Source organism: Astatotilapia calliptera, unplaced genomic scaffold (genome assembly GCF_900246225.1).
Source record: "Astatotilapia calliptera unplaced genomic scaffold, fAstCal1.2 U_scaffold_1, whole genome shotgun sequence".
In the NCBI taxonomy this organism is placed as follows: Eukaryota; Metazoa; Chordata; class Actinopteri; order Cichliformes; family Cichlidae; genus Astatotilapia; species Astatotilapia calliptera.
In genome coordinates, this window is record NW_020535618.1 from 388,382 (window position 1) to 460,470 (window position 72,089).

Below are 72,089 nucleotides of genomic sequence, written 5' to 3' on the forward strand. Positions count from 1 at the left end.
GTGACAAGTTACCACCTGTCAGGATTAGAAGTGTGTGGTTTAAATGAGAACACCTATATAGATCTTCCTGACATTTACACTCATGCAGACATTCCAGTGTCTAGAGAGAACATCCCTACACAGGATGACTTAAAAAGGTGGCCACATCTTCGGCAAATCAAGTTCCCACATTCAGACGCAGACATTGGACTTTTGATAGGATGTGATGTGCACAAGGCTATGGAACCATGGGAGATTATTCATAGTAAAGATAACGGTCCATATGCTGTTTGAACATTCCTGGGTTGGGTTATCAATGGCCCTCTCAAGAGAGATTCTTGCTCTACTCCTTCTGACAGAGAGCTGAGTGTTTCAGTAAATCGCATCTCTGTCACTAATGTTGAGAATCTTTTGATGCAACAGCTCAACTATGATTTTCCAGAGAAAGCTTCTGAGGAAAAACAGGAAATGTCACGAGAAGACATCATGTTTATGGATTCTGTCAATGGCACAGCTGAAAGGATTAATGGTCATTATCGCATAGGTCTTCCTTTGAGAAACAAAGCTGTCAAAATGCCAAACAACCGCAGTGCAGTAATGCAGAGGGCAGAGAATCTGAAAAGAAAATTAATCAGAAACACAGAGTTTCACGAGGAGTATCAGAGCTTCATGTCTGACTTGCTGAATAAAGGCTACGCAGTTCAGGTACCAAACACAAAGACTACCCCTGAAAATGAGAGAGTTTGGTACATACCACACCATGGGGTGTACCACCCTCAGAAAAGAAAACTCAGTGTAGTTTTTGACTGTGCAGCATCCTTTCAAGGGAAATCACTGAACGAAGAACTCTTGCAAGGGCCAGACCTAAGGAACACACTGATTGGAGTACTAACAAGGTTTAGGTGGGATCACATTGCCTTGATGTCAGACATAGAAGCTATGTATCACCAGGTGCGAGTACCTCCAGAGGACAGTGATCTTTTGCGTTTTCTCTGGTGGCCAAATGGGAACTTGAATGAACCTCTGCAAGAATACAAAATGATGGTGCACTTGTTTGGGGCAACATCCTCCCCAAGCTGTGCAAACTATGCACTAAAAAAGGCAGCAGAAGATGCTAAAGAAAAAATGCCACTAGCAGCAGTTAATGCTGTTCTGAACAACTTTTATGTAGATGATTGTCTTCTGTCAGTTTCAGATGAAACAGAGGCATGTACTATGGTCAGGGACCTGACTGCATTGTGTGAGAGTGGAGGATTTCACTTAACAAAGTGGATGAGCAACAGCAGAGTTGTCCTTGCTTCCATTCCTGAAAAGGAAAGAGCAAAAGAGATGAAAGATTTGGATTTGAGACATGATGCACTACCAGAGGAAAGAGTCCTAGGAGTGAACTGGTGCACAGAGACAGATGTATTCAAGATCAGGATAACTGAAAAACCTGTGCCAAAGACTAGGCGAGGCATCCTCTCATTTGTAAGTGCAATATATGACCCATTGGGTTTTTTGTCTCCTGTCATTCTGACAGCAAAAATCATCCTGCGAGAGCTATGTGGCAGGAAGATTTCATGGGATGAGGAAATCCCAGCTGAACTGGCTCAAAGGTCACAAGTTTGGCATTCAGAGCTTTCAAAACTTCATGGCTTTACCGTCAACAGGTGTTTGAAACCTGCTGGATTTGGAGTGGTCATATCTACACAATTGCACCACTTCGCTGATGCCAGTGAGAGAGGTTACAGAGTCGTTACTTACCTCCGTATCACAAACCAGAAAAGAGAAACTCACTGCTCATTCATTATTGGCAAGTCCAGAGTGTCTCCTCTGAAGCAGATAACAATTCCACGTCTCGAGTTGACAGCAGCCGCAGTTGCTGTAAAAATGGACAAGCTCATGAGAAAGGAGCTGCAAATGCCACAAGAAGAATCTGTGTTTTGGTCTGACAGTACCACTGTTTTAAAGTACATTTCCAGCAAAAACATCAGATTTAAGACATTTGTAGCAAATAGAGTGTCACTTATTAGAGACAACACAAAACCAAGTCAGTGGATGTATGTAAACTCTGAATTAAACCCTGCTGACCACGCTTCAAGAGGAATGAACACAGACACATTCATGAAGTGTTCAAACTGGATTGCTGGGCCAGAGTTTTTGACAAAAGATAAGAAAAACTGGCCAATTCCACCGGACATTAAAGAAATACCAAAAAATGATTTCGAAGTCAAAGAGGTGATGAGTGTGGATGTTACAAAATTACATGAAAATCCAGTGAACAAACTGATCTCTCATTATTCAGACTGGTACCGTCTAAAAAAGGCAGTTTCCTGTATACTTACGTTCAAGCAGCTGCTTGGCAGGTTAAGTGCGCATCGGAAGCTTCTCATGTCACAAGCAAGTGGCTGTGACAGCAGTAAAAGGAAATCTGAAAAGGTTGCAGGTCAAATGCAGCAGTTCAAAACATGTATTAAGGGATCTTCACTTACCACTGCAGATGTTGCAAAGGGAGAAACTGAGATTGTTAAGTTTTGTCAAAATCAAAGCTTCGCAGAAGAAATTGCAAGTCTTCAAAAAGGTGACAAGCTTAAAAGGAGCAGTCACATTGTGAAGCTGGATCCTTTTGTCCAGGATGGAGTTTTAAGGGTTGGCAGTAGGTTGCATGAGTCTGCACTACCAGTAGATGTTAAGCATCAAGTGATTCTCCCTAAAAGTCATCATGTTTCTACTTTGATTCTGAGACACATTCACCAAGAAACAGGCCATGGAGGAAGGAATTACATATTATCCAGGCTGAGAGAAAGATTCTGGATTCCACAGGCAGATTCAGCAATAAGAAAGATCCTGTCAAAGTGTGTAACATGTAGAAGGACATCTGCGAAACCTGGTGAACAAAGAATGGCAAACTTGCCACAAGATCGCCTGATTCCTGACAAACCTCCATTCACAAATGTGGGCATAGACTATTTTGGACCTTTTGAGGTCAAGCATGGGCGCAGCAGAGTTAAGTGATATGGTGTATTGTTTACATGTCTTGCTGTTAGAGCAATACACATAGAAGTTGCCCACTCACTTGAGACTGATTCTTGCATAAATGCATTCAGGAGGTTTATTGCAAGACGAGGTCAAGTGTCTGTCATGAGATCAGACAATGGCACTAACCTTGTGGGTGCAGAAAGGGAAATGCGTGAAGCAATCAAGGGATGGAATCATTCAAAAATCTCAGAAATGCTCATGCAAAAGGGCATCACCTGGATATTTAACCCCCCAGCAGGGTCACATTTTGGAGGAATCTGGGAGAGACAAATTCGCTCAGTTAGAAGAATTCTTAACCAGATCCTAAAGCAGCAACCTCTGGATGATGAATGCTTGCGGACATTGCTATGTGAAGTTGAAGCAATTGTCAACGGCAGGCCAATAACAAGAGCGTCTAATGACCCCAATGATTTAGACGCACTTACACCTAATCATCTACTTCTTCTTAAAGGGCAGCCAGTACTGCCACCTGGATTGTTTCAAAGAGAGGACTTGTATGCAAAAAAAAGGTGGAGACAGGTGCAGTACCTGTCAGACATTTTTTGGAAGCATTGGACTAAAGAGTATTTGCCGCTTTTACAAGAAAGACAGAAGTGGTTAGTGACTAGGAGAAATCTGAGACCAGGAGATGTTGTTCTCATAGTTGATGACAGTGCACCAAGAAGTTCCTGGTTAATGGGAAAGGTTGAGAGAACAGTTCCAGACTCACATGGACTTGTCAGACGTGTGTTTGTCAAAACCAAAACTAGCGTTTTGGAGAGGCCTATCGACAAGTTATGTTTGTTGCTTGAAATGGAGGCAACAGTTTGAATATCAGCCTCATGTGTAACAGATATATGTTCAACACATATGACTTATGTTTCATATAATGTTTGGTTAAGCCAGTTAGATTATGAGTGTTGATATTAAATGACGCTCTATTGTGTTAATATGTAATTGTTATGCCTTAGCAGTAACAATTAGGGGCCGGAATGTTAGCGCCATTTATAGTTATTACATGTTTTATTTTGAAAAGCCTGAAAAGGATATGGTGCTTTTGTTGTGAAAGGTTTGTGAGAAATAAAGTAAGCGAATGGCGGAGCGACACGATGGTTTTACCGCCGTTGTTGCACAAACCGACGTGTAAAACAGCCTCTTGTCCATCCAGACTCTTATTTTAGATATAAGAGAAATAGAGAACTCCAAGAAGAAACAAAGATAGCCATTACACAGGGGATCATACACCAAGACAGCCAGTACATCGTTGACACGAAGTGAGAACAGCAGGGCAGAGAAGAATAACACAAAATTAGAGTGGGACAAACTGCACCCGGCAGCGGCAGAGCCAAACACAGGCACCATCATACTGAAAGTCATGAAAGCGTTACTTCATGTTAAGCATTATCAGAAAAGACACTGAAAGGATAGAAGGATCACAGATGAACAGAACAATACAGGGTCACTGCATTTGCAGTGTTTAGTCAAAATACGATGAAGAAGTTGTAAATGGAAATATTTGGATCATCATCTTTTGTATTTGCATTTTTTTAACTAAAGATTATTGCAAAAAAAGAAATTCTGTTTTGCGTGAGTTACTTTTTAAACAGTGCTTCAAGTATGACACAGATACTAAATCTACTCCCATGACAAGTACTATATGAATAGAAATATGAAGTGAATGGATTGATTGGCCAGGAGCTGTTGGGTCAGCCTGTCATGTGACCGATTATGAGCAGGTCTATTTCACATTTATCCTATTTTTGCACATTTATTGATGGAGGCAGCACAGCCTGCTAAGAATGACTGAGCCTATTAACATCACTAACATGTGACACATTTAGACATCATACTTTGCTTCAGTCAACAGAAACTTTAACCACTGATTGCTTTCTTGCTTTTGCTGCAGATGTAAAGACATTAATTACAGCATTATTTGTAATGTGGACAGATTTTGTTCTGATGCTTTGGGGAGTCACTGTGTGTGTTCACTTTGAGGCTCTCATGGAGAATAAATGGAATAAACAGTTGGTGTGGACGCTCATCTTCATCAATGTTAGTCAGCAGACAGTTTTCACACTGTCTCATTAAGAGTGTGTGTGCTCTTCCTCAACTATCACCGTTTGCTCCTCTGAATTCATCACCAAAGTAACAGCTTCCTGCTCTCAGCTAACATCAGCTTAGAGAAATCCTGGAGATGCTGATAAACTTTCAGATTTATCACCAATCAACTAAATACCGAAGAATCTGAGCTTGAACAGCACAGAGATAAAAACATGTCCATACCTGTGATGTGTGAGTTTCTGTCGGGTTTCCGGCTGATATCCAGCAGTCTGTGCTGACGGTTGATCTCCTCCTCATACTGGACGATGGTTTTTTGAACCTCTGAGAAGATTTCTTCACAAACAGCAGTTAGTCTCTCCTTGATGAACTCTCTCAGATACTGAGCTGAACTCATCGCTGCTTCAACTCAGGCTGAGTGGATCGATACCGACGTTTGTATCAGATCCACACTAACGTGATAGTTCTGTATCGAGGCTGCTAAATGTTAGCCGATTAACCCGAGTCCAGACAGATTTTTGTGAAGCGCTATTGAGGCGTTTCTTGATGACGTCAAGTCCCGGGAGCCGGTGTTGTGCCAAAAAGTGATTGTCTGCCAGAAACTGATTGCCGGTGTTCCAGATCTACTGGCGTTTAGATCAACTGGCGTTGGTCGAACAGATCTGTGGCAGTCTTGCGTTTCAGGAGCTGCTACCGACAAACCAGCAAAAAAACGCCAAATGTGTCATCTGTGACACTTGTGAGGTTGTCTCAAACACACTCCGTCAGTCTTGATGCTGTTGAACAACAAAATGTTTAAAAATGTGGCGAGTTTACCTGGTGATATCCTCATGCGCGACGCGATCGCGAAAACAGCAAACAATTAACACCACGCCGATGTTGTTCACAGGACAGCAAGAGTAAACGATCGGGAGACTCTTGTCGTCGTTATCGTTCCCCTCGCACGGTTTATTTCTCCGAATTCAGCGTTTTTGCTTCACAACTACAGCGTGCTGTTTACTTTGTGCACTAACATGGAGTCGAGTCAACCAGCGCCACCTCTGGCCAAGTGCCACAGCCTACAGCCAGATCAACCTGTGACACACATCTGCACCACGTTTGAATTCGTGTCATGCACATTTGTACCTTTCAATTGTGTCTGTTTGTGCGTCATGCAAATAAACCTTTGAAATGAATGAAATGATATCATGTATTTATTATCAGCCTACATTTGTACAAAATGCCAAATGACATACACATAAGAATCACCATCCTGATATCAATACTTTTGCCCATACGAAAAATGTCGTGAACACACTAATATTTCACCAGTGTTGTAACATCACATGTCGTTAGCATAGTCTGCCTGTGTCTGCCCTCTGCAAACAAACATGTTAGAGTTGGTTGTGATATACAGTCTGCATAAGTGTGGTCAATCTAATAAACATTTATAAGGAGATGGCAGTTACTGTGAATATACAACAGGTGATTACCAATAAACAGTCAGACAATGACTCTGACAATCTCATTCAATCTTGCAGATTGCACCTTCTGTGGAAAGTGGTACCACACAGTGTGTGTGGATGTCCCCTGTGCAGAAGGCGACTACAAATGTTGTGGGTGCTAAATAAACAGAAAAAAATTGATCCCTGTTGTCTTTGCTTACCGATTGTTTTTAGTGTTGACAATCCACATTGCTGGCATTGCATCTTTCAACATGTTTGTGGGCAGATTTGGATGTATCAGGGTTAAGTGCAGCCACTCAGCCTCTACTCAGTGTGATCATAGCAGCAGGTGCAGATGTGTCACAAGTTAATCTAGTAGTGGGCTATGGTCATGTGTTAGTGGTGGGAACAGTCATATCCACTCACTCTCACTGGCTGTTTATTACTAATCACTGTGTAACTGCTGTGAATTCACAGTAACTGCCGTCTCCTTACAAATGTTCATTAGATTAACCACACTTATACAGACTGTATATAACTCCAGCCATGTTGATGAATTGCCTATATTGGCTGGAAATATTCATTTTCAGGGAAAAGACACAGACAGACGATGCTTACAGGATGTGATGTTACAACACTAATGAAATATTGATGTGTCATATTTGTCCAAGGTGTATTTCATTGTTATGGAAAAAGAGAATATCAAAATCATGATGACCAATTGGAGTGGTGATTTCTATGACTTTGTGTATATAATTTGGAATTTTGTACAAATGTAGGCTGATAATAAATACATGATATCATTTCATTCATTTCAAAGGTTTATTTGCATGACGCACAAACAGACACAATTGAAAGGTACAAATGTGCATGACACGAATTCAAACGTGGTGCAGATGTGTCACAGGTTGATCTGGCTGTAGGCTGTGGCACTTGGCCAGAGGTGGCGCTGGTTGACTCGACTCCATGTTAGTGCACAAAGTAAACTGCACGCTGTAGTTGTGAAGCAAAAACGCTGAATTCGGAGAAATAAACCGTGCGAGGGGAACGATAACGACGACAAGAGTCTCCCGATCGTTTACTCTTGCTGTCCTGTGAACAACATCGGCGTGGTGTTAATTGTTTGCTGTTTTCGCGATCGCGTCGCGCATGAGGATATCACCAGGTAAACTCGCCACATTTTTAAACATTTTGTTGTTCAACAGCATCAAGACTGACGGAGTGTGTTTGAGATAACCTCACAAGTGTCACAGATGACACATTTGGCTTTTTTTTTGCTGGTTTGTTAGTAGCAGCTACTGAAACGCAAGACTGACACACATCTGTTCGACCAACGCCAGTTGATCTAAACGCCAGTAGATCTGGAACACCGTCCGCGGGAGCGCGCGCAGCTGCTTAAAGCTGCAGCGCCCGGATTACTTGCGTTGCCAGCTACTTCCGTGCAACTGATATAACGTGGGGGGGGGGAAACCCAAACACATTTATGCCTTTGTTATTAGGCAAAGGTATGCATTTATGGAGCTTTAACGTTTCTTGTAACCGAATTATGACGCTTATCAGAAGGTTGCTTTCAGTGTGTATCGCAGTCACGAATGACTACACGCATCACGAGGGAATAATTAATGCCTACAGGTTTAGTATGTCTACTCTCGTTGTTCATATTTGTTATAAGACTGTCGAATAGTGGTTAAAACAATAAAGACCTATTGTGCCAGTATCACCATGACTCTTTCTTGTTTGTGCAGAATAACGACTGAGAACATGGCATTTTAGCGCTACCAAAAAGTGATTGTGGCCTATAACTTGTCACTGAAACAATATTTCGGCTTCAAACTTGTTGGATATATTCCAGAAGGGTTACATGTGATATATTAAATCCCAAACACTCTCCAAGAGCTGCTACCGCCCCAGCCTTCCTCTTTAGGAAGCTGGGTGACCTGTGTGATGGTCCAGTGGGTTCTTCTTGTGGAAAGTGAGCGACTCTTTCTGTTTGAATTATGAGAGCTATGAGACGTAACAGTAGGCGGAGCCTCTCCTTGTGACTAAGGAATTACTTTGGTTCTCATCCATCAGATCTTGTCTTTGTTAGAGCTGTGCGATGTGACCAAAATTTTATATTCTGATATAAGTATGTATCCCGACAATGATATAAATCACAAAAATGTAACATTTCTGTAAATTCTGTGAATCTCGGGCAACTCGACTTGCGTGAAGTGTTTCCAGCTGGAGTCGAGTGTTTTGACCGATGCACGAAGCTATACATTTTTAGACATAAGTTGAAACGGCCGCCATTTTCTTTTTCAGTATTTATTACATGGTGTGCTGCGGGGAAAAGCCTGTTCTAACGTTAATTTTTTTTAGCACCTAACGGCTCTTTTTTGCTTCTCATCCATAAACACTGCATACTCTTTCACATGATTCATTTTATTTAGAAAAATCTCAACAGGATCTTCAGCTTTATTGTGAAAGGTTTATGTGGAAAATAAACAAGCGGAGCCACGCAATCATGGGATGTTGCCAATGACAATGTATAAAAGCAGTTGCTTGTCTGTCTGTAGTGTGGTTATTTTAAATATAAGAGAAAGAGAGAACTGTAAGAAAATAATATAGCCACTACAGTGACCATCAAAATGGTGAAAAACAATATTGCCGTAAACAGTTAGTTTTGCGACACAAAACAAACGATAGTCCCGCCCTATAAGGCTGACTGAGACTTATAAATTATCCATTTTGTCCACTGTTTTCGGTGTTTGTCAGATTTCAGTCTCAGAGTGTAAGTCATTTTTTCCATTGTATATATGTCCTCGATTACGTCCATCCAGTCTTCCAGTTTTAAAGGATCGCTTTTCAGCCAATTCTTTGTTATCACCTTTTTGCTTGACAACAACATAATCTTAAACAAATACCAGTCCTCCTTTTTTACATTTTCCCATATTCCAAAATACATTACTCGTGCCTCACACAGTACTTCATACCCCAGCACCTTCGTCATTGTTGCCGCGATTCTTTCCCAATATGATTTAATATATTTACACTTCCAAAACACATGTGAGTGATTGGCGTTCCAGTCTCCACATAATCTCCAGCATTGTTGGGGTGTTTTCAACTGCTTGCTTTTGATATACGGAGTAATAAAAAACCTAATCACATTTTTCCAACCATATTCTCTCCATCGTCTAGAGCTAGTGGAGTTATGCTGTGTGAGACATACATTTTTTTTTTTTTTTTTTTTTTTTGTGTGTTTGTTGTTGTGTTATTATTATTATTGTCTTGTCCGTATGTAATACAAAGGAAAAAGTACAAAATAAAGAGTTATAAAAAAAAAAAACAAACGATAGTGTAAAATGAAACGATAGATGTTTTTATATTTTCAGCCGATATATATCGTGTGAGTGTGTGTACAGTGTCCATGTCTGTTTGTCTCCACATTGGACGAGTGTCGAGTATGTGTATATGTGTGCATGAGGGGTGGAGGAATGCACGTTTGTGTCTGTGTCTATATGTCAGCTTGGGTCTTAGACTCCACCTCTCTGGGAACATCTCAGGCCCTCCAAGGTATGGAGGCCTATCTCCCCCCACCAGACTCCCTGCCGGTGGCTGATGCCCTCACACGTCGGTACGTTGGTGGTTCTCGGTGTCCAGGCTGGGTGCTCAGGTATGTACCCGATGTGGGCCTGGCACCCATGGCTCAGTTGGGCCCCTTCTAGGGGCTGGGGGGCCCTCGGGCCTCTGGGCCCGGGGCTAGGTCCGTTCTGGCATAGCTGGCACCTGGCAGAGCCCCGTTCGCTGTCACCCCCTGTGGCTTCTGCACCGTGTCTGCTGGGTGACCCCTCGTCTGGGGCTCTCCTCAGCTCTTTCCAGGACAGTGGCACAGTTGCCCCTCTGTTGGTCCTCCATTGGGCTCTTGCACTCTGGGGGCCTCTGGATGTCTGGGGCCTGGATCTCCTCCATGCCTGCTTCATGACCTGAGGAACAGGGCTGTGGCTCCCCACAACCTCTAGCAGATTGTTACATGGAGAAACCTTTTGAATACAAGCATGCCCGTCCACACATGTGTTCACAGACACAAACTACACTTTTCTTGGCTGCTACCTCGAAGCACACTGTGCACTGTTGGTCTTGCGTGCTGCACAATAACATTCAATATTTAATATTTACCGTTATCTACATTTATTTAGGTTATTGCAATGACGTTGTGTTTATTGTGTTGCTCTTTTTTATGCTTTTTTATGCTTTCTTCCCCCCCCCCCCCCCCCCCCTAAACAGGTGATCCAGGTGATTTTTTCCTCTTCTTTTTTAAATGTCCTCTCTCACTGCCCCTCTTCCCCTCTGTTTATCTTTCCCTCTCTTTCTTTCTTTCTCCCTTTCCTATAGAATAGAATAGAATAGAATGCCTTTATTGTCACTATACAGTAGGGCTGCCACAAACGATTATTTTGATAGTCGACTGGTCACCGATTAATTTTGCGATTAGTCGACTAATCAGATCATGTATCAATTGGACGTAAAACGTACAGCTTATTGCACCAGCAGCATCTGCTCTTATATAACTATCATTAGCTTTAAGTGTTTCAGGTCTGTGCTAACTAAAAATAAAGACAAGATGATAGTTTGTTAAATTTTAATGAAATTTGCAGATTGTTTCGGTGAAGTTTAATAAACTCCTTGCTGTCTAAAATGTAACAGGACACCGGAGTAAATTCTCGAGCATCTCACACTTCTGATGATCAGCTGTCTGCTTGACGTTTATTCAGCTGTGTAAAAACTATAACTTTAATCTCAGCCAAACAGGAACAAATAAAATACTAAAAAAAAGCCAAACAATAACATGTTTAAGTTATCTAAGTGACTTATATATCATGTTTAACCTGAGCAGCGAAAGACGGCGGTGGGTTTGAAAACGATTTGCCGGGAGTCCGGTGTTCTCACGGCTCTAGCTAGCCTTGCCCCCGGCTCGCTATCGAGCTAGTGGGTAACAGACATCTCTGAAAACGTCGGAGCACTTTTGAAAATATGCGGTGTCTTGATAAACTGAGCAGATATTTGAGGTTTGCGCTATGAATGGGCTGCGCTATGAATTCTGGGACAGAGCTACTTCTTCTTCTTCGGGGTTTAACGGCAGCTGGCATCCTTGTACATGCAGTGCTGCCATCTTCTGTTTCACTCTGTTATTACACTCTTAAATCCTACTACTCATTCCTGCGTCTTTTGGGATCTTACAAAGCTTCAAACGACGCGTCGACTATTAAATCAGTCGTCGACAATTTTAATAGTCGACGTAATCGTGACTAGTCGACCAATCGTGGCAGCCCTACTATACAGTTGTACAATGAGATACAGAGCATCTCCTACTCAGTGTAAACATGCTGGGGGGGGGGGGGTACAATTCTGCAGCGCTATGTACATATGGACAGTATTAACAAAGGAAAAAACATATATACAGTGGGTCAAAAAAGTGTTTAGTCAGCCACTGATTGTGCAAGTTCCCCCACTTAAAATGATGACAGAGGTCAGTAATTTGCACCAGAGGTACACTTCAACTGTGAGAGACAGAATGTGAAAAAAAAAAATCCATGAATTCACATGGTAGGATTTGTAAAGAATTTATTCGTAAATTAGGGTGGAAAATAAGTATTTGGTCACCTCAAACAAGGAAAATCTCTGGCTCTCACAGACCTGTAACGTCTTCTGTAAGAAGCTTTTCTGTCCCCCACTCGTTACCTGTATGAATGGCACCTGTTTGAACTCATCATCTGTATAAAAGACACCTGTCCACAGCCTCAAACAGTCAGACTCCAAACTCCGCCATGGCCAAGACCAAAGAGCTTTCGAAGGACACCAGGAAAAGTATTGTAGACCTGCACCAGACTGGGAAGAGTGAATCTACAATAGGCAAGCAGCTTGGTGTGAAAAAATCAACTGTGGGAGCAATCATCAGAAAATGGAAGACATACAAGACCACTGATAATCTCCCACGATCTGGGGCACCACGCAAGATCTCATCCCGTGGGGTCAAAATGATCACGAGAACGGTGAGCAAAGATCCCAGAACCACACTGGGGGACCTGGTGAATGACCTGCAGAGAGCTGGGACCAAAGTAACAAAGGTCACCATCAGTAACACACTACAACGGCAGGGAATCAAATCCCGCAGTGCCAGACGTGTTCCGCTGCTGAAGCCAGTGCATGTCCAGGCCCGTCTGAAGTTTGCCAGAGAGCACATGGATGATACAGCAGAGGATTGGAAGAATGTCATGTGGTCAGATGAAACCAAAGTAGAACTTTTTGGTATAAACTCAACTCGTCGTGTTTGGAGGAAGAAGAATACTGAGTTGCATCCCAAGAACACCATACCTACTGTGAAGCATGGGGGTGGAAACATCATGCTATGGGGCTGTTTTTCTGCCAAGGGGACAGGACGACTGATCCGTGTTAAGGACAGAATGAATGGGGCCATGTATCGTGAGATTTTGAGCCAAAACCTCCTTCCATCAGTGAGAACTTTGAAGATGAAACGAGGCTGGGTCTTCCAACATGACAATGATCCAAAACACACCGCCCGGGCAACAAAGGAGTGGCTCCGTAAGAAGCATTTGAAAGTCCTGGAGTGGCCTAGCCAGTCTCCAGACCTCAACCCCATAGAAAATCTGTGGCGGGAGTTGAAAGTCCGTGTTGCTCGGCGACAGCCCCAAAACATCACTGCTCTCGAGAAGATCTGCATGGAGGAATGGGCCAAAATACCAGCTACTGTGTGTGCAAACCTGGTAAAGACCTATAGTAAACGTTTGACCTCTGTTATTGCCAACAAAGGTTATGTTACAAAGTATTGAGTTGTATTTTTGTTATTGACCAAATACTTATTTTCCACCCTGATTTACGAATAAATTCTTTACAAATCCTACCATGTGAATTCATGGATTTTTTTTTTTTCACATTCTGTCTCTCACAGTTGAAGTGTACCTCTGGTGCAAATTACTGACCTCTGTCATCATTTTAGGTGGGGGAACTTGCACAATCGGTGGCTGACTAAATACTTTTTTGCCACACTGTATATATAAAATGTACAATATACAAGACGTAAGTAATATGTAATAAATAGTGTTATGTATATACAGTTGAGTTATTGCACATAGAATTGGTATTGCACAGTGGTGGTCCATGTGGGAAGTTGGGGGGCTGTGTTATCTGTGCATGTGTGAGTTCAGGGTGGTTATCACTTTGGGGAAGAAACTGTTTTTGAGTCTGTGGGTTTTTGTGTTGATGCACCTGTAGCGCTTCCCTGAGGGAAGCAGGCTGAACATGTTGAAGCCAGGGTGGGAGCTGTCCTTGATAATGTTTGCTGCTCTGGTGAGGCAGCGGGAGGAATAGATGTCCATCAGGGACGGGAGAGGGCGGCCGATGATCTTTTGTGCTGTCTTGACCACACTCTGAAGCCTCACTCTATCTGCTTTGGTGCAGCTGCCGTACCATACCGTGATGCAGTAGTATCCTTCTATACTTAACAGGCCGAGCAGCAAAGTCAGCTTCTTTGTCACATTTCTACTTTTTGTCCTCCTCTTCTTTCGTCCTCAACAACTGTGCAGTAAAAACTTCTGAACTTGGCACAATGATGAAGGGATGAGGCTTTATTTTCAAAATGAGGTACCACTGATTCTTTGGAAATTAGTCTAATCATTTAAGACGTTACTCACTCTCTCTCTCTCTCCAGACTGGCTCTCTGATGTACTCGCTCACTCCCAGTGAAAATCTGAACATTGTCTTCATCTAGGCCTCCAACTTTCCCTCATCCTACGCCTGTAACTAGTCCAGAATGCCGCAGCACATCTTTTAAGCGGCACCAGAAGACATGATCATATTACACCTGTCTTAGCCAACCTTCAATGGCTCCCCGTCAAATAACGTATAGTTTTTAAAATCCTTTTGTACACTTGTAAAATTTTAAATAACTTGGCGCACAGCTACTTGATTGACCTCCTTGACCTATATACCCCTAAGAGAGCACTTAGATCCTCTAATCCAGGGCTGCCCAATCCCAGTCCTCGAGAGCTACTATCCTGCAGCTTTTAGATGCATCCCTACTCCAACACAGCTGAATCAAATGAATGGCTTGTTATCAGGCCTTTGCCAAACACGATGGCATGCTGAAGAGGTAATCAAACCATTTGATTCAGCTGTGTTGGAGTAGGGATGCATCTAAAAGCTGCAGGACGGTAGCTCTCGAGGACCGGGATTGGGCACCCCTGCTCTAATCAATCGCTCTTACAGCAACCAATGTCCCGACAGAAGACTAGGGAGGATTGTGCTGTTGCTGCAGCTAAACTTTGGAATAGCCTGCTGATTGATGTCTGTGCGTCGAAACAAATTAGACTTTAACTTCCACCCAGTTCACGCTTGTGCCCGCCACTTACCTCTAACAATTTTGTAATGATAACTGTATTTTCTTTGTTCTTCTATTGTTGTAATCCTGCAACACAGCAATTGTGTGAAGCAATTTGATGTTAAATGTGCTATAGAAATAAAATTGAAACTGAAATATATACTTTGAGACTTTGTAAGTGTTAGTGTGTCTATGTAGTCATTTCTACTGGAAGACCATATTCTGATCAGTGAATCCTAGTATCATTCTCTATAGGGCCATGTTTGTTTTCCAAACAAAAAAGAAGAAAGGTAAACTAGAACAACGATATGGAATGAGGCATGTTTATCCAAAAGGGTCAAAACATCAATTTCTGCATTTACAGTATATAAAACAACATCAGAAACAAGGTAAGTAAACAAACTTTATTTATACATTACCTTTCGCAGGTGAAAAACTACAAAGTCCTTTACAATAGAAACAGGCAATAAAAACATAAAACAACATACTTATAACATACGGCCTAAAACTATATGGCCTATGACTCCAAGAACACCGTCCCCAATGTTAAACATTGAGGTGGAAACATTGTGCTTTGGGGGTGTTTTTCTGCCAGGGGGACAGGACAACTGCACCGCATTGAAGAGAGGATGGAAAAGGCCATGTACTGTCAAATCTTGGTTGAGAACCTCTTTCTCTCAGCTAGGGCATTGAGAATGGGTCGTTAGTGGGTATTCCAGCATGACAGTGATCCAAAACACATGGTCAAGGCTACAAAGGATTGGCTCAGCGACCTTAATCCCATAGAAAAATCTGTGGAAGGAGCTGAAGGTTCGAGATGCCATGAAACATTAATTACTCAGAGGATCTGCAACGAGGAGTGAGACAAAATCCCCACTGAGATATGTGCAAAACTCGTAGACAACTAAAAGACACATCAGACCTCTGTGATTGGAAACAAAGGTTTTGCCACCAAGCAAAGGTTTCAAAAGTTTTGCAAAGGGACCAAATATTTATTTCACTAAATAACGTGCAAATTGATCTATAACTTTTTTTGCATTTTTCGGTGTTGTTGTTCTATCACTGTTCAAATAAACTTACCATTAAATTTATAGACTGATAATTCCTTTGTTAGTGGGCAGACTATAAAGATTTCAGCAGAGGTTCAAAAGGTTTTTTTCCCTGACTACCGTATTTTCTATGGAACGCCAGGACTGCCATAATGAATTAATTAAATACACCATTAAATAATTAATTAAATGTGGCAATAATTAATTAAAATTGGAATTAATTAATTAAATAAATAGTTATGACACATGTAATTAATTAATTATTGACACATTTAATTAATTATTTATGTATTTCACATTTTAATTAATTATTGACACATTTAATTAATTAATTATTGACACATTTAATTAATTATTTATGTATTTCACATTTTAATTAATTATTGACACATTTAATTAATTATTGACACATTTAATTAATTATTTAATGATATATTTATTTATTTCATTTTGGCAGTCCCGGCGCCTGGCTCTCGTCATGAAATAATTTTATCTGTCAGCCTCACCCATCAAACTCAGGGGGCGGGGTTAACGCTGCCCATGCAGCTTCTCTAACATTTGATTGGTTGCCGTGCAAAGTAAGTCAAAACAGGTCGATCCTAGATAATCGATTGCTTGTGTAGACTTGGGGCAGCCAGTTATCCCAGAATGCAGATCAAATCACAGGCAGCAATGGTGGTGGTGTAGTTTTAAAATACCCCGTTTTTCTGTCACCAGCTACACTTTTAACAGTGTTTTAGCCGCGAATGTCGCGCCGTATGTCTGGTCAGGTTGTCAACATAGAACATGCTTGCAAAAGTGCTCAGATGTTTTCAGAGATTTCACTAGCTCTGCTAACAGTTAGCATGCAGAGCGCACCGAGGGGGTACATTAACCGGTTTGTTTACATATTCCACTCTCCGTGTTCCACATGTTGCATTCGCAGATTCTCATTTTCACCAAACGATCGTCTCTTTCCGCCTGGTCTTGTGTCTCTGTGCTTCTGTAACATAAAGAACGAGCTGACATTTTTCTCACGAAACCAGCGATCAGCTCAGCAGACCCTCAGTTTACCTGCATGCATCCTCCTCCTCATCTGTCAGCTGTTTAACACCTGCTGCTAATTCAAGAAACACGCCTACGTTACCTGGTGATAGTCACAGTTTAACTGGGCAGCCGGTGCTCGATATAAAGCAATGTCAGCGCATTTTTCTGCACAAGATAAGTAAATATAGTGTTTTCCCCGAGCGCAGAGCTGCTGGAGCTCGTTTCCTTACAGAGCACTTTATAGGCGAACAGCTTCATCAGCGGCTGATGTCCAATCACCGGCACAGAGCTTTCAAACCTCAGCTGAGTTTTAGCTCTCAGTGGTTAAACGCTGGACTTCATTCACTCAGGTTCTGTCTGTCGGGTCACGTTTACTTCGCTGTTTTATTTACAACTGAGCAAATCGGTTTGGCTGAGGTTAAAGTTACGTTTCATAACTGCATAGTTTCACAGACGTTTAATGGTTCACTGGCACATGTGTTAGACTGAACTATCATCTAAATATCATCTGTTTTTTAATAGTTATTCAACTGTATTCTAAGCACCAGCTGTCTGTTAGAATGTGATTTTTTTTCTCTCTCTGTTGGCAGAGGTATAAAAATGCGCAGGAAAATCTGACGTGCATGGCGAACTTCACCGACGATATTTAAGGAGGAATAAACACACATCAAACATAAATGAACCATTTGCCTGTCTCCATAATTGAGAGAATTTTCTCTTCTTATATCAACACTCTCTCTCTCTCTCTCTTTTTTTTTTTGCTTTTTCGGTCATGTTATGTTTACCTGTCAAAGGCTTGTTACAAACTATGAAACACATTGTGCAGACTTCTGGATGTTAGAAAAAAACGAATACTGCTCATGAATGAGACTAAAGGCAGGAAGGTGTCCTTTAAAACTAAACATGTTAATAGGACCTCCCTGTTTATATCATAGTTTATGATATAGCACGTGTATTTCAGTAATAGCCTGCTGAGGCCACTATACGTGCTGGCCTCATATCAAATGTGAAGGCAGACTGAGTCTATGTTTGACGTTTGTTTATATCTAATCTTCCTTTTCAAACATTTAAACAGCAGCGAGTCTGCAGCTGAGGGAATACAAATTCAAATTGTCGGAACAGGTTTGCTCGTTTCTTGGATTCATTTGGTGATTTATTAAATGTATAACTGTAATTCTAATCTGCTGCTGAGTCTCTTACACTTTTCTTTATGCTGTATATTTTCACGTCTCTGGAATAGTTGGCAGTTAGATAGTCAGCTGGGAAACTCATGGAGCTGAGGATATCGTGGATATGCTGACCTCGCTGCGTGGTGTACAGAGCGAGGTCAGCATGATTAATATTCACAATAAAAATATTAGCCGAACATCATGAAGTCTGTATGTGTTTCATAGTGTCGAACAACCTTTGTACAGTTAAAGCCAGCAGTTACTACATGACGGAAACACCAACGTTATCTCTTTTATGTGTTTATACACAGGTCACGCTGATTACTGAACAAAAACCCAAAGATCAGATGTTAAACAGATTTGCTCTCTCTCCTCCTTAAACATTGTGGCATGAATAAGGCACGGCGGGACCACAGAGCGACGTTCAGAGCCAACTTTATTTGATTCACATCACACCACACCACCACCAACCCCTGAGTCCCCGTGTTTTAACACGGCGGGCGTGATTGCGGATGCCGTGCAGGTGCGTCCGCACGGCCCCGCAGACCACGCCCCACCACATACCCCCATCGCCCGATTGAGGCCGGGGAGTGATCCGGCCAAACCTACTCCCCCCCGCGACCTGGGGCGAGACTCGGCCCCTACACATCGGCGCCCCAGCCCCCGACCAAGCGACGGGGAAGCGTCCGTTCTGGTGGCCGCCCGCGCATCCAGCGGCAACGACGAAGCTGGTCCGGAGGTCGGCCGCGTAGCAAGCGGACACGGCCCCACCGGCATGGCCGTGTGCTCCTGCACACAGGCGGCTGGGCAGACGCCAGGCGCGCAGAATCGACTGGTGGCAGCGAGGCTGGACTAGCCAGCCCGCCGATCCCCGGCCTAGCGGGGCTGTCCCGCTCCTCTGCCTCCAACTCCGGCTGCACAGGCTGCCCTGGAGCAGGGACCTCCGTCTCCCCGCACAGCTGCTCCGCCACCGCCTCCGCCACTCCCGTTTGGAGCGGCTCCCCGCACTGCGCCTCCGCCCCCAGCAGGCACCGCCCCTCGCCCCCCTCCGGGTGGAGCGACTCCTCTGCCTCCGGCAGGTGTAGACCCTCGCCCGCCTCGTCCTCGGCCTCCGATTGGAGCGGCTCCTCCACCGCTCCCGGCAGGAGCAGCCCTTCACCCGGCTGCTGCTCCTCCTCCTCCTCCGGCAGGCTCGGACCCCCGCGTGGCTCGTCCACCACCTCCGGCTGCCGAGGTGACCCACACGGCTCCTCCACTGTCCTCGAGACACACTTGTGGGGGTGGCGCCCAGGCCCAGAGCAGCGCTGCCAGCTCTGCCATCTTCCCCAGGTGGCGTTCGCTCTCCTGCCGCAGCTCCTCCTGTTGGCGACGCACCTCCGCCGCCTGCTTCCGCTGGGTGGCCGCTATTTCGGCCACCATCTCGGCCAGCTCTTTCCTTTCCTGGCTCTGGTAGGTACCCGCCATGCCGCCTCCTGGGTTTCGGCACCAATGTGGCATGAATAAGGCACGGCGGGACCACAGAGCGACGTTCAGAGCCAACTTTATTTGATTCACATCACACCACACCACCACCAACCCCTGAGTCCCCGTGTTTTAACACGGCGGGCGTGATTGCGGATGCCGTGCAGGTGCGTCCGCACGGCCCCGCAGACCACGCCCCACCACAACATGTTTTTAATGTTAGTTATAATTCAGAATTGGCGACTGAAACACGTAGGACACATAAGAACATCAGGAAATAAAACACCGATAAATATAACCTCAGTAAAAGAAGTCAGCGGGGGTTACTACAGCTGTGTACCGGGGCCTGCGCTTTGTCGGTGGGATTGCTTGCGAGGCGAGCGGGTCTATCCCACGCTTTGCCGTGAGACTGGGACGACATCTCCGAAATCATCGAAACACTTTTGCAAAGAGGCTGTATCTTGACAAACCGACCAGACACATGAAGATTAAACCACTACATTCTCGGCTAAAAAAATATTAAAACGGTATTTGGTAACACACAAACAGGGTTTTTCAAAGCTCAGTTCTGTTAGCTTCCACATGCCGGTTGTTGTGTGCTAGAAACAATGGCCACCAGGCCAAAGCAATGGTTTTGACTCGATCAGCGTTAACCCCGCCCCCTGAGTTTGATGGGTGAGGCTGACAGATAAAATTATTTCATGATGAGAGCCAGGCGTCAGGACTGCCAAAATGAAATAAATAAATATATCATTAAATAATTAATTAAATGTGTCAATAATTAATTAAATGTGTCAATAATTAATTAAATGTGTCAATAATTAATTAAAATGTGAAATACATAAATAATTAATTAAATATGTCAATAATTAATTAATTAAATGTGTCAATAATTAATTAAAATGTGAAATACATAAATAATTAATTAAATGTGTCAATAATTAATTAATTACATATATCATAACTATTTATTTAATTAATTAATTCCAATTTTAATTAATTATTGCCACATTTAATTAATTATTTAATGGTGTATTTAATTAATTCATTATGGCAGTCCTGGCGTTCCATAATTTTCACGACCATAAGGCGCACTTAAAAGTCTTAGATTTTCTTCAAAAAGTGCGGCGCGCCCTATAGCGCGGTGCGCCCTATGTGTTGTAAGGAGGACGTAGTAGAGAACACCATGAGAACGTTAAAGGGTGAAGTGTGGGCGTTGATCGTATATACCGGGACAATCGCACATACCTGTATAAAAGAACAGGTATGTGCATTATGCAGGACATCGTTGTTTTAACAACCCTGAAAATGGCAAAGAGACACGCTTACGAAGCACAGTTTAAACTGAAGGCCATCAGCTACGCGGAGGAACATGGAAATCGAGCAGCGGCGAGAGAATTTAAGATTAACGAATCGATGGTTCGCAAATGGAGGAAGCTGGAAAACAAGCTCCGGCAGGTCAAGAAGACGCAGCTGAGTTTCCGCGGACATAAGGCGAGGTGGCTCGAGTTGGAGGAAAGACTCGAGCGGTGGATCATCGAGCAAAGAGCGAGCAGGAGAAGCGTTTCGACGGTCACCATTCGGCTAAAAGCAGTTTCACTTTCACTTTTTATGAAACGGTGCCATTTTTCCATCCGGACCAGGACTACGGTAGCGCAGCAACTTCCAGCGGATTATAAGGAAAAGCTGGCCATCTTCCGCTCCTACTGCAGCAAACACATCGGCGACAAAAACATCCAGCCCAGCCACATCACAAACATGGACGAGGTCCCGCTCACTTTTGACATCCCGGTGAGTCACGCTGTGGAGAAGAAGGGGACCAGCACGGTAGCGATACGCACAACGGGGTATGAAAAGTCTTCTTTTACTGTTGTGCTTGGCTGCCATGCTAATGGACAGAAACTGCCGCCTATGGTAATTTTTAAGCGAAAGACTTTGCCTAAAGAGAAGTTTCCAGCAGAAATCATCATTAATGCAAATGAAAAGGGCTGGATGGATGAGGAAATGATGAAAGACTGGCTGAGGGAGGTGTATGTAAGGAGACCAGGTGGTTTTTTCCACGCATCACCATCGCTCTTAATCTGTGACTCTATGCGTGCCCATCTCACAGCCGATGTGAAAAAACTAGTGAAGCAAATGAACTGTGAGCTTGCTGTCATTCCGGGAGGCCTGACAAAGGAACTCCAACCGCTGGACATCGGTGTGAACCGCCCGTTCAAAGTAAGGCTGCGAGCGGCCTGGGAGCGATGGATGACCGGTGGAGACCACAGTTTCACTAAGAGTGGAAGGCAGCGCCGGGCGAGTTACGCCACAATTTGCCAATGGATTGTAGATGCTTGGGCTAACATGTCTGCTGGCACTGTTGTTCGAGCTTTCGCAAAAGCCGGCATCGTTTCCGAGGAGCCGCACGGCACGGAAAGCGACTCTGACGGTGAAGACAGTGAACCTGGCATGTTTGATGGAGATTTAGCGCAGCTGTTCAATTCAGACACAGAGGATGAGGACTTCGATGGGTTTGATTGATGATAAAAATGTGAGTACCAAACTTTGTTTTGCTCCTGCTTTATTTTTAAATACGCACACTTGTATGCTTGTGTGTTGTTGATGATGACGATTACCGGCATAAGGTACCGAATTCAGGTTTGCTCCCGCTTTATTTTTAAATACGCATACGGTACTTGTATGCGCCCTATGGTCCAGTGCGCCTTATGTGTGTGTTAAATACAGTAAGGGCACACATAACTGAGACTGCGCCTTTTAGCACAGTGCGCCTTATGGTCGTGAAAATACGGTATATAATAATGAGGTAATAAACTGCCCTATTCTGGGAAGCATATTCAAGAGCTGATTAATTTTGACATCAGCAATTCTGAGTTTTCAGTTTCAGTGCATAACAAAAAAAACAAAAAAAAAAAACAAAACAAAAAAAAAAAACAGCAGAACCTCCATCTGTCAAAAAGAAGTATGACGAATCACAACCCATTTTCTGAGGAAGACACTTTAAACAGCATGAATTTTCATGTGAATCTTTACATGGTCAAGCCGCCTATATCTTTTCCCACAGCTGCTACAGGAATACGGTTTCTCACCTGTGTGAATTCTTACATGACGTTGCAATGAAGAGTTTAGTTTGAATCTTTTTCCACAGGTCCTGCAAAGATGTGGTTTCTCACCTGTGTGAATTCTTACATGACGTTGCAATGTAGAGTTTAGTTTGAATCTTTTTCCACAGGTCCTGCAAAGATGTGGCTTCTCATCTGAGTGAATTTTTACATGATCACTCAAATGTGACTTCTGAAAGAATCTTTTCCCACAGGTGTTACAGGAATGTGGTCTCTCACCTGTGTGACGTCTCTTATGGCTAATCAATTTGGATTTCTTTTGACAAAGCTTTCCACATATGTCACATATCAGATGCTTATGCCTGTTCTGAGGTTTACTCTGACTCTCTGACACAGAAGTGTTGTTTACTCTCTGACTGTGACTTCTCTTTCTGTCATATCTATTCTTTTTCAGCTCTGCATTTCTAGCTGATCCTGAGTCCACACGCTGGCTTTCGTCATGATCTCGGCTCTCTGCTTCAGGAGAGATGTGAGAAATGAACTGCTCACTGTTTGGTTCTGGTTCACTGTAGTCACTTTCCCCATAAGTCGGAGTCTCCATGAAAGTATCAGCCTCCTGCTTCAGTCCAAGCTGCTCTCCCTCCTGACTGCTGCACAGTTCCTCCTGTTCCTCTTTAATCTGTGGAGGCTCTGGGTCCTCCTGGTCCAGACTGGAGTTCCTTTCTTTATTACAGACCTGCTTCTCTCTGGTGACCATCTCCTCATCATGGACACTCTGCTGGTGAAGGTCTGAAGAGAAATAGGGAATAAATTAACTAATAACAAACATTTGAGAAAATGTATTCTGATCTGAATCATTAGCAGCTCTCTACGTAGTGACCATGTAACAGTGAAATTTAAAGAGTACAAAATGACAAATTATTTGGGCACTGATGCAAATGACTTATTTCTTATTAATAAAGATCAGTTAAATGTGTGGATGTCTATAAATGTGTGAAATGTAGTGATGTTGGTGTGTTTTTTGGTAAATGAAAGTGGATTTCTCAGTTTAAGTGTTACACATTTGTGCTGCTTCAGAAACTTTTCTTTGTGCTCGCAGTGTCAAAGCTTTGTTACTGAGTGTTATAGTTTTAATGTGGCTTTTTTCTTAATCCAGTATAAGTAAGCAGGAGTTTCTTAGCATTTCAGTGTCTCACTCATTTGGGGGGGGAAAGTAAACCAATGAACCAATCAGAAACAAATAACAACTTGAGTAGTTTTTCTACAGTGGAAATTGTAATGTCCTATTAGACAGATTACAAAATTCACTTTATCTCCTAGGAACAAGGCTGGCAACTCCTCCCCCTTTTGTGAGTGTGGACGCTTCATCTCTTTGCTCTTTAAATGCTTTGCTTCTGTTATTGATTTTTATGCTGATTTTTTCCCTTTTTTCTGTATGAGCTTACCTGCGATAGCTTCTGGACACTTATAGATCATTAGGACTAAAGTGTTCTTAACAGAAACAGCAAATTTTATAGTTACCTTATCCTCAGCGCTCTGTGTGTCTGTGGCCTAGACACAGCTGAAGCCTGATTACAGCGTCTGGGCACCGAACAGCCTCAATAGCCTGGAAAGGTGCTAACCGCTAGGCTAACTAGCAACAAGATGCCTCCCCTCTCCACAGATGACTACCACAGCCTCATGCAGAAGATTGCAGTACTGGAGACAAAAAATCATCGCTTAGAAGTAAACGTGGAGGTAAATGGACTGTGTGGAAATGAAACAACCTTGCCTTTGATTCAAAACAATGGCGATGAGCAAGCTAGTACACAGCTAAGGAGCACAGATAACATGACCAAGAAAGTAGACTCCGTGCATTATTATAAATCCTCAAGTGATAATCCCCCCTTGGACTGTCTTGGTGCAAAACCAAGACATAAATCATGTCCCCTGGAAGGGGGAGGACGTATCACAGGCAAAGCACAGCGAGCTGAAATCTCTGAAACCGACTGGCCTTCACTTCCTACGAGACAGAGAAGCTCTTCTACCCCTGTATACGGGAGGAAACAGGACTGGACAACCGTGAATAGGAAGGTTAACAACAAACCTCCAAAACAACTGAATGTGAAACTGCAGAACAGATTTGTATAGTATAGTATAGTGACAAAGTTGCTAAGTTGGCAACACTGACAAACACTAAGGGATAGCAGCACCCCTTTATGAAATGCAAAACACCATGATGCTGTGTGCAGTCCCACAATGACCAATTCATGGGACTGTCCTATTTAATCTGCATATGCTGTCTCTTCATGACATCTTTTAGGAGTTAGCTGTGATAAGCCATCTATCAAATATGTAAATGATACCCAGATTCATTTCTGTGCTCTCATTATGTTTGTGCCTTGGAAAAGTGGATGTCTGGACACAACTAAAACTTAATTCCATTCATCCTCCTTCAATTAAACAGAAAAAAAGACAAATCCATTTAGTTTACATCTTCAGACTTCAGACACTGAAGACCTGTGTAAAAAATTACAGAGCCTATCCAGGAAAACAATGTCGTAACCAGAAACTGCTCTAACCCTAGGCCGTAACCTTCCTACGCCTAACTACACATCATATCAATGCAGCCTTCAACATCTTGAATGGCATGGAAGGTTGAAAGGAGCTTCCAATTACAAAGTAAATCGGGGCGTAGATTTCTTACAAAGGTTTAAATCAAGCTTTACTTTCAATGGCCATATTAAAGCAACACCTCTGAAAGATTGAAGATTGTATGTGGCGTTCCTCAAGGTTCTATTTTGGGACCTAAACTTTTTAATTTATATATCAATGATATCTGTGACGTATCAAAAAGGTTACATTTCGTTTTAATTGCAGATGATACAAATTTTTATTGCTCAAGAGAGAATTTGAAAGATTTGGTTAAAATTATGGTTTCTGAGATGGTAATATTTAAAAATGGTTTGATGTAAATAAATTATCTTTGAATCTGACAAAAACAAAATTTGTGATATTTGGTAATGGTGTAAAGGAGGAATAAGTTATTATGTCTACTATTGGAGAATTGATTGAAAGAGTTACTGAATTTAGCTTTTTCGGTGTAATAGTATATGAAAATTTAACTTGGAAATCTCATATTGAGTATATTAGAAAGAAAATTGTCAAAAACATTTATATTTTGGGAAATGTTAGAGATTTATTAGACTACAAGTCAATGTGAATCTTATACTTTACATTGTTTTTCTCATACCCCAGTTATTGTATGGAAGCTTGAATACCATAAACCTTCTATACTTATTACAGAAGAAAGTGATACGAATGATTCATAATGTTAAATATAGAGAACATACAAATAAATTGTTTATAAAATTGCAAACTATTGAAATTACAAGATTTAGTGAAACTACGGACACTATGTTTAAGGCTAAAAATAATACTTTGCCTTTCAAGTTACAAAATTTAATTTCAATGTGTTTGGGAGGTGAAGACAGCAGAAGAAAATATAATTTTAAGCATCAGCTAGCTAGGACTACACAAAGATTAATGAGTCAATGGTTAGGGGTATACGACTGTGCTGAACTCTCTTCATTATAATCTAAAGAGTTGTACAAATTTACATTGTTTTAAAAAGTGTTACATGTTTAAAACGATAAATCAATATGAAGAATATGAAAGAAATTGGAGTTCATAGAAGGGGATTTTTTTTCTCCCTCTTTCTTTCTCCTTATTTTATTCTATTTACTTTTTTTTCTTCTCCTTGTTATTATGTGATGTGGTATATTGCTGATTGTAAATGTGTTGTTTGGTCTGTGTTAGGATTTGGAGATAAATGCTAGTGTGTTCCCTGGTTTATGGTGCCCACTTATATTAGTTGAATCGCAGATAGAGGGCGGGGTTTAATAAGAATATTTTCTTCTTCCTGCTCCTTTTCACGCATGGTTGGAGTGCTATATCACGGGAAAGCATGGTTTGTGTGTATGAAAGGATAAAACTGTTGAAACTGTTGAACCAAGTGTGAAATAAATAAATAAATAAATAAATGAAGGCTGAATTAAATCCAAACCATTAAATTATTTATGGCAATATTAAACAAATACATAGGAATGCTTTCTTACATTTGCATAGTAACTCAAAAAATACCAATATCCTCTCTAGAAAAGCTAGTTCATGCATTTATTACTTCTAGTTTGGACTACTGTAAATTGATATTACTGGGATGTCCTAAAACTCCATGTAAGGCTTTGAGTTGATCCAAAGTGCTGCAGCAAGTGTACTGAAAGGAACTAGAAAGAGAGAGCATATTTCTACTATATCGGGGTCTCTTCATTAGCGTTCTGTTAAATCCTGCTTTTCACACACAAGTTCTTGAATAATCAGGCTCCATCTTATCTTAATGAGCTTATAGTACCATATCACTCCATTAAAACACTTTGTCTTCAGGCTGCAGATTTACTGGTGTTTTCTAGAATATTTGGCTAGAGGAGACAGACAACCTCTTTACTTTTAAGAAAGCATACAGTTAGGGCTGGATCAGGTAACCCTGAATCCTCCCATAGTTATGCTGCAATAGGTGTAGACTGCTGTGGGATTCCCATGATACACTCAGTATTTCTTCTTCAGTCACCTTTCTCACTCATTATGTGTTAATAGACCTCTCTGCATTGAATCATTACAAATTATTAATCTCTGGCTCTCTTTAACAGCATCTCTTTGTCCTTTCCTCCTGCCCTCACCCCCACCGGTCAGGGCAGATATCTGCCCTGCTGTGAACCTGTTTCTTCCTGTTAAAAGGGAGTTTTCCCTTCTTACTGTAGGAGTGCATTGAAGCAACTGTTGTTAGGATTGTGCTCTGTATGAATAACACAAATTTGAATTGAATAGAAATTAGAAATGTAGCTAAACTGAGAGATCCATTTATTTATTTCTTGAGGAGATGGCTACTGCAGCTGTCTTTTTATTGACTTTCCTAAAAGACACGACAGCTGTTTGTATAGTGGTCGCTACATTTGACAGCTATTCAAAGGTTTTTTCTTGTATTTCTGTCAGTGTTGATGGTGTACTTGCACATGAACCACTACACTGATGTGTCACTCCATGCCCTGCCACCCACTGGCTGACCAGTTATATTTGTTACATATATTCTTATATTATTATAAAATATAATTGAAATATATGAAAAAGTATTTTTGTTATGTTATCGTTTTTACACAGTGTTTATTATTCATTAATTTGTCAAAACCTATATTGTCCACCTAAGTGGACATGTAAAAAACTCTGTGAAAAGTACATGTTTAAAAAAATGAAGTTCAAAAAATTATTTTTTTTCCCATGTTTAAAGATGAATAAAAATATGAAAAAAAAAATCCAGATTGAGGTTGTCATCATTCATGTATGAAAGGGTTAAAGGGTCACATGATCTTATTTCAAAAAAGTATAAGCTAGCAACCATTATTGTAAGCTAATGTTTTAATCACCCCATCTTAGCTTTCTGATACTTAAAAAAAAAACTATGTGGAAACATCTAGACTTATTTGCATTCAGACAGCTTTTTAATCTCCACTTTAAAGGCTGTAGGTTGAAGCCATTGCTTTAACACCCTGTATAATCTTAAAATGTATTGTTTTATCTTTAAGGCTCATATACCCTGATTTCTTTATATTACATAATTACCTCATGATTTGTATCACACATTTATGTTTTATCTTTTATTCTACAAATATGTATTGGAAGTGGACTGCACATTGACACTAGCAGAAACAGACAGAAGTGTTCTGAGGAATTTGATGGGGCAGGTCTCTCTGGACTAGTGATGTCACCAGAAGGTACAAAGCTTTAAGGCTCACTCTGCTAGAGGTAAACAGCGCTATAAAATTTGGTGTTAGGCAATGCTCTCTTTGCCCCCATTCTCTAATTCTGCAGGCCTTCTCCATGAGTCATATTTAGTTTTATTATGACCATCACAGTTTTACATACCTATTCTGTGTGACTGCATCTCAGGTTTCCAGACCATCTCCAGCAGCCTGAGCTGCTCTTCATCAGTCCAGACAATAATGTCTTCAGCCTCCTGCTTCAGTCCAAGCTGCTCTCCCTCCTGACTGCTGCACAGTTCCTCCTGTTCCTCTTTAATCTGTGGAGGCTCTGGGTCCTCCTGGTCCAGACTGGAGTTCGTCTCCTGATTACAGACCTGCTGCTCACCCAGACTCTCCTCTTCCTCACAGTCATGTTGTTTTGTGAGGTTTTGAGGAAAAACAGAGTGACAAGATTCTCTTGTTATATTTGTAATGAAAATGTTGCATTTTGGTGTTATTCTTGTATGTTCCCTGTAGATCTTCATCACCAGGTCATGTGATAATGTCCTGATCAGAGCAGGCGTTCTTTAGTTGGTCCATTTTATGATGAAGAAGACAGAAAGAAGGTGCATCAAACAGTTCTTTTTATGGGAGCAAACACAGAGCCTCAAGCAGAAATACTGTCTCAACAGGGAAAGTTAATAACCACTGTCACAACAGAGCTCAACACTGAAGCTCACAAAGTAAAAATGCCATTCTGGGATTTTGATTATGACACTGTGAAACGATGGTATGAGCTCCTGTAGAAACCAAATGTCTGTATGATATCAAGCTTGTTATAACAAAAGAGACTTTTCTTCAAAGAACTACTCCACCCACAATCCTAAACTGAAAAAGGCAATGTCTGAGATTGGTGGAGTTCACTGTTATTATGCAAATGCTCAAATTTGCAAACTAGAGATGCACCAATTGAGTAGCTCGCCGGCCCATTTCACACACATATGTTATCGTAATGGAGCAGCATGATAAGACTGACTGAGTCTATCAACATCACTAACATGTGTCATTAAAACGTTTACCTCTCTCTTATAAAGTCTCTGCTGTTACTAGGACCTAACCTATCAGTGACCATGAACCTGCACCAGTGCAACATAGTCTATCACTGGACACTGAACCACAGCACTGATAAATAGTTTTCACACTGTCTCATTAAGACTGTGTGTGCTCTTCCTCAACTATCACAGTTTGCTCCTCTGAATTCATCACCAAAGTAACAGCTTCCTGCTCTCAGCTAACATCAGCTTAGAGAAATCCTGGAGATGCTGATAAACTTTCAGATTTATCACCAATCAACCAAACACTGAAGAATCTGAGCTTGAACAGCACAGAGTTAAAAACATGTCCATACCTATGATGTGAGAGTTTCTGTCGGGTTTCCGGCTGATATCCAGCAGTCTGTGCTGACGGTTGATCTCCTCCTCATACTGGACGATGGTTTTTTGAACCTCTGAGAAGATTTCTTCACAAACAGCAGTTAGTCTCTCCTTGATGAACTCTCTCAGATACTGAGCTGAACTCATTGCTGCTGAGGCTGGGGCTGGGCGGATTGATACAAATGATACAGACATATTGGTATAAGACCCACACTAACGTGAAGGGATCAATACTTTAGTTTGTGTTTCTCACAAATACGGGCCATTCAAGTCTGTCAGGTTTATATTGTTGATTGTCATTTATGCTTAGAAAAATAAAACCATATATGCTTAGAGGTGAATAATTGATTGTGTAGTGATAGGATGTGTGATCCTTAGTAGTTTGCAAAGACTGTGTGTCTTCCAGAGTGTTCTGGCATTCACACTCAGATCCTGGAGTCACAAGAAGAGCTCGTACCTTCTTTTATTGTTTTATGGTATAGCAAACACAAGTACATCTGTTTTAGTCTAGGTGCCTTTTGTTTAGATGAACTGCTGGACTGCAGGTTTAGGGAAGTCGTTCACAGGGTCACATCTTGATTTAGCTAGTAGGCCATCACTGTTTCCCTCATCAGATCGGTTGGTTTTTGAGCTGTTCTTTACTCAAGTGAACTGGCTTCATGCTTCTAAATAAATTACAGTACAATGTTTCTAAATCTCACTGCAACTGCTGCGTCACAATAATCTGTCCTGCTTCATAAATCTGTCCCATAGCTTATATAGTAACACATATCTTATTTTCCTATATCTACTTGTTGTAATTCAGTGGAACTTATTTCCTTCATCCATCAATTACCCCAGCTGAAGTAAAAATATTAATAACAATAACAATGAGCTGATTCCACATGATGTTTGTCATGTTTTCCTGTCTATGCTGAGCTCGTTATCACTTCAGCCACTTTATCACCATCTTGTCACTTTTTCCACCACATTGTCATTCTACCTACTGCTTGAACACTTTGCCCAAACTGCACCTCCTTTCCATTTACTAGACTCAGTCGTGTGTCTTTACCTTGCTGAACCACATCCCTACAAACACTCATCAGAGAGCCGTTCCTCAGTATTATATCACTCTTAACCTCCCTGCATGCTTATTTATCGCCGTTGTAGCTGAAACTGGTTCCACTCACCGAGCCGAAGACTTTTTCTTCTGGAGACAGTTTTTTAACCTCGACTTAAATCCGTCCTCGTGTCTCGTTGTCACGGTTACATTGCGCTCACTGTTCGTTTCATCCACATTACAGATTTACTTTCACTGTTTTTTGTTTTTTTTTGTATTTTCCCCTCTTGTTTGACCTTTTTTTCACCCCCGCTCTTCTCTCCCGCCATCGACTTCTGTTCTTATTTCACTTCCTGAAACGTCACGTCGCTCTGCTGTTTCCGGTCCCTTCGCAGACCTGCCGGTCAAACCTCTCGTGGACCCTCCCCCCTCCTCTGTTTTTGTGTGTGTGTGTGTGTGTGTGTGTGTGTGTGTGTGTGTGTGTGTGTGTGTGTGTGTGTGTGCTCCTCCTTACCTCTCTGACCTGTTAAGCACTACCTCTTCTGCCCGTTCACTTCGATCTTCTTTTTCTATCCAGCTTTCTGTGTCTTCTTATGGCCTCACCACCACGGGAAGCAGAGCTTTTAGTTGCTCTGCTCCCAGGCTGTGGAACTCTCTGCCCCCAGATATAAGAAACATTGGTTTGCTCCCCCAGTTTAAATCAAGACTCAAAACCCATCTGTTCAAATCTGCATATTCACTGTGAACCCACTGTTTGTTCATTTTATCTTGTGCTTTTGTGTTTATTGCTCTTCTTTTGTCAACGTTGTGTTATGTGTTTTATTCTAGCATTATTATTATCATCATCATCATCATCATAATCATCATCAACAACAACAACAACAACAACAACAATAATAATAAACTGTATTATTTATTTGATTGTTTGCTATGAGCTAACGCTAGTCCACACTCCAAGCCACTTGGTGGCGGTAATGCGCCACGTCGTTGTTTGCTAACCGCCAAGAAACGACGACGACGAAGTTAAACGAGGCGAAAACCACAATAAGAGCAAAATGAAATCTGTAATGTGGAGAAAATGGACAGTGTAACCGTGACAACGAGACACGAAGAGGGATGTAAAGTATAAAAAAATGGCCCAAGAAGAAAAACTCTTCGGCTCGGTGAGTGGAACCAGATTTAGCAACAACAGCGATAAATACGCCTGTAGGGAGATGAAGAGTGCTAAAATACTGAGAAACGGCTCTCTGATGAGTGTTTGTAGAGATGTGTTTCAACAAGATAAAGACACACGACTCAGTCAAATAAGCGTTAATGGACTCCACAGTCTGCTGCCTGACAACAAAAGAGCGTCTGTGGGGTTTTATCCGGAGTACCTGAAATAGAAAAAAGAAAACAGAAACGGGGACAAAAGTTCTGTTTTAAAATGCATATTATAGCGAGAAATGTGACGGCTTGTCTGTTGTTATTATGTTTGATGAGCCAAGTAAGATGTGGATAAATTAGCTATGAGATTAGGCCTCCCCCCACCACGGAGATGCTGTAAGTATCAAAGCAGCTCAGATTACTTGTTTCTTTCTTATTAAAGAGAATGACAAAAGTTTCACTGTGAGGACGTGATTTAAAGATGACAAATGTCTAAATTGCACATATCATGTCCTGAGTAAAGGACTGGCAGTTTTATGTTGGGGTGTCTGTTGATTCTCACTTGTCTTGGAAACATTGGTTAGGAAAACAATCAAATCAGTAAAACACATATTACTGGATGCAACAGTTTGCTAGAATTGGAAGGAATTTGTCAGGCCAATTGTGTAATTGATTGATTCAAAGATTTTCTTTTTTCCTTTTCACTGCTTTACCCTTGTCTGCACAGGTGATGAAAATGGATCTGTGTTTGCCAAATGCCATTAAGATCTGAAGAAGAAGAGAGGTGCTGTTTGATGAAGCGGACTTAAGTTAAAGGAGAGACACAAACTAAAGTATTGATACCATCACGTTAATGTGGATCTGATACCATCGTCTGTATCACTTCTATCATTCTGACATGCAGTCAACATGTGGTGATGTATAAGAGCTGACAGGCTCCATTCACATTTTGAGATCAGAGCTCAGACTAGTTTCAGTTATAAGGAAGAGAAACTCACACAGTCACTGACACTGAGAGGAGAAATGGCACAGAAAGGAGTTCAGCTGGACCGAGAAACCTTCTCTTGTTCCATCTGTTTGGATCTACTGATAAATCCGGTGACTATTCCCTGTGGACACAGCTACTGCAGGAACTGTATTAAAACCCACTTTGATGAAGAGGACAGGAAGGGAATCCACAGCTGCCCTCAGTGCAGGAAGACTTTCACACCGAGGCCTGTCCTGGAGAAAAACACTATGTTAGCAGCTTTAGTGGAGCAGCTGAAGAAGACTGGACTCCAAGCTGCTCCAGCTGATCACTGCTATGCTGGACCTGAAGATGTGGCCTGTGATGTCTGCACTGGGAGGAAGCTGAAAGCCATCAAGTCCTGTTTAGTCTGTCTGGCCTCTTACTGTGAGAAACACCTCCAACATCACTATGATGCAGCTCCATTAAAGAAACACAAGCTGGTGGCCCCCTCCAAGAAGCTCCAGGAGAACATCTGCTCTCGTCATGATGAGGTGATGAAGATTTTCTGTCGTACTGATCAGCAGAGTATCTGTTATCTCTGCACAATGGATGAACATAAAGGCCATGAAACGGTCCCAGCTGCAGCAGAAAGGACTGAGAAGCAGAAGGAGCTCGAGGGGAGACGACTAAACATCCAGCAGAGAATCCAGGAGCGAGAGAAAGATGTGAAGCTGCTTCAACAGGAGGTGGAGGCCATCAATGGCTCTGCTGATAAAGCAGTGGAGGACAGTGAGAAGATGTTCACTGAGCTGATCCGTCTCATCCAGAAAAGAAGATCCAATATGAAGAAGAAGGTCAGATCCCAGCAGGAAACTGAAGTGAGTCGAGTCAAAGAGCTTCAGGAGAAGCTGGAGCAGGAGATCGCTGAGCTGAAGAGGAAAGACGGCGAGCTGGAGCAGCTCTCACACACAGAGGATCACAACCAGTTTCTACACAACTACCCCTCACTGTCAGCACTCAGTGAGTCTACACACTCATCCAGCATCAATATTCTTCCTCTGAGCTACTTTGAGGATGTGACAGCAGCTGTGTCAGAGACCAGAGATAAACTACAGGACATTCTGAGAGAGGAATGGACAAACATCTCACTGACAGTCACTGAAGAGGATGTTTTACTGTCACCAGCAGAGCCAAAGACCAGAGCTGGATTCTTAAAATATTCACGTGAAATCACACTGGATCCAAACACAGCACACAGACATCTGTTATTATCTGAAGGGAACAGAAAAGTAACATTTATGGAACAACAACAGTCTTATTCTGATCATCCAGACAGATTCACAGGATGTTATCAGGTCCTGAGTAGAGAGAGTCTGACTGGACGTTGTTACTGGGAGGTGGAGTGGGGATGGGGAGGAGTTTGTATAGCAGTCACATACAAGAACATCGGCAGAGTAGGGAGAGTGAATGAATGTTTCTTTGGACGCAACGACAAATCTTGGGCATTATATTGGTACACAGACAATAATAAATTTCGCCATAACAATGTCCAAACTCACCTCTCAGGTCCTCCGTCCACCAGAGTAGGAGTGTACCTGGATCACAGAGCAGGTATTCTGTCTTTCTACAGCGTCTCTGAAACCATGACTCTCCTCCACAGAGTCCAGACCACATTCACTCAGCCGCTCTATGCTGGACTTTTTCTTTATGGACTTGGAGCCACTGCAGAGTTGATTAAAGTCAAATAGAGAAGACAGGTTCATGTTGATCCCTGACCATTATATGTACTTGTGTAGTTTCTAAATGAGGCTTTACATTTTAGAAGCTGAGAAGTTCAGTGGTCCATTGATGTGTGAAAATAATGTTGCACTGATTCAAACTTTTGTTACGACTGTTGTCGTAATTTTAATATTCAAATCTGAGTGTGCAGGTGCGTCTCCATGATTGGTGCATCCAGTGGGACTGTTCGTACCGATTGGCTAATGACCAGGAGGCAGCATATAAGAAGACACCCCCCTGGACGGCCAGTCATTCATCCTCGGCCCATCCCAACTGGCAGACTGTGTGTTTACTGTATAGTAATGTTTGTTTAATGCAGGAGCATGTACGGGTGGACCGCCTTTTTGTTTGATTACAGTTTTCTCCTGTTTTTGTTAGTTAGGGAGGTAAGTCGTTGTGGTTTGGTTTAATTCTTTTGAATAGGTAAGTTTGATTTATCCCTGAGATAGGCTCCCTTCTGTTTGTTATTTTGTTCTTAGGTTCGAAGTTATAATAATCTCCCTTCCTTTGTTTCTAAATTCACTCATTGTAAATAAATCACTGTCAAAAAGTATTAATTGCGTGATGTGCTGCTTTGGATCAGATGGGGATGGATCACTCTTATGTTATGGTCTTGCCACGCCTAGACAGACCATAACACTGTACTAACATTTATATACCTTATATATCATCAATATAAATCTGAATTTGTTCTTATGGCTGATAATCATGTGAGTTTACATTATACTACTCTTCATATTCAGCATGTTTGAAATCTGTCATCAGTCTGGTTAGTGGTTTTATTCTGTAGTTGCTGTAGTGGGTTGTCAAATTCTACTTGCTTCAAACGGCACATTTATAGGAAACAAGGAGATATGATGTATGACTTACCTTTGTTCTCGTCCTGGTTGCAAATAGAGTGCAAGTGTCAACCAAGAAAGGACAGTCGTGTCTCATCCTTTAACCAGCCACGACCTGCCCGTAAGTACACCTCTCCACTCACAACAATATTACATGGGACAAATGCATCCCATCCTGTACAGGCAGCACAACCCATCATAACAGCTAAGGCAGCATGTGCATATTGCTGCTCACCTGAACACCACATTAGCAAGTGCCCTGAGTTTATTAACTAGACAAAGAATGACTCAGCTGCTCTATGCTGGACTTTTTCTTTATGGACTTGGAGCCACTGCAGAGTTGATTAAAGTCAACTAGAGAAGACAGGTTCATGTTGATCCTTGACCATTATATGTACTGGTATGTATGTATGTATGTATGTATGTATGTATGTACGTAGGGCAGCATGGTGGCACGGTGGTTAGCACTGTTGCCGCACAGCAAGAAGGTCCTCAGTTCAATTCCAACACCAGGCCGGGGGGTCTTTCTGTGTGGAGTTTGCATGTTCTCCTCGTGTTTGCGTGGGTTCTCTCCGGGTACTCCGGCTTCCTCCCACCGTCCAAAGACATGCAGCTTGAGGGGATAGGTTAATTGGAAAATCCAAATTGCCATGGTGTGAATGTGAGTGCGAATGGTTGTCTGTCCCTGTGTGTTGGCCCTGCGACAGACTGGCGACCTGTCCAGGGTGTACCCTGCCTCTCGCCCTATGACAGCTGGGATAGGCTCCAGCGCCCCCCGCGACCCTGAAAAGGATAAGCGGAAGCGAATGGATGGATGGAGATAGATAGATAGATAGATAGATATACACACACACACACACACAGTGGGGCAAAAAAGTATTTAGTCAGCCACCGATTGTGCAAGTTCCCCCACTTAAAATGATGACAGAGGTCAGTAATTTGCACCAGAGGTACACTTCAACTGTGAGAGACAGAATGTGAAAAAAAAATCCATGAATCCACATGGTAGGATTTGTAAAGAATTTATTCGTAAATCAGGGTGGAAAATAAGTATTTGGTCAATAACAAAAATACAACTCAATACTTTGTAACATAACCTTTGTTGGCAATAACAGAGGTCAAACGTTTACTATAGGTCTTTACCAGGTTTGCACACACAGTAGCTGGTATTTTGGCCCATTCCTCCATGCAGATCTTCTCGAGAGCAGTGATGTTTTGGGGCTGTCGCCGAGCAACACGGACTTTCAACTCCCGCCACAGATTTTCTATGGGGTTGAGGTCTGGAGACTGGCTAGGCCACTCCAGCACTTTCAAATGCTTCTTACGGAGCCACTCCTTTGTTGCCCGGGCGGTGTGTTTTGGATCATTGTCATGTTGGAAGACCCAGCCTCGTTTCATCTTCAAAGTTCTCACTGATGGAAGGAGGTTTTGGCTCAAAATCTCACGATACATGGCCCCATTCATTCTGTCCTTAACACGGATCAGTCACCCTGTCCCCTTGGCAGAAAAACAGCCCCATAGCATGATGTTTCCACCCCCATGCTTCACAGTAGGTATGGTGTTCTTGGGATGCAACTCAGTATTCTTCTTCCTCCAAACACGACGAGTTGAGTTTATACCAAAAAGTTCTACTTTGGTTTCATCTGACCACATGACATTCTCCCAATCCTCTGCTGTATCATCCATGTGCTCTCTGGCAAACTTCAGACGGGCCTGGACATGCACTGGCTTCAGCAGCGGAACACGTCTGGCACTGCGGGATTTGATTCCTTGCCGTTGTAGTGTGTTACTGATGGTGACCTTTGTTACTTTGGTCCCAGCTCTCTGCAGGTCATTCACCAGGTCCCCCCATGTGGTTCTGGGATCTTTGCTCACCGTTCTCATGATCATTTTGACCCCACGGGATGAGATCTTGCGTGGAGCCCCAGATCGTGGGAGATTATCAGTGGTCTTGTATGTCTTCCATTTTCTGATGATTGCTCCCACAGTTGATTTTTTTCACACCAAGCTGCTTGCCTATTGTAGATTCACTCTTCCCAGTCTGGTGCAGGTCTACAATACTTTTCCTGGTGTCCTTCGAAAGCTCTTTGGTCTTGGCCATGGCGGAGTTTGGAGTCTGACTGTTTGAGGCTGTGGACAGGTGTCTTTTATACAGATGATGAGTTCAAACAGGTGCCATTCATACAGGTAACGAGTGGGGGACAGAAAAGCTTCTTACAGAAGACGTTACAGGTCTGTGAGAGCCAGAGATTTTCCTTGTTTGAGGTGACCAAATACTTATTTTCCACCCTGATTTACGAATAAATTCTTTACAAATCCTACCATGTGAATTCATGGATTTTTTTTTTCACATTCTGTCTCTCACAGTTGAAGTGTACCTCTGGTGCAAATTACTGACCTCTGTCATCATTTTAAGTGGGGGAACTTGCACAATCAGTGGCTGACTAAATACTTTTTTGCCCCACTGTATGTATCGAACAATACAACATTTGTAATTTATTTTATCAACTTTCCTTCTGACGATGCTGTCTGTGTTGAGCGCTCAGTGAATCTGCGTTCGACTACTCCGCCTAGGCTGCACTGTCGAGCGCAGATCCACTGAGCGCTCAACACAGACAGCATCGTCAGAAGGAAGAGCGCAGGGCACCTCCCCCACCCTCCCCCACCCTCATTCAGATCTGGCGTTTGGAATTATTTTGGTTTTCATGTGACGTATGACCCTGAAGGTAAGCGAGTCATGGACTAAAGTAAAACAGTATGTTGGATGTGCCATGCAATGCTCAATTACATGGGTGGGAACTAGTGTGTTAGCGCAGTTAGCTCGTTAACGTGTTGGCCGTCTAGCCCCATGCAGGGGGCGATCGGCGGTAGCTCGTTAACGGAGATTTGCCGTGTTGTGGCGTTAAGGTCATTTCAACGAGATTAACCTGAAAGCACTAGTGGGAACACAACGAATATGACTGCACATTTACGCCGACATCATCCTAGTGCAAAGACAAGTGGAAGCAGAAAAAAAACAAGCAAGCATGCTACTAACTTTAGCCGAGTCATTTAGACAGCTGTTTAATATGCTGCTGAGAATATAGCCCAGAAGAAGCGGATAGTATAGCTTTTATTTTGGAAAGAGACATTTCTCTGTAATAAACTCTCTTTTCCAAAGATGAGTGATTCCTCAATCAGATACAGGGCTCGCAAAATCGCTAGCCCGACGTCCTGGAGCTAGCGATTTTTTTCAGTCGGGCTACCAAAATCTATCTCTGCCCTGCCCGTCGGGCTATTGTAGGAAGGAAAAATATATGTCAATGCTTTTGCATTCTTTCGGAAATGTAGCTGGGTAATTATGTCATTGGCATCGGTGAGCCACTGTCAATATGTGACATATTGAAATCGCGTTTGAATTTGCGCTTGTTTTTTTGCTTTCACTTTGCAATCGCGCGAACTGTGTATAGAGAGCGACAGCACTGATCTGTGAGTGATGATAATTTGTGCACCAATTCCTCTGACATCGTCTTATTAATTGTTAGCTTACTATGCAAACATGACAAGTGAAATCTCCCGCAGCTTAAACATGTGAGAGGTTGATCGCGCAGAGAATCGCTGAGCTTATGTGAGTGTGTGTGTAAAAGCAGCAGGATATATATTTGCCTACGATGACCTGGATGACTGAGAACCTTCACAGACAGATATATATTCAGTGTTGGGGAGTAACGGAATACATGTACCGCCGTTACGTATTTAAAATACAAAATATGAGTAACTGTATTCCGTTACAGTTACCGTTTAAAAAGGTGGTATTCAGAATACAGTTACTTTGTTGAAATAAATGGAATACACTGCGGTACTTTCCTGTTTCATATTGTCGCGGGTCAGGACTGTTTGGGTTTGTTTGACAGCTACGTTCTTTTGTTCCAGGTGGCAGCGTTACGGTTGCCATGGTTACAGGGCGACGCGCTCTCTCTCTCTCTGCGACTGTGTGTTTCCTGGGTGAGAGAGCGCCTTTTCGTTATTGTTGTTGTTGTGCTAAGCTAACAGGCAGAATGCTACAAGCATAGCTCTAAAGAATGTAGCATCATGTTCAGTGTAGTCCGTGCTGCTGGGAGAATGGACTGCCATACACGTTATGTGTCTGTGAGCGCTAGGAGGGAGAAAAAGGGGAGTGGAAAGGTACGAGCAGTCATCGAGCAAAAACGGGAGCTGGAAGCATGTAAATATAATAATAACCACTGCAGCCAAGAAGAGTGCCTGACGAGCCCAGTTGTAAGTAAGCTATTAAGACTCGACTGTACACTGTGTTCGTGTTTTCCTCCGAAAACAACAAGTTCCGTTGGAGCAGCCTTTCAACGCCTCTCTCTGTCTGTCGCAAGAAAAGTTGACCCACACAACAAAGTAGAGCTATTTTTCGGCTACCAGCCGACAGGGACCCCGCCGTATTATGCTGGGCTTACACTGTGCGATTTTTTTCAGTCGCGCGATTCAGCTCCTGCTCAAACTGTACGATTGACTCGCAGGGGTTAGAAGTTCATAGGTCACGATGCAGGGTCTCACACTATACGGCCCGATGCTCTGATGCGACCTGAGTGCTCACACTGTGCGTCCATAAAAATGAAGGTTATAACAGAAATTCTGTCGCTCGCTCTCCCTCTCCGTCTTTCACTCACACAGACACACCACCACCATCAACTTTGCTAAATTGCTAATGAAAAACATTGGTCAGGCAGCTGTGATTGAGCAGCAGTGTCGATCCAACTATTTTCACGGTTGTTGTGGTCGTGATAATTTTGTGAGGCCACATCGAAAGGGCTCGGATGGTTCTACAGGTTGTGCCTCCATCGCTTGTGTCCAGATCACACGCTGCACTGCCATGCTACGCCGTCTTTTTCGCTGACATTTGTGTTTGCGCGTGCGCAGTGTGGCAAACTGCGGTGACACCCTCACGACCAAGCGATTGATGATCGGGAGCTGGTCGTGAGGTGTCAATCGCTTCTCGTTACCCCACGTATACTACACGATGCACGACGCACGATGAAGGCCAAAATCGGGCCGATCGTCAAAACGATCGCACGACTCAAAAATCGGCCCAAAATGGGCCAAAAATCGCACAGTGTGAGCCCAGCATTAGTCAGAGGTCCCTTTACTACAGTTCGGAGTCGCGGACCATCAGTAATAGTAATAAATCACACAGCAATAGTACATTCACGTTGTTGTAAAAAGCATGATAATATTGTAGCGGGTCAGGGCTGTTCGGGGTTCTGCTTGTACAGTTATGTTTTGTGTATGTTGCCATGGTGACGGGTGACGCCCTCTCGCTGCGACGGTGTGTCCTTCCGGGGCCAGAGGGCGCCCTATGTGTGTTGTGGTTGCCGCGCTGAGCAGTTAGCTAGTGGCAGTGTGTTCTTCTGCAAATGTAATAAACGGCTGTGCTCCCTGGCTAGCTCACGGGAAGCAAGACCAAACGATACCTCCGTCTCCTCCTTGTCTGAACTCGCCACAATATATTAAGTAATCCAAAGTATTCAGAATACGTTACTGTCATTGAGTAACGTAACGGAATAGGTTACAGAATACATTTTGGGGCATGTATTCTGTATTCTGTAATGGAATACATTTTAAAAGTAACCTTCCCAACACTGTATATATTTTAGTTCTGCTGAGCCAAATAAGACAGGTCAGGGTGAAGAAGTGACAGCCAAAGAAAAGCTTACCACAAAACGGAGAAGTTATGACAAATAAGGCAAAAAGAAAGTGCAGCTTTATGGTTTCATGGACAAAATAATTTCTGTGGCTGCGATATGATGAGCTAAATAACCAGGGCTGCACATAAGTGGTCCGCAGGTGCGCATTCGCTGTCAAAATAAAAAACACGCACAAGGGTTAGGGTTAAATTTAAAAACTGTACTTTTGAGTTAAAATATATATTTATAATTTTAATAAATGACAAATTAAAAAGGCATGAACATTTTTTTGTATCGAAAAAATATCGAACCGTGACACCAAAGTATCGAACCGAACCGAACCGTGAATTTTGTGTATCGTTGCACCCCTAATATATATATATATATATATATATATATATATATATATATATATATATATATATATCTGACAATACTATAATATTGGCCATATTATATTTACATTACCACAGTGAGATGACTTTAGTCTCATGAACAACATAACAACATTAACTAGTTGTTATTTGCTAACTAATCTTAAATGACTGTTCAGCACAGAAATGAAGCCCAACAATCATGTTCTACAGTCCCGTGGTCTCAGCCTCAGATACTCAACTAATCAAGGTGATGTCATGACAAAATGAATGACCAACAAAACATTTTTCTCCTTCATTTCTGTCAAACAAAGCTGTATGTAACGTGTCTCGTGGTTAGTATCATGGTTGCTAGGCAACGGAGGCTAGACCATCCCATTTCACAAGCCTCGCACTTCCGGCCTTAGCGGTCTTTAAGTACGCGGCCCGTGAGGACTGGCTCACGGGCTGCAGACCCTGAATTGGGATACAGACTAGAAGCTATTGATGCGCTTTTTGATGACGTCTTTTCTGACGTCGACGTCTCGAGATCTGGCCATACCACGAAAAAACACTAAGGCTCTCAAGACTGCTAACATCTACAACCGATTGAAACTGCTAACTTGATTTTGGCTCTTGCAAACTTTTGTTTATTTATGTTCCCCTTAATTTATTTTATTTTTTGTACTCACTTTTGTCTCACTGTCCTTGTCACTCTCTCTGTTCCTCATTGTACTACCACAATGTTATATTTTATGTGATTCCTGTTTTACTTGACTGTATGTCTAAAATGTGATAAATAAAGTTTAAAAAAAAAATCTGGCCATACCACGTGACAAATTTATGAACGGGTTAGCGCGTTTGGCGTGACATTAAAATAGGGGGCAGTTACAACTTACAAGTCACACTTTGTGGACTTTTGACTTTATTGTTTGTTTGTTTTTTAAACTTCTTTTTATCTAATGGAAATTGCAAGAAAGGTGTATTTTTCACCTGTCTGAGCATACTTATTAGGAGCTGATGTATCCTAATAAGTTCTGCACATACTAATAAATACTTGTAAATACTTAGCTGTGTTGAACAATAAAATCTCAGCTCTGTTGCAGTATTAGAGAGACTTGCAGGAAAACAAGGAGACCAACCTGGCTAAAACCTTTAAAAATCACATGGTATGCTTGTATTATACAACTTTAATTTATATTTTAAATATGAGTAATTACAGACATCTCCAAATGAATATTGTATTTTTGTTTTATCATCAGCAGAGATGAATGATGTGGATGAGGTCTTGGTCAATATAATGATGGAGGATTCCCAGCCCTTTACTATTGAGGAGGACAAACAGTTCAGAAAGCTCAGAAAACTTTGAAACAAACACATCCTCCAACAACGCACACCCATATTTTGTTTTCAAATTCCATTGCAGTCATTTCACACCTTAAACCTTTGGTAAACAATTGAACAAATAAAAGTAAATTGCAATAAATAACGAGGAATACAGAGTTCATCACACAACATAATAATAATTCTGTCGAGAGACCTACCTCGGCACTTGTGCTGGTGAAGCCAAAGGCAAGATATGCTTCATCATATTTTCTAGTCTTTGGCTTGGAAAGAAGTTGGTTTGGAAACATATTTGGTGATGCTTCAGCCTCTGCCTTGCATTTGTGTGGGAGCCCTGTCAGAAAACCTGTCCATTATGCTAGCAGTGTCCAAGCATTCTTTTTTTTTTTTTCTTTTTTTTATTCATGCCGCAGTCCCCCTGCAATGGCTCTGCGCCCCCAGGGGACACGCCCCCCACTTTGGAACCTCTGCCTTGTATGTAAAAATATCACATTTGTTGTATTTTTGTGCGCCTGACCAATCGCAACAGTTGGAGCAACGATGAAAAAACTTTCCTCAACTGTATTTGCGATGTATAGCTGCTGCTTTGGATGCTGTGTATCACTGGAATGATGTTTTACTCAGCCTGAGTCTTGAGTTTCGGTTATAATAAACGTCTGGCTTCCTGTTGTTATGAGGTACTCTAGGGCTGTCGAACTCCAGGCCTCAAGGGACAGTGTCCTGCAGGTTTTAGATCTCACCCTGCACTGTAAAAACTGTGATTGGGGTTAATTAGAATCTAATAGGAGAGTAATAGTAATTATTACTCAGTAAAAACGTGTATGAGTAGTTTTAATCAAATCTAAGCAAAATTCAACAATTTTGAGATGTTCAGTTATTTAAATTTACACAGTTTTGTTTGGGGTAAATTCAGCAATGGTTTGTTGAGTAGATTTAAAAAAAATGTTTGAGTACTAAAAAAATTTAAGAAATCTAATAGATTTAACTGATGAAAGCATTTTCATTTTAATCATTGTACACTTCCGCCCATAATCCTTTGTGCCACGTGCAGGACACACGCGCTTCATGAGTGGACGTCTCCATTTTGTCAGAGGTAAGACTTCTTAATTTGTTCAAATATAAGACACGGTTTAAACAATAACGTATATCGGTTTTGAGTAAAGGTTTTAAACAGTATGATACGTCGAAATTTTATTAATAATCATCACTGTAATGATAGTATCGTATTTTTACACAAATGGCAGTTAGTGGACTGCTAGCACAAGGTCACTTTCCAAGCCTTCACGACTGTGTTACTGAACAGCTTTAACTAACCACATGTTTTACCGTATTAAAAAATATCAACGGTATATTCCGATGAGTTTTAACGTCTTTCATCCACGTTTAAAAGTTCATGAAAAGGTTTTGCGGTCAGTTGTGAGTGATTTTGTCAGCCACAGTCAGTTTTTCGAACTCCAGTTTCCAATAATGGCGGCCGCTACTAAGTTTTAAAATTACTCTTAGTAATCTTTCTGGGTCACAAAATAAACTTTTAACATATTTTCAGGCGCGAAAGTAGCTGTGTAAACATCAAATATCTGCTCGGTTTATCAAGATATCGCATGTTTGCAAAAGTGCTTCGACGTTTTCGGAGCATCTGCTACCCACCAGCTCGATAGCAAGCCGGGAGCTCGAGGGTCACTGAAGCCGCTGAGAACGGCACAACTCCCGGCACATCATTTTCAGATCACCGCGGGGTTTCGCTACTCAGTTTAAACGTAATGTATAAGTCACTTAGACAACCTAAAAATGTTATTGTTTGGTTTTTTTCAGTGTTTTATTTGTTCGTGAGTAAATCGGTTTGGCTGAGATTAAAGTTATTAGATTAGATAAAATAAAACTTTATTAATCCCCCGGGTGGGTTCCTCCTTGGTTTTTACACAGCTGACTAAACGTCAAAAATGATAATGTTGCTTTCCTTTCAGGTAATGGAAAATCCCTCAACTTAAATTCACCTGATCAGCATGGGATTGAAGTTGCAGGCTATCATAGCCAAGGTATTTTCCACAGACATTTCAGCTTGGAATTTTATTTAAAGAATTTTTTTGTCAAATTTCATTTGCATGGTGCACAGCTCCACTAATTTGTTTGCATGTTTTTGTCAGTGCAAGAGGACGCCAGGACGTCACTGATATAATTAACAACACAATTATGGGTTTCATGTTTTAATTGTATTTTAAATACATGTCTATTCTTAGTAAAAAAAACAAACAAAAAACAAACAAAAAAACACAAGTACAGGTATTGCTGGGTTTTTGTTTTGTCCCAAGAAGGAAAAACCCTTTCTGACGAACATAAACTAAATTAGATAAAAAAACTAAATGACTAAATTAATGTAATTTACTAAAACGACACATTTAAAGATTGAACCTGTCAAGCATGTTGACAATACCTTTGTGTTGACTGTCAGCACCCAGGCATGTGCATTAACATCAGCTAATTATCGCACATAATGCTCCATGTGATGATAATTTGATATTTAACAGTTTTTTTTAATACTGCCAATTCTCACAGTTTTGTCTTAATAAATGGTCACTTATCTGATGGTAATTTTTGGAATTCTTGCTCATTTTCAGTCACCAAGCAATCCTAGCAATAACATAACCAGAAATCTGGTTATTCGGTGCTTGATGGTGTACCTTGGGGAGTCCATTGATCAACTGATCAAAGAGTACAGTGTAAGTGTTGAAGTAGAAACATTATTCTGTTTTTGTTATTCATATGTGTTTGTCAAGTTTCAAATAATTTGAGGCATTATCATGTTTTATTTGTCATTCAGCTACAGGATGTGTCCAGGAAATATTTCATGTGTGCAACTACAGTCAGAAAACCCATGTGTTTGTTGTTTCAGGATGCTGATGAGGATGGTGTGTCACAAGATCTTTCTGAACAGAGGATGAAAATCTACAAAATCAAGGCTGTTGGATCTGAGGAGGATGACATTGGCATTGTGCTGGAGGGTGTGAGAGTTATGCCTGCTCTGGGCAATTTTCCAAGAGCATGCGCAATGCTGGTTGGATTGACATATGCAGTCGATCTTGCCTATCCCAAAGAGCTAAAATACACCTTGGAAGTATTCCAGAAACTTTTCCTTGAACTGGATTGTGCTAAGCTCTCACCAAAAGTGAACAGCCTCAAGAACAAGTTATTGGCTTAAACGAGGACTCTGAAAGAATGAAAGGGAAGTAAGCTCACTGAAAACCTTTGGTTTGTCTTTGTTAGATGCAGCTATCTTTTCAGTTTTTAAGTTAATTTCATCTTATTCATATCTTACCCAAATGACCTGCAATGTGTCAGGCTGTATTTGTGCTCTTCATTTTAATTTTGTTTTTTATTACCTACAAGTTTCTTAGGAATATTCTGTTTGAAAGGCAGCAAATTGGAGGAATCACTAGTGAAGCTTTTCTTTGTTTATAGTGTATGTTACTATAAAACATTGGTTTAAAACAACTTTAAAATTTAACAGAAGTGCAGTCCTGTAGCTGTAGAAATGTTACTTCCTCTTACATGTGTCTTAGATTTTCTCAGGTTAAACATCCAAATTGGGATAAAAGGTTGATTTACATTATTGATATTCCATGTACATGAGTGAAAAACCTTTGTTCTACAGTTATATTGAGTGATTCAATTTAACAAAAGATTGACAAACTAAAGTTTTTGTTAGTCAATCATAAATAAGTAACAGAGATAAAGGAAACGGTAAAGGATATTCAAATTTCAGGTTCATGTTGATATTACAGTCTAAAGATTAATTTCTTTTTTACAAAACTGGTTTACATTCATGCAGTTTATGTTGCTGTTGCTCTGTACACAAAGCTGTGTGATAAACTGTTTATGACACTAAAACAAATTTACAGCAGAGGAATGTATTTAGGAGATCAGGAGATTGTTGATGAGAATTCAGTGTATACGAGCAGAAAAATGTTATATTATAAATTACTGTGTTTTATTTTCCACAATAAAACAAATTACTGTTTTGATGTTTTCTTTGTGAAATTGATTCATTTTACTCAGAAAATAAGTAAAATTCATTTCATTTTCTCTTAGTATTCAGTCATTATTTTTAAGGTTTATTTGGAAAATTATTGAATCCAATTTGAGTTTTACTGAAAAACAAGAAGATTTCATTTCTTTGTAATGGATATTTTAGGAAGTTTTTACTAAACCTTTGCCAGATAGTAAATTCAAAGTCATTTTTCTCAGAGACTTATTTCATATCAATTATTTTTTTTGGTAAAGTTGGGCAATTTCAACCTTCAGTTTGAGATTTTGACCCTAAATCCAACACATATTTACAGTTTAATTCTATTAATATCTACTTTTGTTTTCTATTTGAATTTAATTAACATTTTCTCTACATTTTACATAAATCTTTTGAAATTAAAATCTACTTAATTATTTCAAGTGTCACTTTGTTGCCATAACTTTTTTAAGTAACCTCTAGTCACAGTTTTTACAGTGTGGGTCAACACACCTGAATCAAATGATTAGTTCATTACCAGGCCTCTGGAGAACTTCAAGACATGTTGAGGAGGTAATTTAGCCATTTAAATCAGCTGTGTTGGATCAAGGACACATCTAAAACCTGCAGGGACACCGACCCTCGAGGCCTGGAGTTCAACACCTGCGTGATAGTCGCACCAGAAGTGTCTGTGAGAATAACCAAGGTAAAAGAAAAAAAAATTTGTCATGAAAATTGCTAAGAAGTAGATCACCTGTAATTAATTAATGTGTTTTTCTAGCTCTTCTTTTCTTGTGGTGACACAGTATGTGAGTAATGGGTTATAGTGAGGATGATGTCACTTGAGCAAATAACATTTTCTCTTGAAAGTAGGAAGAAAAAAAAAAAAGAAAAGGACAGACAGAGCTGAAAACTCTTCCTGATTTATTTTCTCCTTGAAAGCACAGACTTTTTGTTGAGATGTTTTGGACTCAAACTTAGTAGACAATTTTTAGGCATGGTTTCTTCCTGTCACAACATTACTGCGCACCAGTGCACAAAACAAGGTCGATAAAGACAATGATGAGCAATTTTGGTGTGGAAGAACTTGACTGGCATGTGCAGAGCCAGGACCTCAACTAATAGAACACCTTTGGGATGATTAAGTTTGTGGAAAGCCATGCAGAAGCATCACATCGCAGAACGGCTCACTGCAGTTGTGGGGTCTCAGAACCAAAAGAATGACAACACCACGGAACAGAAGTTTGATACCATCATGGGGAGGCTCGCGGCTCTCCAACGGGAGATTGAGAGACCAGTGTCAGAGTGCTAAATTCGGAGCTGCTCGCATAAAGGAGAAATCAACAATTCATTCATTTCATTCATTTATTTGTTCATTTTCAGGCACAACAAATACCTATAGTGAACATAAAATGCACAAAACAAAAAACAAAAATTGCCTGAAAAAGGAGTGTGACGAAGAAAACTTATTAAATCCCACCCCTATACTCACTCATCAACGAAAAAAACAATAAACTTCCCGCAGCTACGCTGTCAATGGAAAATTGTATTTAGTAGTCAGTATAATCTTTTAGTGATATAAGTTTGCATATGGTAGAATACTGCATGTAGTTATTTGTATTAGGAAATATTTAACCATGTGTGCTTAGAGGCATATAATCAATTGTGTAGTGACAGGATGTGTGATCTCTAGCAGGCTGCAGGCTTGGTGTGCACCCCAGGAATGCACCCCCACGTCCTGGGATCATGAGAGCTCGTACCTTGTTTTATTGTTTTATGGTAGGATTAACGTAGCTACGTCTGTTCTAGTCGAAGTGTTTTAACTGCTGGACTTCCTCACCGTGTTATCTAGGGTGAACCATCTAGGGTGGGGGAGACTACCCTCTTTGTGACCAAGGATGTACCTTTTGTGCTTTCATGTTATATGACCCTTTGATCAGCAGGACACACACACACACACACACACACACACACACACACACACACACTGAAGTATAAAATAAAGACAGGGGCAGTTTCTTAGCGCGAGTCTCTCTGTCTGGAGGCTGCCCTTGCTAGCAAGACGTTCTGTGTGTTTCTCTTCTCTGAGTCTTTACTGAAGAAGTGTTTTAGAACATTTTCCCTAACATTATTTGGTCCTTCGAGCCGGATGCAGAAAATATCAGAACTGTTATCTGTGACTCTGTTCCAGGATCCAGCACTGATTTCTGACGCCGTGGGGAGCCAGCACCGAAGCCTGTGCACAGCCCTCATGGACGAGGAGAGAGCCCCAGGACGTTAAATTCAGGTCTGGGCCGGTGTTATAATCTGGTCCACGGCGGTGGGATTCAGTCCGATGATCTGAATCACCAGTGAGACGTCGGAGAGTGAGAAACACTATTTTGGTATATAAGACGGCCGCAAAGGTTTAAAGTAACGTGATAAATTAGGTTGGGTTCGCCGAAAGGAGCTGAATTAGACTTAGGTTTTAGAGGTAGCCGAAATTACTTCGTGACAAATTCAAATGAAAACACGTTGAGACAAAGAAATTAAAATAGGTTGGGTTCGCCGGAAAGAGTTGAATTAGACTTGAGTTTTAGAGGTAGCTGAAATTATCTCGTGACAAATTAGCGCGCAAATGTCTATGTGTGTGTATGTGTCTGGAAGTAAGTTGATTTTACAGCACAATACGCTGCTGAACTACTTACATTTTTGTTTTCTTTGCTGAGGCTCACGTACTGGTAACAAAGGAGAACGGTTGAGTTTCATCTCATAAAACTGATACCGCTTCACCGTTAGGGTGAAGTCGAAGGCCGTATCAGTAAACCACTCTGAAGTCAAGCGTGCCAGCAACGGCCCAGCAAAATCTTTGAAAATGGGGGATAAACAAAAAAAAATTAACAGCTGATGAGGAATGGTTAGAAAAACAACAAACCGGAGCAGGTAAAATAAGTGCAAATAGGTGGAGAAATCCACAAAAAGCAAAAAAAAAACAAAAACAAAAAACGCAGATTCTTTAGATTGCCCTGATCAACAACAACCAGTGCTCCAGACCATTAATTTAACCAGTTGTTAATAGAAATCTGCATTAAGCTTAGGGTTGCTCAAATTCAGTATAATGACACATGAGATGAAGTAAAATAGGCAAATATTTAAACTAATGATGTGCATAGAGGCATTTGACCTGTTTGAAAGACTGTCGTCTTATTATGAGCCATGGTCGAGATATAGAGCACACCTGTGAAAACAACTAATATGTTGAACCCTGTATGAAACATCTAAAGGTACATGATGGAGAAGCTGAATTGAATATGAAAGTGCAAGACTGTGTGGCAAAGCACGCGACCACTGTGAAGTTGCGTTGCGGTCTCTTCTGAGCTGATGAGCAAGCTACACATCATCAGATCGAGAGCTGTCTGAGAACTCCTCAAAGAGAGGGAAACAGAACTGTGATATCTAGAGTGTGCAGCGTTTCCGTGAGCAGTTTTTCTGCATCTTGACTCATGTGTAGAGTGTTCATAGCATCAGCATTATGTTTTTGTTTATTTGTTTTGTTGGGTGGAAAAATTGTTAAATAAACTGGTGATCATATTTATGGATCACCATGGCACATATCATCAGCCATGTGATTTATTTATGCAGATGAAAAAGTGAGTGTGAATGTGTCTGACGTCACAGTGTTTTTGTGCGCTGTGTAAAAGTAATTGCCTCTGATTGTGAGAGCGGTGATTCTGCAGGTCACCAGCTATTTAAACAAAAACAAAAAAAGAGTGAAGAAGAGACAAAATTTACATTGTAGATGAAAAATAATCATAGGAAAAAGGTTTTGTGTTGATCAGCCAAGAACAACTATAATCTCATTTTCTGCTTTTAAGAAAGGACTGTTCACAAAAACAGAGAGAGAGAGAGATGAAGCAGTGATAATAATAATGAAAATGTCTTAGTTTGTCACTTTCAGGTGCAAAGCAGACCTGAATCAATTTTCCACATGCAGCGGTCGGAAGAAAGTCATAGTTTAACATCATTGGAAACATTCAGGCCAAGTTTCTGGCTGACTTATTTACAGCACCATGTGTCTCTCAAACTCACAAGCAAGCGCTCACTCCTCCCTGAAGACAAGGAATGCAGCTCCAAAGAGCAATAACATGGCAGATAAAGAGACAGCAGCAAAGTCCTGAGCAAAGAGTCCCAACAAGCAGCAGCAGTGTGGACAAACAGCACCAGAGAAGAAGAGCAAACCCATCATCCTGACTGATTGGATGAATGGCACTGTGTTTACAACAAGCTACAAATTCACTATCCATGTGAAGAAAACTTTTGAGGACAACTGAGAAGACTGTTGGAGTTTGACATTTGCCACCTTTGGAGTAAAATGGCAAGAAGAGACAGTGGAACACAGGACAAAGCTGAAGGAGAACTGCCGGCTATTGGACTGTTGTAGTGGGAGAGGACAACAGAGTGAGTAAGTAGAACACAGAGGAGTGCTGGTGTTAAATGTGGGGAAATCAAAATTTGGGTTAGCAAACCTGGGAAAAACAAAACTGACTGCTTAAGTTGGAAAATTGAGAAGGAGTCTGAAACACTGCAAAAAGAAACATACAAAATCACACACACAAGCAGAACATGCATTAACCCTACTAATACAAACACAAAATAGCTCATGAAGATTAGACAACATCTTAAGCATGTGAGTCTGTTTATCATCTTGTCCAAGTCACTTAGTGTGATGCAAAGACCAGTGGACTCATAGTACATCAGTTACAAAATGATCAAATAATAGTAGAGAAATGTGTAGGAAAGGCAGCTTTAAGAACATGCTCTGCTGGATATGCAGCTCCACAGACATGCATTAAACCTGCCTAATAACACAAACACACATGCAATGAAGATCAGCTTGTTATCTCTCATCAGTGTTAAAATAGTGTCAATTTAGCAGACACTTGTTATCAAATACTGAATTTATCCAATGCAACAAATTGACTCTCTAGGTTGCAGGACAACAGTTTTAACTTTTGTGGGAAAAAAGATTCTGGTTTGACCAACCAGTGATCAGATAATAAATTTAGTTGTTAATATAGTAAATTGGGAGATGCTTTCTGCTTGATTGATGCAGCACAAAGTAATTTACTGTATGAGGGAAATTCTATTTTTGTGATAACATTTTGAACATGCATTTCTGTTGTCCTGTCATCTTAGTGGGTTAATAGCTGATTCAAATTAGTTGATCGTTCCTAGATTAATGAAAGGTGACTGAATTCTAGCACGAGTGAATGGGATGTTTGGAGTTTGTTGAGTGGAGACTGTAAAACACTGAGTTTCCTGTTTTGATGTGCGAGTGAATCCTGTACCTAGATACACAACTCTGAATACATAAGAACAAACTTCTTTTGTGAAGTGCATGACAACATGTCACATGTTTTATGATGAAGGGAAAAAGGAAAATTGAATAAAATAGATCTGTGGCCTAAATGAGTGAAAAGCACAGACCTGGGGATTAAACTCATAGCTAATATGACATTAGGGTTATATTGTGTGTTGTGCAGCTGATGGTTGGTTTGGAGTTAATCTAGCTGATGATTTTTCTTTTGTTGTGAAGTTGAGCCTGCCAATTAGTATGATAAACCATGCTAATGGTATGATTTACCCTCCTGAGATGAGGATCTTGTGTCATGACTTAATAAGGCCTTTTTATTTTGATACTTTCACAGTGCACTGAAAGTTTTGTTTGATAATCTCTGTTATTTTTCATTTTTTGAACAGGCACTGATTTTGTTTGTCAATTTCTTTTCTTTAAGCAGATCTGTACGTCGGGAATTAAAAGCGCTATGCCGACATGTCGAGAAAACCGTTACAAGTGAGTTTCTCCACATTAAAATGGGCTCTGGAGACCGCCACTTATTTGGGACAATTAGAAAATGAGAGTGCCTTCCTAAAAAGGATTCGGCAAGGAAATCCGATCTAAAAGTTCTTCTTTTTCTTTTGAAATGACGTCATTTTGCTGAAAGTGGAAACTAAATGCGACGACAGGTTCCACTATCAGCAAAGAAAGAATGAATGAATGAATGAATGGAAATAAAAAACAAACTGACTGACTGGTAAAAGCTGACAAGACTTGACCACGACTCAAGGTTAACCTCCACCTAGACAGGACAAAGGGTGGAGGAATTTATGTGTTTTTTGTTACAGGAGCAGAAAGATGATAGCAACATTCGAGGTTGCATGATGGTTTAACCTTTGAAATGCCATTTTCTGTGTCTGTGCATCTACCAGGGGTGTTATTCACTACCTTGTGTTGCTTACAGAGGTAACGGTGACAAAGTATGCATACGCCTGCGCAGCGGTAACATTTATATTTTCTTCTCTACAGCATTGCAGTTTTTCATGTGTTTGATCATGTGATTTATAAGAGGATTAGTTAATGTTTTTCTACTACAGGATTTCTGGGTTTATGTGTGACGGAAACTGTGTTTACAGGTTATGAGTTGGTGATGCTTTTACACTGTGTTTTTGGGAAAATGTGAAGGTTACTTTGATGATGTGAATGACATTCTTTCCACAGCTATGGATGGCTAACTTTATGGTCTTTTTATGGCACCTCTGGAACCTGTCGACCTGCGTTTGACCTGTGTCTGACCACCGTCTGACCACAGTCAATGTGTATTGCTAATGTTTGTTTTTCTAAGAATGCTTATTATTCTTATGATATAATTGTTTATAAGTGTGAAGTTTGATTTCACTTCCAGATCTTGTTTTCCAGGCCATGATGGTGTGTATGCAGGCTCCTGGGGGAGCCAGTCTTTAAGCAAATTTAATATGCAAAACACACTAACATTTTTATTGCAGGATTATAGGTCCAGGGTGGTGCTGCTCCAGAGGAGGAGATGCCCTGATGTTACCTGGGATATGATCTAGCTAATCTTTTTCTTTAAGACAGGAATCTGATTTTGATGAGTTGACTCATGGGAGCTTCCATGTGTCAAGATGAGGAATCCAGGATTAATATGAAACAATGAATTAACATTAAATTTTGGAATTAACATTAAATTTTGTTTTATATGATTTTTGCAGCGATTTGTGTGATTAACAGCTCATTCAACGGGTATTAAACCTATGCAAGTGGTGCATCCATGTTCAGATGAGGCTTTGATGGCCTATAAGTGAAGTTCACTGAACTAAAGAATGTGGTTTGATGATTGTTGACATGCTCTCCAAATAGAAGTTTTTCCTCCTAGCAAGGAAATACAGGTGCAGCAGTAATCTCCTGAGAAATCTTCAGAGGCCCAGTGAGAAGCGAGAACCATTCCAGGCATAACTGACAGCCCAGGCAGTGGTTGAGGTCAAAGGTCGAGCTGGTTGGGGCCCATCATGAGATCAGACTTTGGAGCCACAGCAAGGACCATGAAACTGCGTTGGAATGAGAGCTGTGCCAGGGGGGATTTCCAGAGGCCAACAGAGGAGATTGTGGACAACGGACGGGCACCTGAAGGATGAGGGGAGCGTGCCAAGCTCAATCGACAGCGTAGAGGGAATCTAAGGATGTCATCATGATTCTGTGAAAGCACAGGAACCAGAAGCTATGGTGGTGATAACAGCAGTTTCCTATGAACATCACCTAATGCTGTGTCACTGTACTATGCATACGATGACACACTGAAGACTGCTGGGATCATAACAGCAGTAAGATAACTGGACCCAGCACCCTTTCCACAGAGAGGTTTTTCTGCAGAGGATGGACAGTAGAAGAGTCATAAGTATTCCTATCGCAGGATGAAGGCCTGAAGTGAGGTGATGGGGGTTGATAGAGGCCAATTCAAGTGCTTCTGACCATTTCAACTGCCTGCAAAATAGCAGAGAGACCCTCCTGGATATATCAGAGCCACTGCAAAAACGTTGAGGTCCCAGGAAACCCCGGCACCCCCAAGACAGCACAATAGAGAAATCTCACACTTGGTTGTTTCAGTGGTGAGGGGGGAGTGCTGATTGAGCCCCCGTAGGGTAAGCTCGCACTTCAACCTCCAGCCTCTGATCAACTCTAGGGCAACCAAGTGCGAGGCGTGACGGACCTGTGTGCAACCATGGGAAGGTGGACCCTCTTGGTTACCTTGACTACGACGCTCACCCATACAGAACCCCAGCTGACGCAAACAACAGCTGAACCAGGAGAAAGGCAGAAAAGACTGACACACGACAACTCTCACCTAAGAGACATGACGCAAGACCACATCCATCCGTGGATGAACAATGCCTGGTACCGTTATATTCACGACAGAACAAAAGCAGAATCGGCAAATACAGACTATTATGTCTGTTCCCATCTACCCAGCACGGCAACATACCCCACACTATATATGTTCCTGGACCAATTCCCAGGGAAGAACTACTCTATGATACTAGCAGAGAAAGGGGACTTTGTGTCCTCTTCAACAACACATGCTGCACTTACATAAAGAAGATGCACACTCATTAAACATGACTGACGCCCTGAATGCTTTGAGACAGATCCAGCAGGCCCAAAATCAGGACTATGTAAGTGATACAAGTGACTGGTTTTCTTGGCTCTACACCGACTCCTGGTTACAGGTGCTAAAAAGACTACTCATCGGAGTTGGGATATTTTTACTTTTATTTTTTGTCTTTGTAACGTGTATATTGCCATGTCTAAAACTCATGATTAACTACATAATATTTTCTACTGTTGCTGCATACATAGCCATGACAAGTGATAATGATAATGACCCCGACCTGTTGGAACATGAAGACTTTGTGTGATTAATGACGATGTGACTGAAAATGTACAACAAGATGTTACAAACTGGTATCTCACTTTTAGTTTTACTGACAACAGGAGGGAATGTCAATGGAAAATTGTATTTAGTAGTCAGTATAATCTTTTAGTGATATAGGTTTGCATATGGTAGAATATAGGGGTGCAACGATACACAAAATTCCCGGTTCGATATTTTTTCGATACAAAATAAAATGTTCATGCCTTTTTAATTTGTCATTTATTAAAATTATAAATATATATTTTAACTCAAAGGTACAGTTTTTAAATTTAACCCTAACCCTTGTGCGTGTTTTTTATTTTGACAGCGAATGCGCACCTGCGGACCACTTATGTGCACCCCTGGTTATTTAGCTCATCATATCGCAGCCACAGAAATTATTTTGTCCATGAAACCATAAAGCTGCACTTTCTTTTTGCCTTATTTGTCATAACTTCTCCGTTTTGTGGTAAGCTTTTCTTTGGCTGTCACTTCTTCACCCTGACCTGTCTTATTTGGCTCAGCAGAACTGAAATATATATCCTGCTGCTTTTACACACACACTCACATAAGCTCAGCAATTCTCTGCGCGATCAACCTCTCACATGTTTAAGCTGCGGGAGATTTCACTTGTCATGTTTGCATAGTAAGCTAACGATTAATAAGACGATGTCAGAGGAATTGGTGCGCAAATTATCATCACTCACCAATCAGTGCTGTCGCTCTCTATACACAGTTCACGCGATTGCAAAGTTTTCTCGAATTTCAAATCTAGTTTGTAAATTTGCCGGTAAAAGTTTAGTAAAAGCTTTATACAAAATTATGGATGTATTGTAATTAACCAGATCCTGGAATTTAAGTAACTTTGCCTGAAGAAAGAATTTGTGAGTATGATCTAGATAACCAGCCTTGTGAATAATACGCAGTGCTTGTTTCTGTACTGTGACTAATGGATTAGTTGTATTTTTATATGTATTTCCCCACACTTCCACACAATATGTAAGATATGGAAGAACCAGGGTACAGTACAGAGTACGAAGTGCATCTTTATCAAGGAATTGTTTCACTTTGTTCAAAACTGCGAGGCTTCTGGAAATTTTGGTTTTTATGTGTCTGACGTGGGGTTTCCATGAAATTTTATTATCAATTACGACTCCCAAAAACTTGTTTTCACTCACATTATCAATTGGTACACCTTCAATGACAATTGGTAATTCTATATTATATTTTAAATTACCAAAAAACATTGCTTTAGTTTCATTTATATTTAATGATAATTAAATTAATGATAATTAATTTATAATTATAATTTATTTATGTCCATCCATTTTTTTATTAATTTTAGCTCCCTGTTTACGGTCATTACAAGATCAGTATAATCATCGTTACTGAAAAATATGTTGGTGTCATCTGCCAACAGTATTGAAAGAAATCTCCGTCCCGGGTCATCCGTGGATCGGGTTTTCCTCCGAGGCGTGGGCACCTATAAGCAGAGTTTTGTCTTTACCCTATAAGATTCAAAATTATTCAAAGTAACACTCAGGTATTTATTTATTTATTTAACCTTTATTTAACCAGGAATGTCCCGTTGAGATCAAAGACCTCTTTTTCAAGGGAGTCCTGGCCAAGAGGCAGCACATTTCAAGACAAATACATACGAACAAACAAAGTTAAAATTACACAAAACAATTACACATTATTGAGGCAGCCTGTAGGCCTTTGAGTTTAGTTTTAAAAACATTTAAAGACAACAATTCAGTTAGTTTCCAGTCTTTCTGTAACATGTTCCATGAAAAAGGCGCAGAGTGGACAAAGGCTTTCTTACCCAGCTCTGTGCGGACAAGGGGAACAGACAACAGCAGCTGATCATTTGAGCGCAAGGAGTAAGAACCACTATTTGTCCTTGTGACCAAAGTACAAATATAAGGAGGCAGCAATCCAAGCATAGCTTTGTAAATAAAAGTGTACCAATGCCCCTGTCTTCTAATGGCCAAAGAAGGCCATTTTACTCTTAAGTACAAATCACAGTGATGGGTCAGGTATTTACAATTGGTAATAAACCTCAAGGAAGCATGATACATCGTGTCCAACATTAGAAGACATGAAGAAGAAGCGTTCATATACAGAATGTCACCATAATCTAACACAGATAAAAAGGTTGCAGTGACAAGACGTTTTTTTACTGCAAAAGAAAAGCACTGTTTATTACGGAAGAAAAAACGAAGTTTAAGTCTCAGTTTCTTTACTAGTCTCTCTATATGTGGTTTAAAGGTGAAGGAGTCATCAATCCAGACACCAAGGTATTTATATTCATGAACTATCTCTATGACATTTCCTTCAAGGGTGGACACCACTGGAATAGGCTCCGGGACCTTCTTTGACTTGGAAAACAACATTAGCTTAGTCTTGTCAGCATTGAGAACTAATTTTAGCTGAATAAGTGAATGCTGGAAAGCAACAAAGGCTTTCTGTAAAGTTTCAATGGCCTGAGCAAGAGATGATCCATAACAGTAAATAACTGTGTCGTCAGCATAAAAATGCAAATTTGTGTCTGAGACATTTTGACCCAAGTCATTGATATATAAAAGGAACAGAAGGGGACCCAAAACTGAGCCCTGTGGCACCCCCTTGTGGACAGCAACAAATTTAGAACAAAGACCTTCAAGTTTAATGCACTGGGTTCTATTTTTCAGATAATTTGAGAACCACGCTGATGCATGTTCTGACAATCCAAAGCTGAGCAGTCTGTTTTTTAGGACTGCATGATCAACAGTGTCAAAAGCTTTTGAGAGGTCAATAAAGAGTGACGCACAGTACAATTTCTTATCAAGTGCCACAATAATATCATTTATCACTTTCATAGTGGCAGTGTTAGTACTGTGTTTTTTCCTGAAGCCTGACTGAAATTTGGAGACAATATCATTAGAGTACAAAAACTCTTTCAACTGGTCACAAACTAGAGATTCCAGGATTTTGGATAAAACACACAAATTTGATATTGGCCTATAATTAGTCAACACCGATGGATCACCTCCTTTCAATAAAGGCAAAACGAAAGCTGATTTCCAAACCGCTGGAATTTCTTTGGTTTTAATTGAAAAATTAAATAGAATTGAGAGTGGTTCTGCAATAAAATCAGCTGCCAACTTCAAAAAATAAGGTTCCATCAAGTCTGGACCAGGAGGTTTTCTGTGATCCAAAGCCTTTAAAGCTTTATGCACTTCATAAACACTAAAAGGTACAAAGTTAAAACGGTCTCCAGAAAACATAGAGAGTTCTGGGCAAGTATTTGTTAAAAAAGTTTCTGCAGAAGCAAACAAGGAACCCACTGATAGAAAGTGTTCATTAAAACAATTCAAAATTTCAGTTTTATCATTAATTGAGACTGAATCTTTTACAACAGATTTAGGAAAGGTTTGAGTCATTTTATTGGCGGAAAAAGACTTGATTACTTTCCAAAATTTCTGTGGATCATTGAGGTTCTCAGTGGTGACAGACAAAAAGTATTCAGATTTGGCCTTTTTAATAAGAGAAGTACATTTATTTCTAAGCTGTTTGAAAACAGACCAATCAGTGGAAGTATCTGTTTGTCTCGCCTTGTCCCATGCTCTATTACGCTTGTGTATGCTATCTGCGAGTGTCTGCGAAAACCAAGGATTTTCTCGACCTTTAATTCTAACTTTCCGTAAGGGGGCATGTTTATTAACAATTCCCATAAGACTTTCCTTAAAATATGTCCAAGCTAGCTCTACATCTGGTAATAGTCCGATTTTTTCCCAATTAACTAATGACAAATCATGATGAAAAGCCTGTTCATTAAATTGTTTAAGATTCCTTTTGCACACTATGCGTGGCTTACATTTTGGAATTTTAGCATTTCTGCAAACAGCAACAACACAGTGATCACTTAGGTCATTACAGAAAACACCAAGTGAAGAGAATTTATGAGGTACATTTGTTAAAACCAAATCAATTAATGTAGACTTTTCAGGGCATTTAAGATTTGGCCTGGTAGGAAGATAGACTAGCTGGGTAAGATTAATTGAATCGCAGAATTCTTTAAATTCACCAGAATTATGCCGTTCAGCAGGTTAGTTACAACGTCGGGAGTAGCTTGGGAGAACAAGGAAACACAGACTGCTTCAGGTTGCCTTCCCAAACCAACTCAAAGGTTTATTCATAATACAACAGTTTATATAGAGGAAAAAGGTTCGTGTGTCAGCAGATTCTCAGTTCAAACCGGTACAGACCAAATAAGGAAGCGTCTTCCTGCCCTCTGAGCAAAGAAGTATCCTTTGTATAGTTTATCAGTTCAGCTACAATTTATGATTATCCCAGCAAAATACACTCCTAGACATAGAATACAGAGTTCTTTCATTAGTGAATTCTGAAACAAACCACCTGGCCTTTAACAAGCCTTTTTCTAAGAGATAAAGAAGGGAGGATGGGAGTAAGGAAGTGATCTCTGTGGTATTTTCGACCTTGAGGTACCATCCTGTGATTCTTACACATTAATTCTTGGGTCACAGAGAAAGAGAAAAACAACTAGTAAATGGGCCTTATTGAGTAACAGTTTTCCTGTATAATATCACTATAAAACAATATCCTGTAAATGCTACCATGGTATCAAAATATCACAACAAGTATGAGTTTAAGTACTTGAGAAACATCAAAAATATAATTTATGTATACATTGAAAAGTTTTGGTCCTAACACTGACCCTTGGGGAACACCACATGTAATACCAAGTTTCTCTGAATGGTAATGCCCTATGCTAACATATTGTTCCCGACCCGTTAGGTAACTTTTTAACCAGTTACCAGCTTTCCCTCGAATACCATATCTTTCCAATTTATCCAATAAAATTTAGTGATTGATTGTGTCGAAGGCCTTTTTGAGATCAACAAAAATACCAACTGCATATTTATTTTTATCCAGTGTATCAGTAATTTCTTCTACTGCCTCAATTATCACCATTGAAGTGGTTCTTTGTGTTCTGAAACCATACTGACCAACATTTATTATTTGATGTTTTTCAAGGAATTTTTCTAATCTTGAATTAAAAAGTTTTTCTAGAATTTTTGAGAATTGAGGCAGTAGAGAAATAGGCCTATAATTGGTAAAACTGTGTTTGTCATTACTTTTATATAGTGGTATTACTTTCACAATTTTTTGGAAAACAACCGGACTGAAATGATAAATTACAGATACAGTATATGTTAAGGGACTAGCAATATTCAGAACAACCTGTTTAACTACAGACATATTTATGTCATGATAATCCATTGAAGACTTACTTTTACATTTTAATGTGATATTTATTACTTCTTGCTCATTTGTAGCTGAGAGGAACAGTGAAAATGGATTTGATTTTATATTACTGATATTTTCATTTTTATGACACAGGATGTCCGCTGCTAGTTCAGGGCCAACATTTATGAAGAATTTGTTTTTTGTGATTTTCACCATTTGCATCAGTAAAATATTCAGGATATGATGTTCCAGAAGATCCTTGTTTAATTAAGTTGTTTAACACATCCCAAGTTCCTTTTATATTGTTTTTATTGTCATATAATCTTAATATTCAACATATGGACACCACGGCGCCAGCTGCTCAGGCCCAAGGCTGGAGCCGACCAAGACAACTCCCTGATAACGACTGTGTGATGACTATTCTTCCCATCCCATGCAAGGCCACCTGGGTTGGCTGGCAGACTGTTTACTTAGCCTGATAGAGCGAAGGACACTGTCTCAGCTGAACTCTAGACACGCACACACATACACTTACACTGATAAGCACGCACTCATCCCCCTCCCGCAGATGACTCCGGCAAGACCAGAGGTGGAGGTTTGTGCATTTATATTAACAATGCTTGGTGCATGAACTCCACTACTACTGAGAGTCACTGCTCACCTAATGCGGAGTTTTTAATGGTCAAATGCAGACCTTATTATCTCCCCAGAGAACTCACTTCGATCATACTCACTGCCGTGTATATACCCCCCGACGCTAATGCTAGGTTGGCCATGAAAGAACTTTCTGCAGCCATTAACAAACACCAGAATAAACACCCCGAGGCTGCTTTTATTGTTGCTGGCGACTTCAACCACACCAACTTAAAGACAGTCCTCCCCAGATTCCACCAACATGTCTCCTGCCACACCAGAGGAGACAAGACTTTAGACCCTGTGTATTCCAACCTGGCTGGAGCCTACAAAGCCACACATTGTAGGCTCCCCACATTGGACAATCGGACCATCTCTCCCTGTTCCTCACACCTAGGTATTCACCACTCATCCAACATGTGAAACCTGCTGTGAGGACAATTAAAGTGTGGCCAGAGGGGACAGACGCAGTGCTCCAGGACAGATTTAAAAACACAGACTGGAATATGTTCACGCACACAGACCTGGACCAGTACGCCTCATCTGTACTGGATTACATCTCCAAAACCACAGACAGTGTCACCACCCAGAAACGGATCACCATGTACCCCAACCAGAAGCCTTGGATGAACCGGGATGTTTGTCTCCTCCTGAAGGCCCGCAACACCGCCTTTAGGTCAGGAGATGCACACGCCTACAGCACAGCCAGGGCTAATCTAAAGAAGGGCATCAAAAAAGCCAAACACCATTACAAAAAGAAGGTAGAAGAACACTTCTCCAACTCCAACCCCCGACGCATGTGGCAAGGACTCCAGACCATTACAGACTACAGGAACACCAAACCCTCCCCCGCATCCTCTGATGTCTCCTTCCTCAACGAGCTCAACAACTTTTATGCTCGTTTTGAGCGAGGGAACCCCACAACCACAACCAAAGCAGACATGACGCCAGACCACCAACCTCTGACTCTCTCCCCCACCGATGTAGGAGCGGTGCTGAGCAGGATCAATGTCCACAAGGCTGCAGGTCCTGATGGCATCCCCGGGCGTGTTCTCAGAGCATGTTCTGGGGAGCTTGCAGGAGTGCTCACAGACATATTCAATCTGTCCTTGGCCCACGCTGTGGTACCGGCCTGCTTCAAATCCACCTCCATCGTCCCGATACCCAAAAACTCCAACCCATCTTTCCTCAATGATTACCGCCCAGTAGCACTCACCCCCATCATCACTAAGTGCTTAGAGCAGCTGGTCCTAGCGCACTTCAAATCCTGCCCCCCCCCACCCTGGACCCCCACCAATTCGCATACCGCCAGAACAGGAGCACAGAGGATGCAGTCTCCATCGCACTGCACTCTGTCCTCTCACATCTGGACAACAACAACACCTACGCCAGAATGCTGTTTATAGACTTCAGTTCAGCATTCAATACAATCCACCCCTCACAACTCATCAGGAAACTGACAGACCTGGGCATCAGTTCCCTCATCTGCAAATGGTTACTGGACTTCCTGACCAACCGCCCCCAACATGTCCGGCTGGATAACCGCTGCTCATCTACAATCACGATGAACACCGGTGTACCACAAGGCTGTGTGATGAGCCCTTTCCTCTACTCCCTCTTCACCCACGACTGCAGACCTGCTGATGGTTCCAACACCATCATTAAGTTTGCAGATGACACCACGGTGATTGGCCTCATCAGTGACAATGATGAGGCCGCCTACAGGGAGGAGGTGGATCGTCTGGCTGAGTGGTGCGACAGAAACAACCTGCTGCTTAACACCGAGAAGACCAAGGAGCTCATCGTGGACTACAGGAGGAATGCTGACCCACATCCACCCATCCACATTAAGGGGACGGCTGTGGAGCGTGTGAGCAGCTTCAAGTTCCTGGGAGTCCACATCTCCGAGGATCTCACCTGGACGACCAACTGCTCCAAGCTGGTCAAGAAGGCTCACCAGCGCCTCTTCTTCTTGAGGACTCTGAGGAAGAACCACCTGTCCTCAGACATCCTGGTGAACTTCTATCGTTGCACCATCGAGAGCATCCTGACCAACTGTATAACAGTCTGGTACGGGAACTGCTCTGCCTCGGACCGGAAGGCGTTGCAGATGGTCGTGAAAACTGCCCTGCACATCGCCAGAGCACCACTTCCTGCCATAAAAGACATCTCAAATTCAAATTCAAATTTTATTTGTCACGTACACAGTCATACACAGTACGATATGTAGTGAAATGCTTGGACAACTGCTCGTGACCTAAAGAAAACAAAAAAGGAAAAGGCTATGAATAAGATAGGAAATAAATATGAAAAATTAAAAAGGGTAAATTTAACTAGGAAGGAATAAAATATAAATTAAGGTTAAAAATGAAATAACTGTACAACACAAATTAGAATGAAGGGTAAATTTAACTGGGAAGAATAAGATAAAGATAAATATATAAATTAAAGTTGAAAATAAAATAACTGTACAACAAAATACACAATATAGAACTATATAAGAATGTATGAAGAAATCTAAATATAAATAAATATATACACAATAACAGCAGCTGTACAAGTATTAACCGGAAATGAAGAATATAGTGACCAGTGTTGTGCAAAACCAAAGTCCAGAAAGTCCAGTGTGTGTGTAAGAACCATATGTGTGGGTCAGTACTGTGTGGTGGTGTGATTGAGAGACCGTATCGCCTGCGGGAAGAAGCTCCTCCTCAGTCTCTCTGTGTTGGTCTTCAGGGAGCGGAATCGCTTTCCTGACCTCAGCAGAGAGAACAGTCTGTTGTTGGGATGGCTGAGGTCCTTCACGATCTTCCTGGCCTTGGTCCAGCACCGCCTGCTGTAGATTGAGTGCAGGTCAGGGAGCTCGGAGCGGATGGTGCGCTCAGCTGACCGCACAACCCTCTGTAGAGCTCGTCTGTCCTGCATGGTGCTGTTCCCAAACCAGGTTAAGATGTTTCCCGCCAGGATGCTCTCTATGGTGCACGAGTAAAAGTTCCTGAGCACCTTGGAGGGCAGTTGGAAGTCTCTCAAGCGTCTGAGGTGGTAGAGACGCTGTCGGGCCTTTTTCACCACGGTGTTGATGTGACAGGACCATGACAGGTCCTGCGTGATGTGAACTCCGAGGTATTTGAAGCTGTCCACTCTCTCCACTGGGCACTCGTTGATGACGGGGGTCTGGTAGTTCCTCTCCTGCTTAGTGCTGAAGTCCACGATCAGCTCCTTTGTCTTACTGACGTTTAGAAGGAGGTTGTTCCTCTGGCACCAGTTCTCCAGATTCCTAATCTCCTTCAGGTAGGCCGTCTCGTTGTTATCAGAGATCAGGCCCACCACGACGGTGTCGTCAGCAAACTTGATGATGGTGGTGGAGCTGGTAGTGGCCACACAGTCATATGTGTACAAAGAGTACAGCAGGGGGCTCAGAACACACCCCTGGGGGGCTCCAGTGCTGAGAGTGGTGGAGGCTGAGACATGTCCGCCCATCCTTACTGCCTGTGGTCTGCCAGTTAGGAAGTTGGAGATCCACTGACACATAGATGAGCTGAGTCCCAGATGCTCCAGCTTGGTGGTGAGTGTGAAGGGAATTATGGTGTTAAATGCAGAGCTGTAGTCTATGAAGAGCATTTTAACATAATTCCCCCTTCTAGTGTCCAAGTGAGTGAGTGATGTGTGGAGGAGATGAGAGATGGCATCGTCTGTGGAACGATTTGGACGGTAAGCGAACTGTAGTGGGTCCAGTGTGTCTGGTAGTGAAGAAATGATGAAGTCTCTGACCAGGCGTTCAAAGCACTTCATCACTACTGAGGTGAGGGCTACAGGGCGATAGTCATTGAGAGAAGCAGGGTGGGGTTTCTTTGGGACAGGAACAATGATGGACTCTTTGAAGCATGTGGGGATCACCGACTGAGATAAAGAGATGTTGAATATCTCAGTGAACACAGGAGCTAGCTGGTATGCGCAGTCTCTTAGGATACGACCTGGGATGCCGTCTGGTCCTGCTGCTTTCCTGGTGTTCACTCTCTTGAAGGCTCTCCTTACTTCATGCTCGGAGATGACGAGCACGTTTCCGGTGCTGGCAGTATCTTCCTGTCTGCAGCCGTTAGCACCGCTAACACTAGCATTGTTGGAGACCTTAGCTGCAGCCTCGAAGCGAGCATAGAAAGTGTTCAGCTCGTCTGCCAGAGTCACGGCCGCGTTCGTCATACCGGTTGTTGGTGCTTTATAGTCCGTTATTGTCCTTAGTCCCCGCCACAGGCTCCTAGAGTCACTCTGTTGGAGTTGTGACTCTAGTTTCCTCCCGTAGCGCTGCTTCGCCTCTTTCACCGCCCTCCGCACGTTATATGACGCGGCTACAGGAAGCGGTGTCTGAAAAGGGCTGGGAAAATCATCAAAGACCCCAGTCACCCGTCACATGGACTCTTCACCCTCCTGCCCTCTGGGAGGCGCTACAGGAGCCTCCGGACTAAGACCACCAGGTACCGGAACAGCTTCTTCCCCACAGCTGTCAGACTCCTGAACTCTGCCTCCTGACATCTGACCCACGTTAAACTCATGGACTGAACATACACACACCCACAATGGATAACTGTACCCTCAAACACACAATAATAACATGGACTGAACCACCACTCACAACCACCAGCACTTTATATAGCCTCTGTAGAAACTATCTACACCCTCACTTATCTTAACTGCACTACTGTATAGCTCTGTGTAAATAATCATTCTGTACATTCGATAATCTTTAATCCTACAACTGTTTACAACTTGCATAGTTCCCATTTCTGTATAGCTGTATATCTCAGATTCTGTAAAGTTATTTATTTCATATTCTGTATAGTTTTTCATATTTATATCCTGTTTATAGCCTGTACATAGCTTGTACTCACTACAGCCTGTACATACTTATAGTTATAGAATATTCACAACATACTTCATACCGTGTACATTATAACATACCATAATAGACCCATTTCTGTAATATACTCACATATCTATATTATTGCCAATATATATTGTAATATATCTATATCACTAAAGCACTTCTGGATGGATGCAAACTGCATTTCGTTGCCCTGTACCTGTGGATGTGCAATGACAATAAAGTTGAATTCTATTCTATTCTATTCTTTCCAAACGCCTTCGATGCTTGTTTCCTGTGGGGGAAGACGGCGGGTCTGTGTGCGGCGCTGGAATGGTTGCGCTGTGCAGGACGACTGCTGTGTTTCCTTCGGATTACTCCTCACCCCCTACCCAACCCCTGTGGCTTGTCACGTGCTCCAATGTTGTGATGTGGACATTTATGTGCTCTCTGTGCAGAGGAGTTTTTTTTGTTTCCTGTTCTCATGCTGTCCTCCCATAGGTGCCCAGCATGAGGAGAGGTCTCTTTTTTTTTTTCCTCTCGTACTTTTCCCATTGTTGTGTACTTTTTCAGTGTTTTTTTTCTGTAATGCTGCCAATCTCCGACTGTATTCCCATGTGATGTCTTTGTTGTGTGTGTAAGTCGGGGGGGGGGGGGGGGGGGGTGTCCTATTCCTCTGCGGGGCGACCTGCATATGGCCAATAAAGCATTCATTCAATTCAATTCAAGAGTTGGATGTCACTCAACTGTGAAGGAGAGCTGATGGTGCCAAAAACTGAATTATGTTATTTGCAAAGTGAATTTTATATATCATTTGTTTATCCAGCCAAAAAAACCTCACTGACTTTAAAAATGTATTTTTTAAGCATGAGCTGGCTGTAAACATATTTCAAGTGGCCAAAAAGGAGTGGATTGGTTATAATGTTGGTACAATAATGCAAAGTCATAAAGACACTTTTACACTTTGTATATAACCCCTTTGCAAATCCTGCTCACTAAAGTCTATTAGACAATTTAAGTAAAGACATTATACATTACAAAAAACAAAACAAATGGAAACATTGGAATCACTTTTTAGCAAAACACCCAATTTAACCCTCCGGAAAAACTCTCTCCACACACACACACACACACACAATGATTTATGAGGCAAAACCAAACACGTCTCTTAGGCTACGTTCACACTGCAGGTCTTAATGCTCAATTCCAATTTTTTTGCCTGCTTGTTCACACTACAAATAAAATGCAACAGCAAATGTGCTCTAGTGTGAACCCTCAAAGCAGCCCGCATGCGCAAAAAAAGACGTCTCACACAACGCGCTCTGTTTAGACCCAGAGCAAACCGTATTGTTTGACTGTTGGCCCTTAATATAAAGACTTCGGACTTTACGTTTCCCAATTTTGCTTTGAGTAATAAAGTTATTGTGTTATTTACATATGGCCTAATAATGATCCTTATTGCTGTTTTAGAGAGGAGCGGTGCTTCAAAGGATAGTTGCAGATTTCTGTCAAAATCTGCCGATTGTACAGTACAAATAAAATTTCCACGTTCCTCCAACGCTGTCTTACCAACTGTTTCACTAACATCCACACGAGATGGCCAGGAAGCGTTCGCGATGTCTTCTCCGGCGCTGATAATTGGCGTCTGTCTTGTGTCAGTGACGTAAAAGACGCCTTTAATGCGACGTGACCATACAAACAGCAGTCGCTTTCTAAAACATCAGATGTGTATCGGATTCAGCACCACATACGAAAGTGACCCAGATCGGATTTGAAAATATTGGATTTGTGCCGTTCACACTGTCATACCATGATTGGATATGGGTCACATAGGGTCAAAAAAGTCGGATTTGATGCGCTTTTGCCTGCAGTGTGAACGTAGCCAAAGATTAGTTTCACATTTTCAGAAGTGAGTGACATCCTGGAATGAAGAAAGATGAAAAGATTTTGTTCAAAGTTTTATTTCATATAAAAGCTTTTTGTTCACAACAAACATATATTCACTGAATATAATCATTAAAATTACATTTTATAAATCACAGAATCACAACAGAAGGATTTATCTTAATGTTAAGTGAGGTCACCAATAGACTGGAGGGAGATTAGAACACTTGACAAGCTGCCACTGCCTCTGCTTTCACTGCATTGAAATCACTCACAGCTGTCTCACACTTTGTAAGCATGAATATTTCAACCAGTATGAATTCTTATGTGTTTCTTTAAGTGTGTGTTTTGACTGAATTTCTTTCCACAGGTGCTGCAAGAATACGCCTTCTCACCTGTGTGAGTTCTTGTATGAATTTCCATGTTTGATTTCTCACTGAATCTTTTCCCACAGGTTCTGCAAGAAAACGGCTTCTCACCTGTGTGAGTTCTTACGTGAGATCGCAGTGTTGAGTTCTGAGTGAATGTTTTTTTACAGGTACTACAAGAATACGGCTTCTCACCTGTGTGAGTTCTTGTATGAATTTCCATGTTTGATTTCTTACTGAATCTTTTCCCACAGGTGCTGCAAGAAAACGGCTTCTCACCTGTGTGAGTTCTTACGTGAGATCGCAGTGTTGAGTTCTGAGTGAATGTTTTTTTACAGGTACTACAAGAATACGGTTTCTCACTTGTGTGAGTTCTTACGTGAGATCGCAGTGTTGAGTTCTGAGTGAATGTTTTATTACAGGTACTACAAGAATACGGCTTCTCACCTGTGTGAGTTCTTGTATGAATTTCCATGTTTGATTTCTCACTGAATCTTTTCCCACAGGTTCTGCAAGAATACGGTTTCTCACCTGTGTGAGTTCTTGTATGAATTTCCATGTTTGATTTCTCACTGAATCTTTTCCCACAGGTTCTGCAAGAATACGGTTTCTCACCTGTGTGAGTTCTTACGTGAGATCGCAGTGTTGAGTTCTGAGTGAATGTTTTATTACAGGTACTACAAGAATACGGCTTCTCACCTGTGTGAGTTCTTGTATGAATTTCCATGTTTGATTTCTGACAGAAACTTTTCCCACAGGTGCTACAAGAAAACGGCTTCTCACCTGTGTGAGTTCTTATGTGAGCTTCTAGTGCTGACTTTGAAACTAATTCCTTCCCACAGGTGCTACAAGGATGTGATTTCTTACCTGTGTGAATTTTCAAGCACTGACTGAATTTTGTCCTACAGGTCCAACAACAACAACATGATGATTTATTACGTGTGTGAACTCTCCGATGTGTAGTCAGATCGGATTCAGAGTTGAAAGTTTTTCCACAGCTGTCACATTTTAAAACATTTGTCTTTGTTTCAGTTTTACTCTGACTGTCTGACACAGGAGTGCTGTCTACTCTCTGATCGTGACTTGTCTTTCTGTGATGTCTTCTCTGCTTCAGCTCCATGTTTCTAGTTGATCCTGAGTCCACATGCTGACTTTCTACTTGATCTTGGCTCTCTGCTTCAGGAGAGCTGTGAGAAAGGAGCTGCTCACTGCTTAGTTTTTGTTCAGTCTCCTGCTTCAGTCCAAGCTGCTCTCCCTCCTGACTGCTGCAGAGCTCCTCCTGTTCCTCTTTAATGTGTAGAGGCTCTGGGTCCTCCTGGTCACAGACCTGCTGCTGTGTGGGGTCTGAAGAGACAAACGGAGAAAAATGATAGAAAAACGGGTGAAAATATTTTCTAAACTCTGAATATTCTCATTACTTTCACATTTCTCTGTGAAAATTACCTGAAATCCATTTTCTACTAATTTGCCACACACCAACACAAATCCCTATCCTAATAAGGACACACATATGATCTTTCTCTTAGTATTAAGGTATGAGCACAAAGCCAAAAACACAAATTAAAAATGAAAACCAATAGAAAGAGACTTTAAAGTGGTCGTCATAGTGATTTTACTTTATAAACATGAACAGGTAGAAATGGAGGCTTCGGCCTGACTGCTCATCAGTTTGTTATCTGTTGAAGTTCAGGGTCTGGTTGCTGGGCTATTGTCTACAGTATAAAATATGTGCAAAGTATTTTAAAATATAGTGTAGTGGCAATTCCTTTTGTTTGACAAACCAAGCATCCCACAATTACAAATCCACAAGCTACTGCTGTACTGAGATAATACAGGGAGTGCAGAATTATTAGGCAAATGAGTATTTTGTCCACATCATCCTCTTCATGCATGTTGTCTTACTCCAAGCTGTATAGGCTCGAAAGCCTACTACCAATTAAGCATATTAGGTGATGTGCATCTCTGTAATGAGAAGGGGTGTGGTCTAATGACATCAACACCCTATATCAGGTGTGCATAATTATTAGGCAACGTCCTTTCCTTTGGCAAAATGGGTCAAAAGAAGGACTTGACAGGCTCAGAAAAGTCAAAAATAGTGAGATATCTTGCAGAGGGATGCAGCAGTCTCAAAATTGCAAAGCTTCTGAAGCGTGATCATCAAACAATCAAGCGTTTCATTCAAAATAGTCAACAGGGTCGCAAGAAGCGTGTGGAAAAACCAAGGCGCAAAATAACTGCCCATGAACTGAGAAAAGTCAAGCGTGCAGCTGCCAAGATGCCACTTGCCACCAGTTTGGCCATATTTCAGAGCTGCAACATCACTGGAGTGCCCAAAAGCACAAGGTGTGCAATACTCAGAGACATGGCCAAGGTAAGAAAGGCTGAAAGACGACCACCACTGAACAAGGCACACAAGCTGAAACGTCAAGACTGGGCCAAGAAATATCTCAAGACTGGTTTTTCTAAGGTTTTATGGACTGATGAAATGAGAGTGAGTCTTGATGGGCCAGATGGATGGGCCCGTGGCTGGATTGGTAAAGGGCAGAGAGCTCCAGTCCGACTCAGACGCCAGCAAGGTGGAGGTGGAGTACTGGTTTGGGCTGGTATCATCAAAGATGAGCTTGTGGGGCCTTTTCGGGTTGAGCATGGAGTCAAGCTCAACTCCCAGTCCTACTGCCAGTTTCTGGAAGACACCTTCTTCAAGCAGTGGTACAGGAAGAAGTCTGCATCCTTCAAGAAAAACATGATTTTCATGCAGGACAATGCTCCATCACACGCGTCCAAGTACTCCACAGCGTGGCTGGCAAGAAAGGGTATCAAAGAAGACAAACTAATGACATGGCCACCTTGTTCACCTGATCTGAACCCCATTGAGAACCTGTGGTCCATCATCAAATGTGAGATTTACAAGGAGGGAAAACAGTACACCTCTCTGAACAGTGTCTGGGAGGCTGTGGTTGCTGCTGCACGCAATGTTGATGGTGAACAGATCAAAACACTGACAGAATCCATGGATGGCAGGCTTTTGAGTGTCCTTGCAAAGAAAGGTGGCTATATTGGTCGCTGATTTGTTTTTGTTTTGTTTTTGAATGTCAGAAATGTATATTTGTGAATGTGGAGATGTTATATTGGTGTCACTGGTAGAAATAAATAATTGAAATGGGTATATATTTGTTTTTTGTTAAGTTGCCTAATAATTATGCACAGTAATAGTCACCTGCACACACAGATATCCCCCTAAAATAGCTAAAACTAAAAACTACTTCCAAAAACATTCAGCTTTGATATTAATGAGTTTTTTGGGTTCATTGAGAACATGGTTGTTGTTCAATAATAAAATTATTCCTCAAAAATACAACTTGCCTAATAATTCTGCACTCCCTGTATTTTGTACGCAGGCAAAAGCAGTCCACTATCCA

The 72,089-nt window shown here is 41.5% G+C and overlaps 3 protein-coding genes and 1 pseudogene across 4 annotated transcripts in view; 1 reads left to right on the plus strand and 3 right to left on the minus strand.

Moving 5' to 3' along the window:
- The window catches only part of LOC113017238 (zinc finger protein 578-like), a 13,499-nt gene extending 7,875 nt beyond the window's left edge, over positions 1-5,624 (minus strand). Inside the window, exon 1 of the mRNA XM_026160395.1 lies at positions 5,263-5,624. Coding sequence (XP_026016180.1) covers positions 5,263-5,434 — 172 coding nt within the window. The 5' untranslated portion in view covers positions 5,435-5,624. The remainder of the gene's footprint in view (positions 1-5,262) is intronic.
- A 16,829-nt stretch (positions 5,625-22,453) lies between these two features.
- Positions 22,454-31,503, minus strand: LOC113017235 (zinc finger protein 37 homolog). Of its 2 annotated transcripts, none has more exons than XM_026160393.1 (4): positions 31,363-31,503; positions 29,785-29,973; positions 28,561-28,794; positions 22,454-23,394 (listed from the first exon to the last, which is right to left on the minus strand). In XM_026160393.1, exons 2-4 carry the CDS (start codon positions 29,954-29,956, stop codon positions 22,544-22,546), a joined length of 1,257 nt encoding a protein of 418 aa, XP_026016178.1. In that variant the 5' UTR covers positions 29,957-29,973; positions 31,363-31,503; the 3' UTR covers positions 22,454-22,543. The 2 variants fall into 2 exon arrangements, with proteins under 2 accessions (XP_026016178.1, XP_026016177.1); XM_026160392.1 differs by lacking the exon at positions 31,363-31,503 and adding an exon at positions 30,979-31,275 and having other exon boundaries at positions 22,455-23,394.
- Positions 31,504-31,805: 302 nt separating this feature from the next.
- Positions 31,806-35,275, plus strand: LOC113017229 (E3 ubiquitin/ISG15 ligase TRIM25-like). Its single transcript, XM_026160384.1, has 2 exons — positions 31,806-32,011; positions 32,722-35,275. Exon 2 carries the CDS (start codon positions 33,018-33,020, stop codon positions 34,689-34,691), a length of 1,674 nt encoding a protein of 557 aa, XP_026016169.1. The 5' UTR covers positions 31,806-32,011; positions 32,722-33,017; the 3' UTR covers positions 34,692-35,275.
- A 33,111-nt stretch (positions 35,276-68,386) lies between these two features.
- Positions 68,387-72,089, minus strand: part of LOC113017279 (zinc finger protein 135-like) — a 16,705-nt pseudogene continuing 13,002 nt past the window's right edge.

Coding starts and splice junctions, on each gene's coding strand:
- LOC113017235 (XM_026160393.1), bottom strand. CDS start 29,956: ATGAGTTCAGCTCAGTATCTGAGAGAGTTCATCAAGGAGAGACTAACT. Junction 28,795..29,784: donor CAGAAACTCTCACATCATAG/GTATGGACATGT, acceptor ACTGTGAGGAAG/AGGAGAGTCTGGGTGAGCAG. Junction 23,395..28,560: donor GATGCAGTCACACAGAATAG/GTATGTAAAACT, acceptor ATTTCTCTTCAG/ACCTTCACCAGCAGAGTGTC.
- LOC113017229 (XM_026160384.1), top strand. CDS start 33,018: ATGGCACAGAAAGGAGTTCAGCTGGACCGAGAAACCTTCTCTTGTTCC.